Source organism: Ambystoma mexicanum, chromosome 7q (assembly GCF_040938575.1).
Source record: "Ambystoma mexicanum isolate Mex_15411 chromosome 7q, UKY_AmexF1_1, whole genome shotgun sequence".
In the NCBI taxonomy this organism is placed as follows: domain Eukaryota; kingdom Metazoa; phylum Chordata; class Amphibia; order Caudata; family Ambystomatidae; genus Ambystoma; species Ambystoma mexicanum.
In genome coordinates, this window is record NC_090941.1 from 325,243,090 (window position 1) to 325,315,178 (window position 72,089).

General features: G+C 46.9%; 1 protein-coding gene across 1 annotated transcript; it reads right to left on the reverse strand.

Annotated features, from left to right (window-relative positions):
• Positions 1-15,644: 15,644 nt before the first annotated feature.
• On the reverse strand, positions 15,645-49,477 carry KLF5 (KLF transcription factor 5). The gene is made up of 4 exons (XM_069640651.1): positions 49,147-49,477; positions 43,343-44,204; positions 40,823-40,882; positions 15,645-18,064 (listed from the first exon to the last, which is right to left on the reverse strand). The coding sequence occupies exons 1-4, from the start codon at positions 49,381-49,383 to the stop codon at positions 17,886-17,888; spliced, it is 1,338 nt and encodes a 445-aa protein (XP_069496752.1). The 5' UTR covers positions 49,384-49,477; the 3' UTR covers positions 15,645-17,885.
• Between the last annotated feature and the right edge of the window lie 22,612 nt (positions 49,478-72,089).

Below are 72,089 nucleotides of genomic sequence, written 5' to 3' on the forward strand. Positions count from 1 at the left end.
CTTGCAAAACAGAACTACTTCTTGGCTCAGTGGGGTCAGGGGGATTCCAAGAGAGGGGTGTTATATAGGGGTAGTCATCCAGAACGCATGAACTGGACCTAAAGATATATCAATAAGGGTTTTCATTCAGTATTATAGACTAGGCGTGGACTTAGCTGTAGTGTTGAATTGAATCCTCTTACAAATTGGGGGCTCGAGCCGAGACGTTGGGTTAGATTTACCAGTTGTGCAGCTTAATACAGTGTGCTAACTGACGGGATACATACATCCGGTCGGATCACCACGCTGCATTACGCTGTGAAGCATTCCTCAAAAGGGACACTCCAAGAAAAGTTCTGTTCTGCAAAAATAAAATACTAACTTCTGTAAGTCAGGACAGAGACCAATCTCTAGAATGACGGCCTTAGTAGACATGAAAATAGCCAGAGAGCACTTCTTACATAAGTTATTTGTGAGAGGTGAGTGGACTCACCAGGACCAAACAGTCTGGTTGCAGGCCATCATGCAACAGGTCACGGAAACAGGGTCAGACCTATGGAGAGATCAGGGTCCATTACATGAGGCCCTGAGTGAACTATATATGGCTCCTAAAGCCAAAGAGGAACACAATAAGATTGCCAGGATAGCAGCATACCTGTACCTATATATGGGAGACATGCAGGATAGATGTGCTGAAAGCCAAAATCTGGCAAATAGGCAACAGATGGAATTACAGAAGGTCCAATCTGATCTGGACTCTTCTGAGCAGAGGCTGCAGAGGAGCCAGGAGTCAGAAAATGACAGCAGACTGTACATTACTAAAATAAAGGAGGATATGGATGTACTGCAAAAGGAAAAGTCAGAACAGGATACCAGATTTCTGGCCTTGCAGAAGGAACACCAAGAAGGTTTGGACTCCCTACTGCAAAGCCAGAAAAAGCTGGAGCAACAGCTAGACTTCAACAGGGTATGTGCTGAGCAGGTAGTCACCCTGCAAGGCCACCTAGATAGAGTGAAGGCAGAGAGCAACAAACTAATTCTGAAAGACCTGGATACCCAGGCAGAGTTTGATGAGGAGCGCCAGAAAGCTGGTGCCTTTCAACGGCAAAGGGACGACCTGGCGGCACAAATGCAGGCTCTTAGTCAGGAAAGAGACGCCATAGGCCAGGAAGTCTGCCATTTAAAAAGAAAAATGGAAGAAAATCACCTGGCCCACCAGGGACTGGGTGACCTCCAAAAAGAAAACCAGAACTTGGTAGAGCACACCAGAAGGGTGGAGGATGCTCTAGCAAGAAAGGAGCAGGCCAATAGGGACATTGCCCAGGAGGTAACCCTCCTGCAGCAAAGACTGGCCCAGTTCTCCAGGACCAACCAGGAAGCACAGAGGGAAAATGAGGCCCTCTGCCAACACAATGATAGGCTCCAACAGCAGGTAGCGATGCAGGAGAAACTGATAGAGTCGAGTAAGGCCTTAACAGAGGAACTGAAAGCACAAATGCAGGCTCTTGCATTGCAACAGGGAGCAGGGGCGGATAGAGATGAGGTCCGCTGGGAAAGAGAGACTCCTGACCATAACCGCAGGAGCCCTAACACCAGGGGCCTTCATCTTCCCCAGTCCCTGAACTCTGCCACCCCCATGTCCCCTGGCGCACATGAGCACAGGGCCACAGGGATGGCAGATTACTATCCAGCCAGAAGCATGGGGCTCATAGGCCAGGACCACTCAGGAATGGAGGGGTGGGCATCCGGGTATGGGCACCCAAGTACAATACAGTTCAGTGGGGAACCCCAGGAGAGTAGGCCCATTAAGGGCATCCTGAAAACCTCTGCCCAGTTAGGTCAGTGGAGGGGGTACCCATCCAATCCTGGCAGCAAGGAGGAATCTGAAGACTCCTCTGAACTGCGCAGGACACAGGAGACCAGGTCCCCACATTCTGCCAGCCATTCCCAGGCTCGCAGAATCCGGGAAAACCTGGAAGAACAGACGGGAACCTCTGGGAGCAGTGCCTCTGAGTCCGACGAAGAATGGACAAGGGTTACCCGAACCAAAAAGGCCAATAAGGCAAAAAGGGCCTTGCTTAAGGACCCCTTAAAGCAGATTAAGGCGATCAGGAGCGTCATCACGCCTTACCATAAGAACTCTAAGTATTCTGTTTGGGAGCACTTAGAGTTGTTTGAACAAATGATGGAGACTTTCCATTTGAAGGACAGCCAAAGCTGCATTCAATACGTAAAGTGGACCTTCTCCCCGGAATACTCCAGTTTCTTTGCGGGGCTGGAGGACCAAAATCATTTAAGATGGTCCACCTATAAGGCGGCCATCCTGAAACATTTTTCTGTTCACAGAAATCCTCAAGAGGCTCGCAAGGCAGCCTACAATTTGCAATGTGGGGAGGATCAGGCCCCACAAGAATTTGTGCAGGAGTTAAAGCGGGCTTTTGCACAGACCACAAGAAGGGTGCGCACGGATAGCCGTGATTTTATCAACACGTTTTTCCATGCCTTGCCCAAATATATCATGACCCAGCTCGTGAGGGATTTTCACGAGAAAAGATCTTTAGACTGGGTCATTGAACAGGCTACCCGCATCTATGAGGTGCAGAAGCCCATAGAAAATAAAAGCAATGCCCAGAAAAACCCCAAAGCCAACAGCACCCCTGCTGCTGCCAAGGTGGCAGAGGTAAAGGTCACCCCCGTTTTGGATTTGGAGATGGGGGGGCCTAAAAACCTACCTGCACCGAATAATGCTAGGCCCAGAAGGTCCTCGGGCCAGTCACAGACAGGGAGCCAGGGAGGCAGCCCCACAAATGGGGTCCCTCGCTCTCCTGACTATGTAAGTCCTCGCTACAAAGGTAACAGACCCATCCTGGGTTATGTGTGGACTCCTCCAGCCCAAGGGGGGGGATCCAGCCAAGCACCAAACCCAGGGAACTTCCCTCCAAACTTCCCACAGGAGGGCAGAAATGTACCAAACCCTGGGCAGAACTTTTTCCCCAGATATCCACCCGACTTCCAACCCCAAAATCATCCATCCTTCTTTCCTCAATTCCCTGAGCCCAGACCACTGAATCCGGGAGAGGGGAGGCCAAGGGTGGAGGGGTACCAAAATCTTCCCAACCCGGGGTATTACCAAAGGAGGGATAGCTACCCTTCCCGGGATCAGCCCAGGGGAGAAAACAGGGCCCCGTATCAGCCTGAGCGGGTTTCCCAGTTAGAGCGCCAGGTTCAAAACATGGCGCGGGATATGGGTCATATACTGAGGGCGCAGCAGAACCCTCAGATCGGCGTGCCAGCGCAGAACGCACCCAACTCTGGACCTGGTGCTCCAGAACAATGACGGGGGCAGCACCCCGATAAATCACCGGTTCCCAGGGAGGAGGCACAAAGGGAAGGGGGGTGTAAAGCCTTGGAGGAAGCTTCCTTCCTCACTTGTAAACAGCCCCTGGAAACCCAGGAACCGGAAACAAAATCTCTTGCCCCTGAAAGTCTGCCTCCTAAGGAGCAGAGGGGGGGTAGGAGAAACAAAAGACCCAAACAGACTCAGTTTGAGGAGGAGGTACAGATCTTCCAATTTGAGGGAGAGGGATCCTCAGAGGATCCTGGGAAAAGGATTTTCTCCTTCAGAGAGGGGGGAACTCCTCCCAAAGAAAAATGGGTCCCTAGGGATGCAAATCATGACTGGGGAGATGTGGAGAGTGAGCTACCGCCGCCCACCATCTCATCCCAGAACCAACAGCAAGAAAATCCCCTGGTTCAAACCCATCCTGGGGATTGCCTCCAAAAAGGGGGGGGCGGCCCAGAAATGGAGCCAGGGGAACCCACAATGGCTCTGATCTCCAGTTGCAAAATTTTTCTTCCAGATTCCCAAGGCTCTCCACAAGATTCTGCCCAAATCTCTTCGCTAGCGATGTCCAAAACCAGAAAATTAGCCCACCAGTTGTCCAAAAATGTACATTATCTGTGCCCCCTTGAGGAGAAGGAGGGAAGATATTATGCCCCGGTACAAGTACAGGGGCAGGGTACAATCTCAGCACTGGTGGACACTGGATCTCAAGCTACCCTTCTGTCCAGAAGGGCCTTTGACGAACTGAATGCAGGAAGGGGAGAGAATTACCAAATTCCTCTCACCTCTCTTCCTGGACAACTGCAGAACTTTGACGGGAAGGAAATTCCCGTCGAGGGGACGGCAGACTTGGACATTAAGATCGGGCGACATAAGTTGAAACACCCGGTCATAGTTGTGACCCCAGAGGGCACCCCTTGTTTACTAGGGAATGACCTCCTGAGAAGGTTGTCACCCCTAATAGATTGCGTAAACAAGGTCCTCTGGACTCAGACTAGCCGACCCATAAAATTAAAACAGAGTGTCAACCATGTTAGTTTAAACGGCACATGCCACATGGTTGAACAAAAATCTGACCAAGTAGAATTTCACTTCCAGAACAACCAAATTCCAGACGTGACAGTAATAGCAGTAGGACAACAGACTGGTGATGGGGGGTCCTCTCTATTTCTGAAAATCAACCTTCCTTCCAGTCTAAAGTGGTATTCCATGCTGGAAGGAAACACTCTGAAATTCTATACCAATCCACAATCAGAAACTCCCACTCCTATAGTCCAGGAAGATGTGAAATCAGCTCAAAGCCTGACTGATGTTCAGCAAATTGGAGAGCAGTTGTTCATCCCTGTTCAGTTAAATGATGGGAAGGACTCTGTTCTCGCTCGAGTGTGTGTGAACAACGGTAAGAGCTTCATCAGCGAAGCCATGTTCCGCCAACTCCCAAAAGATCCAACCATTCCCACCTTCAAACTGATAGACAAATGGGAAATGGACCTGGAAGCACCCAATTCAAAACATCTCCTGCCAAGCAGGTGTATGCTCAAAATCTCCATTGGCAACAAGAGCATAGTCCATAATTGTTGGGTCGTGCGAGACGTCCCTGCCGCCTTTTACTTAGGCAGTGACATTCTCAATCGCTTTGCCATTAGTTTGGACCTAATAAACTTCAAAGCTTGGTCCCGATTAGCGGATAATCCCATGGGCTTTGATGATCCAGAAAAAGCATTTAGGTCAGCTCAATTGCTACCTTATGCGGTTGAAATTCAGGTTAAAGAGGAAGTCACCATCCCAGAAAGGACCCGACAATTCTCCCTGGAAGTGAAAGTTAAAAGGGGACAAGAGTTGAAAAACCCTGATGCTTACATACATCCAAATGCTTCTCTCCAACAGCAAGGGTTGGGGGTAAACCCGACTCCATTAGTCAACATAGAACATGACACCATTCTAATAGAGGTGGATAACAGCGACTTAAAGAGTATTACTCTAGCCGCAGGCACCATTATTGGAATGGCGGTTGATGACCGACATTTCTCCATTGATCTTGTAAATGAACTGTTAGGACCAATCCCCAAGGACTGTGTTGACAGTGACAGTGAGGACAATACAACACCAGACAGGATTTTCACCCGGCATGGGGGGAACTTCCTGGTGTACACTTCCTGCCCCTATGGTAAGGAAGATGTGACGTGTGACTTCAGGAGGGATGAGGTGATTTTCCAAGTCCATGAGGGCTGCCTTTCCCACCTGAAGCCTCCGGTCCAAATCAGCACTCTGACCAGGGACTTCTCCACCCAGCTGGAGGAGGCCGCGGAGATAGCCAAACCAGAAGTCTTTCCAGGCTTCAGGCAGATGGTGGAAGAGAGAGTCAACCTAGCTGATGCCTGTGTGACTCTGGAACAAAAGCAAAAGTTGAAACAAGTTTTCTTGGATTTCCAAGATCTCTTTGCGGTAGACTCATATGACTGTGGTCGCACCGACATCCACACCACAACAATCCCCACGGACCCTGGCATGACTCCTGTGTTTGTGAAGCAATATCGCTTGCCTCTCGCATCAATGGAGTCCCTTACTGAAATAATTAAGAACCTTGAGTCCCGGGGAATAATCCGTCCAGTCCACAGCACCTTCAATAATCCGGTGCTGGGAATATTGAAGCCAAACGGCCAGTGGAGACTCTGCGCCGACCTCAGGGAGCTCAACAAACGGGTCCATACTTCCCGATGGCCTCTGCCCTACATTGACCAAGGGCTGGCCCAGATCCAGGGGTCACAGGTATTCACTGCAATAGACCTGACCAATGGATACTGGACCGTGCCTGTCAGTAGGGAGGACCAATACAAGCTGGCTTTTACCTTTGGGGGCCAGCAGTACACATGGACCCGGACTCCCTTCGGATACCTTAACTCCGGTAATGAGTTCAATATTTTCCTACATAAGGCCATGCCCGACCTGGGTACGAGGGGTAACCTGGCTTATGTAGATGATGTCCTCATCAAAAGTTCATCTGTGGAGGAACACATAGCAGAGATCCGTTATGTTCTGACACAGTTGAGGGCCGCCGGAGCAAAACTTTCCTTTCAGAAAGCACAGTGGTGTAGAACCCGTGTTAATTTCTTGGGGCATGAGATTACTCCTCAGGGTCTCTGTCCCCAGGAAAAGAAAGTGGAAGCACTTCAGAAACTGAAAGACCCCACAACTCTGCGGGAACTAAGGAGCCTCCTTGGACTGACTAATTACAGCAGAAAGTTCATTGAGGGCTACGCAGAGATCACCAGACCCCTGATTCATCTCCTGAAGGGGGGGGTCAAGTGGGAATGGGGTCCAGAACAAGCCGAGGCAGTAAAACAACTCAAAAGAAGCCTCTCACAAGCGCCTTGCCTAGCTTACCCTGTCAGAAACAAGGAGTTCTTCCTGGAGACGGGGTTCTCTAATACGTGCTTGACGGCAGTATTATATCAAAAGCATGACAAGGTCAATAAAGTAATCTCCTATGCGAGCAAAACTTTATCCTCTGTGGAGGAAAAATTCAACGATTGTGAGAAGGCACTCCTGGCAACGGTGTGGGCATTGAAGAATTACCGCCCGTTTATCCAGGGGGAACACATCATAGTGGAGACTCCACACCAGCCTCTGCAATATCTCCAAAGTGACAGAATCCGGGCCGGAAATGTGAGTAATTCCCGAATTACTTCCTGGATTCTGTCAATGCAAGGCTTTCCTGTGGAGGTCAGATATGGCCAAAACAAGAAGAGTCCCCTCGCACAAGGTCTGGCTGACTTGCATGATTGTGCCAGAGAAAACTGTCTCGAGGACGAAAGTCTAAAAATCAAGGACAACATGGAGGCATACCTTAATTCCCCACACAAGGTCTTTGAAGAAGACAAGTGTGAGGGAATGCCCACTGTCTATGTGGATGGATGCTCTTACCATGTTGACAACAACGGGGAGAAAGAACTGGTGGCCGGCGTAGGGAATGCATGGGTGAATGAGTCCCCAGAACCCTCCGCTGGATACAAAATTGGTCCCCGAAGTAGTCAGGTGGCAGAATTGATGGCTGTGCATCAGGCCATCCTCACTGCTGTCCAGCATCAACTCCACGAACTGGTCATAATCACAGATTCGGATTATGTACGGAACGGGTTCGTGGAGCACCTGGTTAATTGGAAAACCAGAGGCATGTTATGTGCTAACAACAAACCCTTGAAACATGGGAAGTTGATCCAAAACATTGATGATCTGGTCACATCGAATGGGATGACCATCTACTGGAAAAAGATCAAGGGTCATTCCAAAGTAGAGGGACCAGACAAAACTGGAAATGACTTAGCTGATCAGCTGGCCAAAACCGGAGCCATCCAAGGGGATCTAATTGAGATTGAGTCCCTGTTGGGGGAAATCCAGGTCACTGCCATCACTAGGTCCCAGACAAATGCTCACAACGACCTCTCAATTGCACAATGGAGTAAGGAGACCCCTGATGCTGATTTGATTACTGCTCAGAAGGGGGATCCAATAATTGGTAAAGTTTACCAGCACCTTGAGGACCCTGAGAACTTTCCCCTGACGGATACCGATTACATTGGGAAAGAGGACCTAAGAGTGTTGATGAAATGTCCCAAAATGTTCCGGATCCAAGACGGTTTGTTGGTAAGGAAATCCAAAGCTGGCCACGATCAGTGGGTGGTTCCTACCTCATTCCGAAGCCTGATGTTAAGTCACGCCCATGATGCGGCCACTGCCGGTCATAGGGGGTTTCACACAACATTGGAAATCTTAAGAGAGGTTGCATACTGGCCACACATGGGGCAGGACCTCGACCAGTACCTGAAGGGTTGCCTTGTGTGTGCACAATTTCAGCCATCATCCCTCACACACCGGGCGCCTTTACAAAAGAGGGGAATGACACTGCCATGGTCAGATTTACAAATCGACTTTGTAGGCCCTGTGATTCGCTCGGCTAGGGGGAATAAGTACATGTTGACTGTGACATGCTTGTTTACCAAGTGGGTGGAATGTCTCCCAGCCCCAAATTGCAAGGCAGAAACTGCAGCTGCCTTGATGATTAACCACATCTTTTCCCGTTTTGGTCTACCTCAAAGGATTGAGTCAGACAGAGGTAGCCACTTCACCAGTGAAGTAATGACAAAGATGTGGGAGATACTGGGGGTCAAGAGAAAGCTGCATATTGCTTATAGACCAGCTTCTTCTGGGGCAGTAGAGAGATATAACCGGACAATTGTGAGCATATTAAAGAAGTTTGTGGCAGATTCTGGGCCAAGTTGGGATATCCGATTACCTCTGGTCCTAATGGCCATCAGATCTACCCCTTCATCTGCAACCAAAATGTCACCATTTGAGTTGATGACTGGGCGCAAGATGGTGCTTCCTCAGCATTTGCTCTACAGGACCCAAGAGCAGACACTGATAAATGCCTCCACTACCCATGAGTATGTAGAGAATTTAAGGAAACACCTCCAACATGCTTTTGCTTATGCTCAGCGGAATCTAGAAAGATCGGCTGATAGCATGAAGACCCATTATGACCTGAAAACTTCCAGGAAGGAATATCAGGTGGGAGACCGGGTCTATCTATACAACTTCCAAAGGAACCAGGCCAAGCAGCGCAAATTTTTGCCTACATGGAAGGGACCCTTTGAGATCGTCGATAAGATCTCCCCTGTGGCCTACAAGATCCGCATCCCCAAAGGCGGTTCGGCAGAGGGGGAAGACAAGTGGGTCCACATAAACCAGTTGAAATGTTGCCATCCCAGGCACACTCTGCAACAACTGGAGGAATCCTCTGGAATCCTAGCGGGTACTGTCTCAGACTAATTCAGTTCCAACCATAAAACATACCACATCTAGTCTCTAAAATATTGTGATTTGCATGAAACTGTCTCTTAGTTATACTGTTTTTTTTTTCTCAAAATAAGAATGTAATGTTTCGTTATGATAAAATGCATCTGCTGCCCCACTACCTCAACAGTGGTGGAAAAACGTCTATGAGTAGATATTGCCGCTTTTGCTTTATCATCCTAGGAGAGATGAAACCATGAAGGATGACCAAGAAGAACGATCCGGAGACCGGGAGCAGAGACGCAACGGGCCCGGGGTACCGCCCAATCTTCCCATCAGGACCGGCGAGGAGAACCGATCGATCAGTACCGGATGGAGAAGAAAACGCTGAACTGTGTCATCTACAGAAGAGGAAGAAGATTATGCGGACAGACCGGTGCATGGGTCAAAACCCTTGTGCACGCGACTCCCCATCGACTCAAATTCAAAGTGCAGTCGCGTGGGGGGGACTTGTTGGGTGTCCTGACCCACGTTTAAGCTACCCTGCTACAACATTTGGTGCTGTGGGCTTAGAAAATTCAAGATGGCGGAAAACCCACATGTGCGCTGAAATCCAGGAAAGCTGCGCAGTTTGTGCGCCCACCAAAATGGTTGCCTCACTTGCCACCCACCAGTGCGAGAATGAAAGGCCGGGTTGCCATGAGGGAAATGGGTTGCCAAAGGAAAAACAATAGCGCCGGTTAGCTTCAAAGCGCTTTAAAACCACCATTGGACTACCCGCACAGTAGTCTGAAACCATTGGGAATGGCAATGCTGATTGCCAAATGCAACCTAGAATTGTGGGGAATTCATTTCTTAAATCCCAAAAATGGGTGCAGTACCAGTACTCACCACTATCCAAAAGCCGGCGTTTTAAAACCACTCTGTGTGTTTTTCTGAAGGCAAGCAAAATGCCTATTTCAAACCTTGCAACATGTGCAAAATATTCACTGAACACCAGCAGACATTTGGCAGAATGGAGTTTTGTGTGCCTACAAAATCTGGGAAATGAAGAGCCCAAAAACAATGCTTATAACAAAAATGCTATGGAGTCAGCAGCTTAAGCCTAACTGCAACTGGATTTAAAACCACCAAAATCGAAAATGTTAAATTAAATGAGTGACCTATGTTTGGTGTCACATGCCTTTGTAACTGTTGAAATGTCATAGTTTTGCACTTAGAATCAGCATTCTAGCTGCATGTGTAAAATTACAAGTTATTTTAAAAGCAACAAAAAGTTAGCTGAAGGTCTGGCTTAAGGAACTTGATTTTGCCTAGCAACGGATCCCATCAGCAGTGAAACTTGAGTCACCACTGTGTTCCCAGGCCAACCTTCCTTTTGCTGCCCAGGCTAAGGATATGCCATCTATCTGATAATTGAATTATCTGTGCTCTGCAAGAGGGTGAACAAAGCCCTCTTCACTCAGGCAAAGGTTTTTATTACCGCAGTCGTAAATTGTAGCTTCCTCTTGGCAGGAGCTGGGAGGAGCACTGCCTGTGAGAGCAAGCTGGCTTGGCAGAACTGGAAAGAACCAGAAATTCAACCTTGTGCTGAGGGTAAACCACACCCCTTTGGAGCCAGAACATAACTTTAAAAAGATGAATAACTCATAGAGCGGACATGTGAAAATTTTATAAATGATACCATAATTCTTGTGATTTTTCTGCCCACAGTTTAAGACGCGGTAGGAACCGGTGGTATGTTCAGGGGGGTTTTAGCGGAAAAGTGGATATTACTCTAAATGTGTGCATGTTAAAAATCTGAAACTTCATCAGTTAATGTCCCTACCCCCTGCACACATGTATGTAAAGTTGGGTCCATGTCGGAAATTGAAAAAGCAGTTAAAAAGTGAAATATGTGCCAGTTCTGAATGCAAGCTCCCAGGAAGAGCAGAGTTTGAACAGGGGATACCTCCTGTAATGCATGATGGGTGCATATGATTTTAAAACAATATGTACCTCTGCAAATATGTATTTGTTTCAAATCTAGATTTGTGGGTAAGTTGACAGGAGGAGTGGACTTTCTGCAGGCTGTAAAATGACATCAATCTGACTCACAGTTCAGTTTGCCAATCAAGCGGAGGAATGGAAGTTTGACCAATTAGAAGCTGAGAGAGAGGTAGGGTCAGTGATGCTAGAACACACCCACATTCTAAACACATAAAAGCAGACAGACAGGACAGATAGGGACTTCAAAATCCATCTGCCGCTGGAAGCCCTGCCGGAAAAATCCATACTTACCTCCATCAACCTCCAGAGAGCCAAACTAGAGACTTCAATCTATCCAGAACTAAGAGACCAGACCAGAGAGACCCAGACCAGCAGAGAGAGTGACCCAGATCACTGTGAAGTGCAGAGGCCAGACCAGACCAGACCAGAGCCCAGTCCAAAACCCTGACCAGATCCATGGCGAGGCCCATTTCACTCAAGAATATAGTGTGAGTACATAGCAAACTGTGTAGAACCAATCTCCTAGTTAAAATCATATAATTCAATCTATTTAACCTAAGTAGAACTGCCTCCTAGCTGTCACCTGTCATTTTAGCTGCAAAAGCTGCACGTGTCTTTTTGAAACTTTAAAATTTACAAAACCAAAAACGACCTTTACTAAATCGCTCATATCTCCGCGACCGTTTGAGCTAGAGACTTGCAATAACTTTTATTTGAAAGCTTAGAATCGTAGCTTTGAATCGCACCAAGAACCGCATTCCTACCCCTTATAGTTTTACCGCAATCGCGGAACACGCATCCGCGAATTTTACCGCGATTTGCAATTTCTTCACTTGTAAAAACTGCTGCTGTTTGCCTGATTTCATTTGCCAGAAATTCGTTTAACCTGCTAACTATCCCTGCATCATTGCTAGTGTGAGCCTGGACTAATATTAACTAGATACCACTCACCCTGAACCTCTGAAAGGGAATTAAAAGCGTTTCCAGCATATTTCTCATTCATTGCCAGCACATATCAAAGCAATTTGGGCCTGTGTTTTCAAAACTCCTATCTGTTTTCTTTAAGCTTGCTGGGATTGAACTGAATCACATTTGATTGCATTTCTGAGAACTGTGTGTTTTCCTTCCATTTCCTTGCCTTGCATAAAGGGGGGGAGGGAATAGCCAGAGAAAAGTGATTACATTGTTTTGTTGAAATCATATTGAGTATTTTCTATATTGCATTTTCATTCAACATTACATCCATTTGAACTCTATAAAGCATTTTCTACCACATTATACTTCTATACCTATTTACCAGTGTGCTACCTTATCCATTTCATCTCAACTCCTTAGTAATTATAAAGAAGTGTGCTAGTGCCAGATTCTCCGTTGTTGATCTTTATCATATCAGATTAAGCGTGCTATTCAATTATTAATTTATTATAAAGCGTGATATAATATATATTGTAAATTATCAAATAAACCTTTTAAACTTGCAAAACAGAACTACTTCTTGGCTCAGTGGGGTCAGGGGGATTCCAAGAGAGGGGTGTTATATAGGGGTAGTCATCCAGAACGCATGAACTGGACCTAAAGATATATCAATAAGGGTTTTCATTCAGTATTATAGACTAGGCGTGGACTTAGCTGTAGTGTTGAATTGAATCCTCTTACAGTACTGTTACGGTCTAGACTTTTTCAAGATGGCGGTCTCCGTGCACAGTTTGGCAAATTTCAGACGCTGTTGAAATACAAATGGTGCGTCGCAACCCTCAGCTAATGTTTACCTGCAGCCGGAGAAAAATGCTGTACTGATCCCGTGCCTATCTTCTGTCTCCTGTGTCACCTGTATGTTACTCTCCACTCCTTGTCCTTTCCTCCAAGTCTCCCAGTATTCTTTTGGATCCCAGATCCTTCCTTGTCCTCTCCCATTCATTTACCTTCAAAATCCTTTGAGACCTTCAAGCCTTCAGCACCTGGATTCTCAATGTTCCCGCATTGTTTTTTTGTTTTTTTCAGCCATTGGCTGGATTAGGGATTTTCTACTGGCTCCCGCCTTGCCCTTTATTTACTCTTTGTTAAGCTGGCAAGTTGGCTGCTGGCCAGGATCACACTTTTTGTATACTCACTGCCTACACACACGGAGAAAGGAACACAAGATATCTTCTAACCCAGGATCCGGGGTAAAACCATGGAGAAAAGGGTCATACATGTGAGATGCTCCCTTCTTGATCCCCACCTATAGAACACCCTACCACTCAAATCAAGAACATAGCCAAAATACAGACCTTCAGAACAAGACTGTTCTCAAAAAGCACTGCCTATCCAGGGAAGTGGCACCAACGTCCTACAGGGACATCATCCCTCACCCTAAACTCGCCCCCATAGTCCATAATTGGAAATAATGTATACGATTTACTCTCAATTTGGGATGTCCCCAGACCATGTTTCCACTTGTATATTTTACCATCTAGACCACATTCTGCTCACAAATCACTATTGATGACTGTACGGCACTCTACAAAAGGTATTGCTTTGCACACTGCTTTGCTTGGGTAGAGCATTTCTGACAGAAGCGCTCAAAGTGCACATAATCCTTGAATTCCAAGTCAAGTCAAACAATGTGTGAATTGTAACAAACTAGCTTTTTGCAGCATCCAACCGTGAATTTTGGTAGAATCTGGGTAGAAATAAATATTCAGAATTCTTTAAAGGTTCAGAAAGTTCCCACAATCCCTAACAGTATACCATGAACAAGAAGTATCAGGGTAAACATCATTGTACATTGAACAGGCTTGCTGGGAAAGGTATGTGCTTCTTCAAAATAAGGCTGAGAAGAATGATCCAATTCCCTCCAATGCAGAGAAGAAGTCTCCAATTGGGTACTGGAACATACCGCTCAAACCTTAGCATATTTGCCAGGAGCGTGCTAACAATAGTACTTCGCACAAGGAGAGACAATGGCTATTGCAAAGGGTGTCCGAAGATCCCACTGTCTTGCCCGCTCCCATCGCTTCCTGTCATTGATTCACTTTGCCAAATTTCATGTAGCGCTTTAGGGTTGCAATACAAGATGGGCCACCTCCTACTCGATGCAGAATTCACAGCGCGCAACAGAAAAGATGTACAGCAACGATGGTTCATGCAGTGCATGCTTAAGAGATACTGGAGCCAAGCTTCTGGCATACTGTGCCAGAGACATTTAGGAAGGTTGTCGTGGAAGGATGGTTGCAAAGCACTTAAAATCCACTATAACCATCATAGCCCGGTCTGACGAGAATCAGGAGGATAGGAACAACAAGGGGCCGAGTACAGGGTGTAGTAGGAGTGGCTGGTAATTTCCAATAGAGGGTGCCCAGCCAGAGAAAAACGCTCCCATGAAATGACAAAGCCACGCTGTGCAATGCAATTGCTGTGTGCCTATGGTGCCATCAGAAAATCCCAGATACTCGTGTTCAGGACACCCAGCATCCGCTTATATTGATTTCTGCTGAACTTCCCATCTATTCTCACAGAGGCCAACAGGACACCCAGAAAACTCGCTGACTGCAGTGAACAACCCTGGCAATTTTACTAGCCGACCATGGGGGCATTCCCAACACCTGCAAACTCACCCAAGGCCGGCAGAAAAAAGGACTATACCCGTTAAAAACATTGGGGGGCATATTTTTCAATTACAAGGATGCATAAAAGCAAAGTATGGTGCTTTCATGCCTCCATGTAACGCTGTGCCCCATTTTCCTGCTGCTCGTTCAAAGCGTAGAAGCGCAGCAAAGCGGAGTGTGCACCTCTGCTTTGCTTTCCGCTGTCTTGGTATGATTTCGAGATTTTCCTCCAAGTGCAAAGCCGAGGGTTTCCTATTCAATAGGCCTTCAATTGCACCTTCTCAAAAGCAGGTGTTGTTCCTTTGTAATCCATTATAAAACGCTGCCTGCAATTTGTAAGCTGCAGGCTGTATTTTATTTCTCTCAAAGTGGAGAGTGAGACTGAATAGCAAATGTGATTCACCTCGCTTACACCTCCGTTTTTGACTCAACTTTGAGGGTGACGAAAATTGCATGCAGGTGAGCCAGCAGCATGTACGTTCTAGCGTTGGCGCCCCTGCATACAGTACCGCTTTCGCAAAAGTACCTGCATTCACGTGCATCCTTTGAAAGATCAGCTTTTCTGGGACCTCTTCATACGCCGAAACAACGTTGTGCAGTCAATAACACCATAGCCTATGTTAAATAAACTGCTTGCCAAAAGTGTCTTTAAAAATTAAACCTATTGTGCGCTGTGTGTCTATTCAATGGAGACAACACTCTAAAAAATGTTTACGGATTTAAAAAAGTAAACTAAACTGCATCACTCAGCACCCTTAGAACATGATCGGGTAGCACTCTTTAAAGAGGTTTGGCTCGGTTTTAGTCCCAGAGTCCAGATGCCTGGAAACTGTAAATTCCCGAAACCCACCTCTCTGCGTTAAACCACTTACCACCTTCAGCTGGGTAACCCTTAGGATTCCTTCCCAGTGGGTAATGGCAACCAGGAAGGCAAACATACAGACCAAGTCGTCTTCAGGCACGTTGGTTTATTTTCCAAAAACATTTGCTCTTTACAGTAAATCATTTCAGTCTCTCGGAAAACAAGTCAGAAAACTATACAGCTGTTTGCTCCACATTTCCATATCAAGTTTTACAATAAAAAAATAAAGAAAAGAGACAGAAGCAAAACAGCAAACATTCTGCACACGCATTACACATCCACATATAAACATTTGAAGCCTCTTACAAAACATTATGTACAACATTTGTCAGCTATTTACATTGTTTTTAAAACACTAGATATTAAAACAAAAAAACTATAATTTATTTAAAGTAAAAATAGCATCTACAAAACAATACAACTACCATAATCCACAAAATAAATAAAGACAAAGAATGAACAATGGTTAAAAAAAATTAGGGTCTCTCGAGACGCTTTTTTGGTTACCAACAGTATCACAGTTCGGAGGTCAAGTCACACTTCCAAAAAATGCAATCTGAAGTTTTGAATATTGGGTTGTCGTTATTGCATTTAAAATGTTCTAATAAACTAAACTGCACTGTAATTTAACTAAATTACTGTGTCCGTTACCTAATTCTACCTGTGATAATATAAATCACATCAACACTAGACTACAAACTGCAATATTTGTAAAGTTTAAATGAAAATGTTCTTAGGACTCTACTCAGCAAAATAAAATTGCATCATCCATGGATCCTAGTTTCTGGGGCTCACAAGTAGTGTTTGTTCCAAGCTAATATGGACATGTGGAGCTTGGCTTCCCCTGTCTCTTAAATCCATACGGTAGGCTAGAAGACCAACTGTTAACATCTGTCCAGTAGCCTTGTGTGGAATGCATTCACGTCCGGGAGGGAGCTGGCTATGGAAAAGGCTAGACCGCCTACAAGCCATACCAGCCTTTGATTGGTTTGAGTAAAATAATAAGATGATCAAGTGCAAATCGCCTTGCCCCCATTTACTGAGAGCAAGCTCATGGGAAAGCAAAAATCTATAACCCAACGCTACAGTACATGGCCATCCAATCTTGCGCCAATGCCCACGGTGACGCATCAATGAGACCACACATGTATTCACTAAGAAAAAAAGGGATTTGAGTAACTAAAAATAAAATCCATCAGAAATGGAGTGCGGTGTTAACAAATGTTTGACCCCCCTGTTTAACAGGGAACCCTAAAACTCAAGTGTGTATCCACTTGGCAAAGAGAAGACTTGATTGTCAATGCATGTGCACCAGCAGGTGACAAACTATTTTTGCTGAACAAGAATTCTGAGGCAACAGCGGGCTGGTCCACCATTCAACAAAACTTCCAGAAAACGTAGCAATGCCTCCCAATAATGGCGCCGCTCTTCCTACAATCCTTCCGTGAGCGCAACACAAGTTAGCTTATTGCACAAGTACGTTTACATTCGGCTTATGATCAAGGCTCTACGAATGCCCCGACAGGGGCCGTGTAGCTAATTTTAAGTTGGATTACAAGTAACTTGCTATACTTCACAATAGTCAGTGCATTCGGGGTATCAGACACAACAACGGATGAGGGTGGCTAGCTCTGTGGTATTCAGTATCCCTTTTGTGGACAAAATGTGCCACCCGCGGATTAACAAAGTTGACAAATGTGTTTATTCCTGAAACTTTAAACCTGGACTTGCACACTCAACAGTAAAAGGCCTGCCCGGGCAAAACGATACAAGAAAGTGAGCATAAGCTTTGTTCCATGGCTGAAAACTGTCATGCATAGTGGCAGTAGGACTTCTAGTGTACTTTTACAAAAAAAAGCTCTGCCTTTACAAATCAGGTTGTATGTACATTATTTGAGTTTGTAAAAAAAAAAATTATAAAGTGTTATCACGGCACCATGGCTTGTCCTTTGCGTGCATTCGTCCATGACCTCATTCCATTTACCAAACACTGCCACAATAATAGCGGTGCTTTGGTCATAACAGCACAAAGTAAACGTAACGCTGTAGTGTGTTGAGATGTAAATACATGTAATGAGATTAAACCGGCTGACAAAGCAGAATAACAGGAGACCCAAGAACTCATGCTCTGACACTTGTGTTTTGTTCCAGTCTCACCTTGCCCATGAACAAACTCTTCCAGTTCTGCTTTTCTTGCAGTGCCCCCCTCCCCGAAATGGCTGCGGCAGCAATGTCCTTCACAACTGAATGCTGCACCCTAGCGAGTATTGCAGTCACGAGGCAGTAAAACGAAATTGCATAGATGCTGGGGGCCTCAAGAGAGGAGCCCGACTCAGTTCTGGTGTCTCTTCATATGAAGTGCCAGGTGATCGGAGCGGGAAAAGCTTCGGTTGCACACGGCACACTGGAAAGGTTTCGCCCCGGTGTGCTTCCTGTAGTGACGGGTCAGTTCGTCGGAGCGGGCAAATCTCCAGTCGCATCCGTCCCATGTGCATTTGTACGGCTTCTCACCTGTAAGACAAGCACAAGTGGAATAGGCATCAGTAAAGACTCCAAACCAATTAGAAGCAAGATGGAGGTTTACCACAACGCAGAATTAGCACATTATGGTTCTTTCGCGATTCACTGCAGTGCTAAGTGATACCCATCTATATGGTTTGCATTGATGCCGACCCGAAGGACACATGACAATACATTGGGTCCAGCGAGTCATAATAAGCTTCATAATGTCAAGACACTTTAGAACCATTCATTTGTCTGGGCTCTATGCTTCAACTCCAAGCAACAGCGATAATCAGGATTGGGTAATTCCGTTTGACGTGACTGCGTTTTGGGAAATGGATGATGCAACCGCCTTCTATGGAAGCTCCTTACAAGAACACAAATGTTACTGATTTTTTAAATAATCATGGTGGCTGATCAAGAGGTGGAAGGCTCTCTGATAATGTGAACTATTCTATTGACCCACTTTTAGATCCTTGGACAGGTAAACACCCATGCTCTATGATACAACCAGGGTGTAGCCCGGGGCCGAGTGCCCTTCTGATGCAGCAGAAAAGGTACTGGTGGCATAGTAGATGAGTGTGGAGGTCCAGCTGATCCAAAGTATGCGAAATGTGATTGAATAAGGGTGCGACTAAGTCGCAGTCCCTGGGGAAGGACAGCTCTGCTCCAGATGGCTCTGAACTAAGCCCATGCTCTTAAGAGTAACACACAACTAGTGAGTGCAAAAACAGTCAACTCAAGAAAAACACAAGATGACTTAAGAAGAATGACCCATCGCTTCATCGTGCAAGCTACACGTAACACACTAAGGAGCCCAAAAAGTAATCTGCAGCCAGGTGGGTGTGTTCTGGCAGCAAGAATGCAACCATAGTGAATTATAGTAAGGTGAGACCACTGATACACATGGGTCATACAAAATGGCAGATACAAATCAGAACACCCCAATTCTTATTAGGTAGAACTCTATAAGCACTTTAGGGGTTCAGTGTGGTTATCATTGCTCTGCGATGTTTATGGAGCAAACAGCTATCATTGGCCAAGATTTGAAATCTAGGTGAACAAATTCAAGGCAATGAAACTGAAAATAATATGCGAAGTATATTATGGCTAGAGGCTCAATGGAGTGGTATGGTTCTAGCCCCTGCCCGGCGTATTTGGTCACAGCATACACAGATTACATGTGAAAACACATAAAGGAGCAGTTCAAGGGTCCATTTTCGATAGATTTTCTTTTCTTAAAGCACACAATTAACCTGATCTCCAAGAGCTTGAGAAATGTACCCCAAACCCGACTGCAAGAGGGTAATTAAGGCTTCAGAGGCTTAGCGCGCAGCACACTTCTATAGAGCAAAATTGGAGGGCTCCCGCTCCTGCCAGGTAATGACTGAGGCTGGGCCCTGGTAAGGAGTGGGAGAGGTGGGCTGGAGTAAATCCTGGGTTGTCCAACTCCAGGCCTCGAGGGACAAATCCATGCTGGGATTTCAGGATACCCCTCATTAATATTCATGAGATACATACATTTGCATACAATGATTCTAAATGTGGTATATACTGAAAACCCGTCAGCATTCCAGCCCTCGAGGCCCAGAGTTGGACAACCTAAACCGTTTCCAATCTAGTCTACTGGCAAAATGCACATTAAAACGATTGCACAGATTTTAATATTTTGCAATCAGAATATTACAAAGGTCTGTAAATAAGATTAGAAATTAGGATGATGCAATGAATACTCCAGTTCAAGGACTATTTACCTAAAGCAATACATGAATCTCAGAGAAAGAAGGCCACAACTTTGAACAGCATGTGAACATATTTGAATCCAATCAAAGTCTAATAGACAGAATAGGTTAGAGGCTCTGTGCAAGTGTGCTTCCTGGCCCACTTCTGGAGACGGAGGCCTAAAAACATACAAGGACTAGCTCAAAAGAGGGGTCTCTTTGTAATTAGTACATCATATACATGGAGAATAAAGCCATACCCGTATTTGGCCATGGGTTATTCATTCTAGTGGCAAGAAAGGGAGTGGTACTCCAAATTCACCCTATTCCAAGCGTAAATGTGCACCTTACTAGGCCGCTGGGTGTAGCACGGGGATATGGTGGACTGCACGATTAAACACACTGACACATTACTTGGATGGGGACAGCTAATGGTTCTACTGAATTACAGCACATTCCGCGATTTGTAAACATGAAAAATCAATGTAGATTTAGAGAAAGGTAACTGGTGTTTACCACTATTTGGCCCATCACCTCCATAACAAATATAGAAGCGAGCATACATTCTGGGCCTCATCACGAGTTTGGCAGTAGCCCTTAAATCCTTAAATCTGAGCTGGGGGGAAATCCGCTGAGAATTTGCCGATTTTCGGCACGTTTACCGCCGGCGGGAAATCCGTCAGTGGTAAAAGCGCAAAATTTCCCCATTGAGCCCAATGGGGAAAGGGGAATTTCCGAATGGGCTCAATGGGGAATAGGCAATACCCGTTCCGCCAAACCCGTGATCTGGCGCTAATAGCGCCGGTTGGTTTGGTGGTAGGGATAATAACGCCAGCGCTACTAGCGCCGGCATTACCGCCCAACTCGTGATGAGGCCCAATGTCTTTTTAATCCTTTCCTAATAGCTTTCCAATTGGCCAAATGGCGTTTTTGGCATTCATTGCAGGTTATGCTACAAGCAAGGTGGCGAGGTGCGGGAACAGCCCGAACACACATGCGACTCAGACACTGCTGCCTAGCCCAAGACAGGACTAAACGCTGTACCCGACTGTGTAAACTGCTACTCTGGACTCACAAGTGACCAAATGAAACACTGCCCCATGGAACACTGGGGCCTCGGGTAGATTCCGGCTTCTGTGTTACCCACAACACGGAAAATGCAGCACCATGCGCAGTGAAAGGGGCCATTCCGTTCCGGAGGTAGACACTCTGGTAGATTCATGGCATGAGGAACAGAAGCAAGAGTGGCCAGAGATACGCGGGCCACCAATAAAAAAACAGATCTGTGTGAAATACTAAATAACGCAACCTCGAATCAAGTAAAATTAAAAGAATCACATAACCAATTACCAACACTGGCTTCAATTCCACATGTCCAGGGGTTTGCACATTCTATGGAACCCTCTCACCTTGAAGGGCCCCAACACAGTTTCACTGTACTCTTTGGGGGCCAGCCTGTACAAGCAGCCAGCCCCATCCTCCAGCTCTCCGCCAAATAGCCCCTAGTGCAACCTTCTTCCTGACTCCGCCCCTCATCTTTGTGCCTCCTAGCTCACTAGACGCTTTTCGACCTATGAGGCTGCAGCAAGGAGTTATGCAATTCTGTACACATACCACTACTATGATTGAGTTACTAATTTCACCCCAGGGTTCTGCATCTGCATGGCACAAATCTCCTGGGTAACCTTATAATGTGCAGCCAGATGTGCATGATTTCTGTATATCATGGTTTTAAGTCGACAGGATGAGAGGCTCGGTTATTTGAGGCAAGACTGGATGAAGAACATTATAGCTTAAGATTTTAAAGAATATTTCAGCAACATCTCTCGAGAGTATGCCATGAAATAAAGACATACGCCAACCATAAATCTGGTCACCCAAAGAAAACAATCTTGAGAAAAAAAATTCCCTTGGCTACAGGGAGCACATTGTTTTGGGACATGATTTATTTTAAAGATGGGAGCACATTATTTTGGGACATGATTTATTTTAAAGATGGAGGGTCCGCCCATCAGGTTCATTGGATCTGGGGGGTCCTTCCTCAACATAACGGAACATTTGGACAAACAATTCCTCTGTGAATGGGGTGGCGTTTCCTTACAAGGCGTAATTATTGGCCCAGAAAACATATGTACAACATATGTACCCAGTACAGGAAAACAGACACAAAGACAAGGATTGCGAATGCAGTTTACTAAGAGGAAAAGTTCACAGAACGCAAATTTGCATCAGAAGCTTTGTTACAGAGCTAGGCAAGAGTCTCCTCACGAAATCAGTTAAGCGTGGCTAGTCCAGAAATGACAAATTGAGAATGCTGAAACGGATTCCTCTACTGTGCATTGACGCATTGGACTCTCCGTACGCATAATCTAGGACCGATGAGTAGGCCAATGAGTAGGCCACCGGGAGATACTGCTTGCTACTCCAATCCAGCCCTAAAACTAACTGAAGAATGCTCCCTCGAAACCGGAGGATGGGTGGGAAACAAGGTGCTATGAGGGTGCCCGAGTGTGGTCGAGTAGCCCGTGGAAGAAGCGCTGCATCACGTTCCGCCAACAAGTACACCACTGTACCCAACACCGCCTTCATCTTGTAGCCGAGAAGGGACCAAAATAAAGAGATTTAATCTGGCTATTCCAAGCCTGCTCACGTGGGCACTTACCCCACCGAGGAGGCGCGGCATGCCTCCCAAAGACAGAAATACATGGGCGCATTCCACACATTGCACTTTTTAATGAAAGTAGTGCATGGGCCTACTGTAAATGGCCTCCAGCACGGCCAGCCTCAACTCCAAAACAGTCGTCCATTTCCAGGCTCAGCCAACAGCAATTAGTGCTCACAGGGCAGAGAAGGGGGCAGTCCACTGCACATGGCCTGCAGCTAGTTACAGACTTGCTAAAGCGAAAAAAACAAAACTACTCTTCACCAGGGCTATGTACTGGCGGCCGCCATGTACTTCTAGAGAAACCTAGAAAAAAGGACACTTAATCCTACGGTAACTGGGCAACTAGATTAATGGTTAGGAAATCATGTTCAATTACATGTTACTGCAAAAAAAGGAGAATTGGAAAAATCGTGAAAAAATAAAGCAAAGAAAAAAAGACTACAGAAAGCCTGTATACCCTTGAAATGTAGCAATCACACAGGTGCAATTCTGGTCTGTTGTCTCCGCAGGACAGACATCCAATGAAGTCCAAACATGTTGGGTTTTCACACAAAAAAAAGAAGCAACAGTGGCTCAACAATGACTACGTGATAAATGATAGGAACAGCCTCCGTTTGCTGGGAAAGCATCGGAGTCCTCCGCTGCAGCTTGGAGGGAAAGCTGCATGTGTGAGAAACGCCCAGGCTGTGCGGGGAGAACCCCGTGGAAGAAGCTGGTAGCGATTAGTAGCCGACCAGCCCAGCCCGGGCCTTTCTTCTGCAGCCAGAAATAGCGCGCGCTGCGCTGCGCTTCTGGGGCAATGCAGCACCCCTCTGCAAATCTCACTCAGCCGGCGCGGGCGGCTCACGTCCATCCGGCGAATTTCCCGGACCGTTTGCCATATTCTCCAGCATTTATTTTTACTCAGAAGGGGCAGAAAATGCAACCCCCATGAGTTGGTTCTGCGCAATCGCGACTTCCCATTGATCCGCTTCTAGCAGCGTCCCATACACTCTGCTATACTTGCCTTCATCAAATCACTCTGATGCGCGCAGGGGATGGGTCTAGTCTGATCCTCCGCATCAGCGGGCCCAGCCTGCCCTGAACACATCATGCACAAATTCTGGGGTTACTCGCATGCACATGGGCCCGCATTTTTGGCAGGCAGTTTGCGTGCATTACTACTGGAATTCTCACGGAAGCACAAATTAAACGTGCGCAAAATAGGCATTTATTTGTGATTTGTAAGCATAGCATGTTGCTCGAGGGCATGAAAGCGTAGCATGCTGCACGAGGGCATGTAAGCGTAGCATGCTGCGCGAGGGCATGTAAGCGTAGCCTGCTGCGTATGAGCATGTAAGCATAGCATGTTGCTCGGGGGCATGCAAGCGTAGCATGCTGCACGAGGGCATGTAAGCGTAGCATGCTGCGCGAGGGCATGTAAGCATAGCCTGCTGCATATGGGCATGTAAGCGTAGCCTGCTGCTCAAGGGCATGTAAGCGTAGCATGCTGCTCAAGGGCATGTAAGCGTAGCATGCTGCTCAAGGGCATTTAAGCGTAGCATGCTACACGAGGGCATGTAAGCGGAGCATGCTGCGTATGGGCTTGTAAGCTTAGTCTGCTGCTCGAGAGCATGTAAGCGTAGCATGCTGCGCGAGGGCATGCAAGCGTAGCATGCTGCTCAAGGGCATTTAAGCGTACCCTGCTGCGCGAGGGCATGTAAGCGTACCCTGCTGTGCGAGGGCATGTAAGCGTAGCATGCTGCGCGACGGCATGTAAGCGTAGCATGCTGCGTGACGGCATGTAAGCGTGGCATGCTGCGCGAGGGCATGTCAGCGTAGCATGTAAGCATAGCCTGCTGCGTATGGGCATGTAAGCAGAGCCTGCTGCTCGAGGGCATGTAAGCGTAGCCTGCTGTGTGAAGGCATGTAAGCGTAGCCTGCTGCACAAGGGCATGTAAGCGTAGCATGCTGCACGAGGGCATATAAGCGTAGCATGCTGCACGAGGGCATATAAGCGTAGCATGCTGCTCGAGGGCATGTAATCGTAGCATGCTGCACGAGGGCATGTAATCGTAGCATGCTGCGCGAGGGCATGTAAGCGTAGCATGCTGCGCAAGGGCATGTAAGCGTAGCATGCTGCACAAGGGCATATAAGCGTAGCATGCTGCTCGAGGGCATGTAAGCGTAGCATGCTGCGCAAGGGCATGTAAGCGTAGCATGCTGCTCAAGGGCATGTAAGCGTAGCATGCTGCGCAAGGGCATGTAAAGCGGTTGGCTAAAAAAACTGCTACCCAAAAGGGGGTAAGGCCAGCAAAGGGGTGGAAATGGGCAGCAGCACCCACAATTATCTGCTGAGGTGCATGTTGCATATCAGGGGCGTGCATCATATCCGGTAACCCTTTGAGTGCCCTTAGGATTAACATATAAACCTAAAGAAATGTGGTATTGCTTTGCCTCCAGGCGTGTACACAACAGAGGCGTCGCTAGGGGTGATGGACGGGGGCTACAGCCCCGGGTCTTTTGGTTGTAACCCTGGATAGAAGCTCGGGGGCCACAATAAAACGGTAGCTAGCCCCGAGTCCCGACATTAACGTGGGCCCGGATCTTTTACAAACCAAGCTACACCGCTGGTGTACACACACACACACACACACGTCGTACTATATGGAAGAGAAGCAATACATCCTATGCCCCTCCCCCGTGAGTCCCAGAGACCCCTCCTCACCCCCCAGCCAAATGTTGTGTGGCCGTGCCACTCTGGACCTCTCGAGGCAAGGCCCCCAAACGATTGAATATTGCAAGGAAGACAATTGCAAGGGTAGAACAATTTGGATGGTGATAGCATTTAGGTTTGAGGCATAGCCGGGGTTAAGAGCAGAGTGGATTTACCGTCCCAAAAAAGTTTAGAATGCAGATTTAATAGAACTAGCATGTGGCTGAAAATTGACGAAGATGCTAATGTGAGATGTCTGGTACAAATCTTTGGGGGATCCTTGTCTGCTTTCATATGCAAGGGGCACAGCTCTAGAAATGCCATATCATATCACAGCAGAGCAGTTGAGGGGTCCACAATCGCAAAATGTGATTAGGGACCCTCCACCGAAAAAAGTTACATTTTATCTGGTGCTGCTCTCTGGCAGTGACAGTGCACCCTCCTACACACACCCCATGCCTGTCGTGATCTGTTGGGTTATCCAGCCCTAAACCCCCTGTAGCGGTGTGACTACAGAGAGCTATTTTCACAAAAGCAGTTCACAGCTCCACTTTTCTAACAACTGGTCTTGGGGAACTTCCATAACATTAAAAGCCAAGAAGGAAACTAGACTCCAGAAAACCTCACACTTCCTAAGCATGGACGTATTGCTGTGCCTTTAATTGGAGTTGTTTGTGGCGGCGGGTTATCAATAATTCAGGCCCACAGGCTACCAGGATGCATGGACACTGAAGTTCTCTGTACACAGATATTCACACATTGGCGGCATCGGGTCAGCCTGACCTATCTAGTCCGGCCATGCCTTTTGCTTGTACAACACTAGCGGGCTTTAGCTCCAGCTCTGTCTTTCCCCCCCTACACCGCAATTGCTACCGGGTGTCAGTCCAAGGTTTCTTTTTTTTTTCGGAAATGACTCAAAAGGTTTGTCATCTTTCACCAGAGAGTCCGTTCTGGGCCGCGGGCAAACAGGCCGCAGCACGTCCCCTGGCATCCAACCCGTTGCCAAAAAGACTACAAGGCACCCGCGAGGGAGGCCCACTCTCTTTTTCGGACGAGAGATAAAGAGGCAGAATGAAACGTAGTCATGTTTTCAACAAAAACTACCAGACGCCCCCTGTCACCCCCCAACACAATCTCCAAAACCGAGCTATACAAGCCAGTCTCCCAGGTCAACAGGTGCCTTATCAGGAATCAGACGTCCTGGGGCCGGCGTGTAATCCACGCGGTGACAGATAAACAACACTGTTGACAAGAAACCAGTTAACACACAAAAAAAGTTTACAGCCTTTTGTTTTTTCTTTAAAAACAGAGAGATTCTTCAACGCCCCCTGTATTTAATTTCCCACACCCACCAAAACGGAAAATGTTTGAGACTTTTTTTAAATGTACCCATATATCTAAACCACCAAAACATACCCACTCATGCATACTCTAAAACAAAAGAAAAAGAAAAAAAAAACGTCCCGAGAGAGAGAGCAACATTTTTTTTTAAACCTGTTGAACAGCACGGACCTTTGCATGGGGAGGGGTCGGGGGAGCGTGGGGGGGGGGGAACAAGCCAAGCTAAACAAACAAATAAGCCCACCATTGTGAACGTCGCCGCGCACTCGCGCGCAGCCAAACCCTACAGGTTCGCGCACGCGCTGCAGCGGGTCCCGGTCGATACCGCCGTGACGTAATGTGAGCATTAAATATTTGTGAGCCTCCTGCTGTCGAGCAGTGGCGGTGTGTGCACTGCGAGCCCGCGTTGCCATCTTGTAGGAATCGTCGCTCTTTAAGCGCGCCCCAAACACCGGATCGCGTGACAGCTGAACGGCTGGATCGCCTTTCTCTGCACACGGATGAAAGAAAATACACGCAGCAAGAAGAGGCGTGCACTGTGAAAACATAAACAACAAGAAAACAAGGCGTCCCACTGCCAAAATAGGGTGTACAATTGAAGCAACTCTGCCCGTTCGCTTGGTGCGCTGGAGCACACCTTTCCAGGGAAGATGTCATTTTTAGACTGACTGTGATGTAAACAAAAATGAACAGTGCGCTGGAATCGGCGTATTACTGCAGGAATCCCCGGTGGCACGCGGCCATCCAACCATCTGCACTCGGTATGTACAACAAAGCAAACCCCCTGACAGTCAGTCACACGCCTGGACTGCGGTGGTGAAATGCCCAGTTTGCCGTTCAGCGCTGAACGCTTCACGTCACTAGGGTTCCAAGCGCTGCCAAGCGTTCCAGAGGAGGATACTGAAAAGTGCACTGCCAAGGAAGCGGTTTTTCCTCGGATCACAGCCTTTGGTATAGTGGGAAATGCAGAGAATAGAACACAGGCTGCCCATAACTTTTGCACTTAAGCCAGGCCTACTCTCATTGGGGTTTCCCAATTCAGCACATAGGCGTGACAGGTATTCACAAAGCACAGCCCTGTCTCTCAAACGAAGAACACCCGAAAACGTCTTTAAACAAATATGAACATTTGAGAACAGTTAACTTGGAAGAAAACCATGGCAACCAAACATATTCTCAAGTTAGCTGTTACTCCCATATTGGGATTGTTCTCTAAACTGAAAGACCTTATGGCAGGGGTCTGCAACCTGTGGCTGCCCAGATGATGCGGACTGCAAATCCCATGATCCCTCACCATTGATCATGCTGGCTAGGGCTCATGGAAGCTGTAGCCCAAAACATCTGGTGAGGCAAAGGTTGCAGATCCTGCCTTATCGAACTTTAGAAAAATAAATGGAAGCGAGAGCAGCGGTGCTCTCCAATAGAAACATTGCCGTGTCCAGAAGAGAGCAAAGGTTTAGCTGTCAAGACACTTATCCAAAATACCATCTGTGATATGTGGGTAGAGATGCCCAAACATCATTGGGCACCCTTCCCACAACCTTAGGTGCACATGTGAGTGGAAAGAAGAGCTGAGATTTACACATAGTAGTAGACCTCCTGCACGGAGTCATGCTCCTGACTTTTCTAGAAGCATCATCAGCCAAAGCAGATCAACAAACTGTTCAAGGGGTGGAACTTGGAACTCAAATACTGAAGTGCGTTGTCTGCCGCTCTGTGGCATAACCGGAAATAGGAGAATTGCTTCTGGGTGAAGAGTACATGGAAATTGAGTTCTGGTGCAGTGGTTGTCCATGCTCTGTCCCTCTAAAACGTGAAGCATTCTTACAGGTGCACCACAGCAACAGGTTGACGGATCCACAAATGGACTACCAAATCAAGTACACCATCTACACCCATGACAGGAGACAGCCAAGCGCCCAGACGTGCACACAGCATCTTTAAGCAAGATGCGGATGGGCAGTATTCTTCGATGAAGTGTTGCAAAGGATTTTTAGGGAAAACATTCTCCTGGTGGGAAAGGGAGTTCAATGTGCTCACTATCCGGCTGCGTGCAGTGTCTAGCAAACACCCCGCCCATCTCTGCCACGGAGGTAGCACGGGCCTCTGGAGGTTGCCCATCCGCATAATTACTGCCACTGAAAACGCGTCTCATTCTACGATGTGAGTGACAGAGGTTATGAAGGGTGCACTGAAACCCCAGCCCTGCAAATTCATCAATATAATCACAACACTGGCTTATATCACTTATCCAGGCAATATGCACAGGTGCTTTATGACACTATTCAATGCCAGTTGTATGTGATAATCGCTGGAAATAACATTGAGGGTGACTTGATTTTTTTTTAAAGGCACTAAACACCCTCCCCAACATATTTCAGCACTGGTGCAATTATATAAACAAACTCCAGTCCTAGAATAGTGGCGGAAAGTACTGGATTGTGCCTTTAAAAAAATATGGAGTCACCCATGATGTTATTTCCAGCGATTATATCACTGGATACCTTCAATGCCCTGTGGTATTGTGCCTTGTGGTAACCCTGGATACTATTAGATTGAAAACTCCACCCAGCACATCAATTCTGAGCTGAACAGTCTTCGCCGCTGGTAGGAAATCCCCACCAACAGAGACCGTTGCAGATAGTGCAGGCCACCGCCAAAACTAGCACCAAGCACCGACCACAGCATAAAGTGGCCGTGGTTGGAAGAGAATCACCAATCTGACAAACGACTCAATCGGGTCTTATCTTGTGGATGTCCTCAGCCGTAGCGGGCACTCCAGGGATTCGCCAGTGTGTGCGCCTACCAGGGACCACATCTAGACACTTCATGTACAAGCAGGTAGGTTGGTTGGTGGAGTGTTGTACACAAGTCAAACTGTTCACAGTTATCAATATTGCCTGCAAACCCAATGCAGCACCGGGTAGAAATTAATTCCCTGTGGTAGCTGCTAAACATTGGAACATTTTACCAGCCACATTAAGGTCGGAAGCCTCGTACTGGACCTTCTGTAAACATGGCTCTTCTCACAGGAGCTACTAAAATAACTCCCTTCAGTTATCGACACCATGTTAATAACTAAAATCAATACCGTTATTTAATATGGAGGCTGTAAAGTTCTCCTATATGTACATATGTAACATTGTAACCTTGTAACTCTTGTACCTCTGATTGTCACGCCGACTTGCGTAAGTAACCTTGTAACCTGGATGTTTTTTACTGTTAAGAACAGCGCATAGATACCTCCGGGTTAGGTGCGCTATACAAATGTCAAAATAAATAAAATAAAGAAAGAAAACGGAAGGGGATGCTAAAAAAACAAGAAACATTGTCCCCACTGGTGGACAGTCCTCTTACTGTAATGAGGCCCTGGCTGTGGTCTCCGCATATGGCCTTTCTTCTTTTCAAAAATCGAAGCAGAAGCATTTCTCAGGAAACTTACTTCCAATGGACAAGTCCTGGTACTCACCATAGGATGTAGTACTTATGAAATGAACAGTGCTTGTGCTTCGACGCTGGATGTAGGTATTGTGTTCATTTCCAGACACTAAGCAGTTGTATCAGGGAAACAAGTGGTACCCATCCAGGCTTTTCTGCCAAAGCTAGCTCAAGATGTCTCAGGGGTAGAACGTACATTTCTCTCCAAACGGACAAGCCCTGACATTTGTATCAAGGTTGGCCTGTCTCCTCTCGGTGGACACTGATCAAAGTGCCCGGGGGCCCTTCAAAAACAATGGAGTTGCTATTGTTAAGTCCTGTTGCACACAATGGCAAAACCTAAAGTACTCCGTATGGCAGCTTACATGGAGGGACAAACCTGTTCTTACGCAAGCCTACACGTTGACGTGACGTCGACTTTGTTTCATGTGGAGGCACACTATAATTACATTCCCGACCCCAATCACGTGTTCAGACTCTCATGGTAACATCAGAGTTCCAACCCCAGGCCACAAGTTGGAATCCAGGATGGTGGACAGGCTGCTAACATATCTCCAAGTCAATGGTCCTCATTCTCATTTTACCTACTGTTTACTGCGCGCGAAATAATTACCCCGTTATGACGCTTATTGGGTCTGATTCTCAAAGCGTTTTTCAGTGGGACACCCCCCTTGAAAAATGCTTTGGGAATCAGGACCGTATTTGTTGGGAAACACTGCTTGAGGCCTGTAAACATTCATAGGGGCACATACGGGGTCCCTCCACATGGAGGTCAATGGAAGACTCATCCTCTGCATAAAATCAACCAATCCTGGAACATGGATTTGAGCAAAGTGCCTCACGCGATGCGGACGTTCAATGTAGTACACATGTACATCTCTGACCTCCTTACAGAGGGAGAGAGAGCAGACACCTCTCCAAGGGGCATGGTATTCGGGATAGTTAAGCCTAACTGAGGTACCGCCATTTTGTTGACTTTTTTGACGCAACACTCTTTATTTCACATTGGCTAATACAGTACAAGAAATCAGAACTTTTTAGATTATACAGGCAGTCAATTCTAAGATGGATGAAGCTGCAGTGAGACAGTGGTGAACTCCACTTGTATGCGTCAAGTTGCACGTGTGACATTATTTGGCTCCGCCCTACACAGAATTTTTGATCTCTGCCTCTTCGGATCGTGCGTCTGACCAACAGATATGGTTTTAAACTAGACCGATAAACGTTTTAAACGTAGGCTACCAGGCGTACTCTTACGAAAGTGCTGATTTGACGTCACAATGCAAATGTACAAAGCGTTGCGGAATAAGTCCACTTCAGTGCTGGAAAAAGGAAGCAACCGAGTGCATACATGCCCAGTTAGGACAAGTATCCCATTACAATCAGGCAAACCTACATTTCCTGGAAATTGGTAAAAACCTCAAATCACATTGAAAAATGGTCACATTACTCTAACCGATAATCAGACAGGACTTCTGCAGTACATTTAAGTAAATTAGAGAGTGACTAGTCTTTCTGAGAGTTCATGAAAATCACAGACCCGGGTAGTCTGCATCTGCACCCACTTTGGTGGTGGTGCATGTCGGCAAACTCCCTGAAGAGACACCCTCCTTTTTATTTTAACTTGAAATCATAGAGGAAAGGACATTACAGCTATGAAGATGGAGGCGATGAGTGCACACTTTTCTGACACTCACAAAACCAAAGGAATGCTAGGTAGTGTGTGTACCAATCACCAATCGTTGATCGTTACACTCTCAACCCTACTTCCTCCCCTTTAGACTGTCCCACCCCCACTTCTCTGCCATCCCTAGCAATCCCAGCTCCTCCGCTACCCCTGCGCGCTACTAGTAACAAACACCCTGGGTGCATACCTTACATAAAGCACACCTTTGCTTCCGAGCCAGGGTTGCACTTTATAAATCATATACATGCTGGGTTCAGCCCTTGTTCTTCTCAATCGCAAGGCTAGTAGTCCAATATTGCAATCAGAGTTGAAACAATACCGCTGGGTCATTTCATGTAACTTCCTTCACGGAAGAATCACAGAACTTCATGAAAATAAAACCCATGCCTCTGCAAAGGAATCCTTTGGAAATCTAAAACCAAAGCAAGACCGAGCAGTTCTATGTCATGGCCGCACAATAAATTGCCGCAAGGGCGTTTAGCGTGCCACATTTGGAGCATTGACCCTTACCCTCGCTCTTCCCTCTTCATGTTTCAAGGTTACGTGAAAGAAGGAGCTGAGCTCTCCCGCTGCGCCTCCTGGATGTTCCATGCAAAGGGGGAGTCCCCCCTTTCCTGCCCAAAATCACCCGCTGTCTCCCCTCTACCCTCACACCAGGCCACTTAGCTGTTTTGGGGCTCCTGCATTGCTTGTCCCATCCTATGAGCAACTTCCGGCACCAGCCCTCCTCCCAAAGACCTGCCCCGCGCGCACACACACACACCGCTCCCCCACCTTATCACTTCTGGAGCCAGGGTACTGTGTGGCATGCCGAAGACCTCCACCACAATTGCTCTGCGGGAAAGATGTCCCAGATCGAGCAATATGTACATTTACTAATGCATTTGAAATATAAATTAACCATCTGGGGCCCTAGAGATCAACCCCTAAAAAAATAAAAGGCCTACTTGCCAATATTTTCCATTGCTGGCCTCGCTCAAATTTAAGAAAAATATCAAAACATTTGCATCAACAAACACTGGGCCGCAGTTAAAAGGAAGAGATTACTTAAAATGTGGATGGTTGCAAACACAGCTATGAAAAACAACATGGAGTACGATTACCCTAGTAAGCCAGCAACTACAAGCATTGTAGTATGTGGTGCCTGTCGCTACCACTCTTTCACCCTCCTTGTCCCCCAACAGTGGAACGCCTTCCCTCCTGACATCAAGAACATCACCAGCATTCAAATATACCCTTACTCCGCACACCCTCAACCCCTTTCTTACATTCACTGACTCAACTCATAATCCCACCCACATAACCTACCGCGCATACTATGTAACATGCACTGACTCAACTCATAATCCCACCCACATAACCTACCGCGCATGTCATGTTACATGCACTGACTCAACTCATAATCCCACCCACATAACCTACTGTGCATGCCATGTTACATGCAGTGACTCAACTCATAATCCCATCCACATAACCTACTGTGCATGCCATGTTACATGCACTAACTCAACTCATAATCCCACCCACATAACCTACCGCGCATGTCATCTTCCCCGTCACCAAATGTAAATAACTGTACAGTACTGTAAGCCAGTGAACTCATTTACATGGAGTAAATAAGTATACTGGCAATATACTTGGTCCCCATTTGTATGTTTCGACTTCCTACTCACCAATAAGTAGTCTCGTCTGTGTTTCACTTCTATTGTACAGCGCTCCGGATTACGCAGCTCACCAAAATAAAATACATTTTTATAAAAAATAGAGATAGTTCTGGCGCACTCCCCAACTGGTTCGTATTGTTTTAGGGTTGTGTGATTTTCCTAGTCCCCACCCCGATACAAATGCCATTTGTGTTAGGAACACTCAAGTAGCAAACAAAACTGTCGACGTTTTTCTCCAAATATCCCCTTTTTGGAGTTTCCAAAGTAGGATGTACTCATATCAAGCATTGGCAATCACCCTCACGCCAAGCAAGCCTAGGAAACCAGCTGGGTCTGCAATGCAATCATGCACAACTCAATCAAAAAATAAGTGTGTTGTCCATTTGTGTTGTAAATAGAAAATCCGCTACATTTTTCAGGAAACCATGACATGTTTAACAATGCTGCCGGTTTAAAAATAAATAAACGTGTTCCTACAGCAGCCCTGTGTTTCAATGGGTTAATTTGTTTTGGTGTTTAATAGCGCCCGCATGGTGCCTTCCAACTGCTTCTGATCACTTTAAGACACTGCAAGAAAAAAGCAAGTTTCACAAAGTCACGGTTAACAAAGCAAGCATCAGACTACCACAAGGCGCGTGCCCAGGCCCCAGGACCCAAAGCGAACGCAAAATCGGAGTGTGATTAGTCTGGAGTGGATATTCACGTCCATTTGTAAGGCCGATTGTTAGGCCCAACTTCGTGCAGACCTCCACATTCTGGCTCTCCCAGCAGCCTTCCTAGCCGGACAGCTTTTTCTTGGCGTTGCAGCGATAGAGCCCCACTTCAGCTAGCGCAAGGTTCACCTGGGAATAATCGGCACAGAGCCCCCGCCCCCAAACCCTGTCCCCGTGAGGCGCACTGTTGATGGACGAATGTATTGCCACTTGAATTTTTCATTTACTTTTTTTCGAAAAACGAATTTCAAGTCTTAAATACCACAAGTCCCCTTAATGAATTTTCCAGATCCACTTTTCCAGGGCATTAGGTTTGTGGGAGCCTCAGTAGTCTGTAATCACCTTGCCAAACAAGCCTGCAGGGGTTTCCTTGATGAGAAAACACCTTTGCCATACCCAGCCACCAGTAACAGCATCTGCGCTCGTATGCTTTCTTGCAGACAAAACAATTAAACTCGCTCAAAAGCTTTTAAAAGGGGGAAAATACCCTAAATAAACACCCCGAAAACCAGGGATTTTCCATCACAAAGAAAAGCTATAGACGTCTATTTTGACTTCTTGGTGCAGACAACCTTTGCCCGAGGCACTATTTATTTCCAAATGACAGATTGAGGAGGGCCATCATGAACAGGTGCTTAAAAGGGCATTTTCTAAAAACCCAAGATTAGCGAGAAAATGTACCTACTATTCCTAGGAAGCGGGTTCAACCAGATAAACAGGTCTGAAATCCTCGCCCCAAGGCAGCAGAAGAGATATCAGAAGCCTGGTTAAAGTTACCTGCATTGTGTCTTTTCATTAAACGTAGACTTCATTGTATGGACTGTTCCATCCAGCCGATGGCATTTAAGATTATAAAGGTCTTCTATTCCATCAAGTAAAACGTCTAGAGCAACACAAGGCTGCAGCGGGTGCAAACCACATCTGCAGAATTCAGAAATAGCTCCGAAAACCACGTTAGAAAACAAAGTCGGTACAGGTGTTGGACCAACATTCGGTACACACCGATAACACTAGCCGCCAAAAAGTGCTGTGGTTTCTTAAAGTCAAATCGTGTTTTGCACCAATTTGTTGAGTTTAGGAAAGCAGTCTGAGAAAGCAGAGCCAGGACAATGCGTCTCATCCTTCAAGCAGTCGACTGCTTTTAGAACTTATGTAGCCCAAGCCAATTACAAAAAAAACATTGCATGGGTAAATGTTTGCACGCAAATGTTGGCTCTTTTTACAATCACTAGCACGTTTCACTTGTTTCAGGTCACAGAATTTTAGCGACATTGGAGGATTCTACCTATTTAAAAAAAACAGCATTTTGTTCAGTCTGTGCCTTCGGTGGCCTTTCTTTGAAATCGGCATTTAAAAGCACATTCTGCTTGCAAATCAATGCACATAGCTTGTGCAGGACTAAAGCCTAGTTGTGGCAAATCCCCACACGAATCTGGTAAAAACCCATTAAATGCCCAGCAAAGCAGCACTATCAAGAGCCGGGCACTAAGGGAAGCGAAACACGGGTTAGTCAAAGGAAGAGTTGTGTGGGGGCTAGAATGTCTGCTACGCAATCAGAAGGCCCGTCCAATCCTCCAGCTGACCAAATTGCTGCATCCTGGGTAGCACTCATTGGCCCTTACTAACTTTTTGTCGCCACATTTTGGCCACACTTACAGACATCCAAAGCCAGAGTCTTACTTCCTACAAGAAAATTGCACTTCTACAACTGTGACCGGACCCCTTCACATGTGGGGGGCTTGTAAACACCTGAAACAACTGGGTGACCAGTTGTACAACAGTATGAAACATTGTCAAGGAAGTTGGTACCAAGGGTAAAAGGTCAATGCGCTGAATGTAAGGGGACTACAAATCCCAGTAACAGAACGTAACACAACCTGAAGGTCCAGAGGTACAGACTTTACTCTTGCTAGCCATGAGGGTGGGTTACAAGCCATAACTCACGCGAAGTAGTAGTCACAAACTATGCAGCTCTCCTACCCCTCATGTATGAACCGTTTAATAAAAATCATACATTATAATAAAAGGCCAGATGTATGTTTGTCCGATGCAGTCATGCACAGTAGAGACTGCCTGCTTTACCTGTTGTCATTGCTAGAGGGAACGGTTGCCTTAGGAAATATATTAGGCCAGTACTTTAGCGGTGTAAACAGGCTTCCTCGCTAGTATATACAGATTTTAAATAGCCTCTATACTATCAAGCAGATCATTTACAACACATGTTTCATCTGTTTGTTGCACAGGATTGTAATGAAAGGGGATGTATGTGAATGAGAGTGTGTGAGTTTTTTATTCAAATCCATAAATTAAGGATTGGGTGTGTGCCTAGTTTACCAGAGCAGCTGGTGCGATGGATTTCAGTTCATAGTACATACATATTGCATGTTTCCAGTTGCTCTCAAAACAATGACACTGGACGACTGTGAGGACAACTTTCAGATGCCCGGCAACAGAGTTTCGCTAGAGGGAGCAGGCAAGGACTACGCTTTGGGAGAATAATGTGCCCGTTTCAATGGAGTCCTCTGTCCAGGGAGGAGAACACGGGTTAAATACTTGAGGGAACTGCAGCCAGGACACATGAAAGAGGGGTGCCAGTAAAATGGCATGACCACCCTAACAGTGTCCCACTATGGAACCCTCACTTCTCTGATGACAGAGGAACAACATACAATATCTAAAAGTAGGAACATCCTACTAGAATGCATATACCAATGGGTGCACAGAAATTCTATATGTAACAAGACTTTAAAAGACAACAGTGTGCTCTAGCGTGTGAACAACAGAGCGCCAAAAAGGCAAATACCAGAACTCTGGATTAAAATTGCTTTACAAGCTTCACTGGTAATGGGGTGGGGGCGGGGGTGTAAATCACTCACACGAGTTAAATATCTATATAAATAATGGGTGCCCTTCCAGAATCACGCCTTATTGTAACAATGGTTGCTGGTCCTAGGCACCTGGATATAACATTGTTAACAAACCTTAATAGATGTTTGGAAAATTATTAAATTGATACCAGCGTGTCCCCAGAAATGGGCAACATTTTTGTGGGGAAAGCCACATAAAATATACTTTTTAGTAAGCTTAACGTCATTGGGGATATAGTTTGTTGTGCATGTTTTAAACACTGTAGGGTGGTCAGAGCAGCTTTCGACATGACTAACATGCAGTTGCTGACCTTGGAACGGATCAGAAATTAAACGAAAAGGTCAAAGATCACAACCGGAAATGCATAAGGAAAAATAGATACAAGTGTTATAAATCTTTATGCTCCAATTTTAAGGTCTGCTTTGCTCTACTTGTAGATGGAGCTGGGGCAGGTTGCTTTGCCTGGGGGACGGGGGGGGACTGTCCCTCCTTTCTCCACACATTAATGGCTTCTGGAGAAAAAAAACGTTGGCACCAGTCTGATGCCTACGGCTTTTCAGAGGCACCAACTTGTCTGGAAATCAGATGCCCTTCGATGCCATTCTACCTGTGGCCAGAAGAACCACAAATATGAGGCTCAGTATGAAATGTTTATTGCACGACATTTGCCATTGCACCCCTCCATGCAAAGGAGAACCTCATGCAAAGCTGCTCGCAAATCCACAGTAGATGGGATTCGCTCTTCAGAACGCACGGTGCATGGGGTCTGGGGGCAATACTGAGGGCGGCACTGCACAAAGTACAAGAACCCCCAGGCCAATTCCTCAGAGTTCAGAGGTCATCACCTGCAGTAAATGAATTGCAGTCTCTGCCTTTCCACACAGCATTCCCAGTTCCCAAGCGACTTCACAGAACAAGACAAGCAGGATTGACAGTCCTCTCTTTTCCACCAGTACAGAAACACAAATCAGAACTTTAATTTACGCCTGACAAGCTTTTATAGCATGTCTTTTTTTTTCTTTTTACTGTGCAACTGCCGCCACATACTATGCTGCCTTCCAAAAAGCTTGCTCACCCTTGCACTGATGACATTAAACCAAAAGATGTTGTATTATTTTAGGTGGAATAAAGGACACAACAAACACAATAGTAGTTTGAATTTAGGCAATCGAAAATGGAGGTGTCGTGGGAGCTTTTGAACAATGTTGCCCATTATTGTGAGTATTTAGAGGCGAATTTATGAGTCAGACAGTGGGCCAAATTCACGTTTCACGGGATGACCTACCGCTGGAGACCTACCCACGCAGTAACTCTGACTTACACCTGGTTTACTACGAGTAAATCTGGGGTTTGTCAAAGTTACTCCGTGTAACTTCTTTGGTGAATGGCATAACGCTTCCTCCCCAGGTGCAAGTCAGAGTTTCTCTGTGTAACGTCTTCGTGAATTTGGCCCCAAATCTCGCAAGTAAGTGACAGACCAGCGATACCCAGCTACGTTTTGACCACTAGAAAGCTACTGGGTCAGCAGGCAAAGCATGAACAACACTCCAGGCCACGGTGATCCATGAAACAGGCAGGAGCACAGCATTAAGGTAAAGAAACGGCGGGACCCGATTATATAGAGGTTGCAACCTACGCACATTTGATTTCGGCTTTTTTTTTTAAATGCACCTCCCTGTTTACAATAATATTTTACAAGCTCGTTTGCCTTGCAAGGGCGCCCAGGTACAACTCGTACGAGGCCTGTCTCTGTACAGACAGGGCATTAGCAGGAAAGCTAGCATGGCGTGCCCGTTCCAAAGCCAGCCTGTTTACAACGTGCCTGCTCTGTTCATACTGCGCCGACACGACCTTTGTTCAAACCCTTTTCTTTTTTACTGGGGCTGTTACAGAGATAACCGGCTCATTTATCAAAATGAAATTTCCATAGTAACCTATAGCCTCGAGATATTCAGTTGCTTTACACAAATCCAACAATCCATTCAAACTGCCGAATGCAAGGCCTGGTCGCCATGGAGACGGCGCAGCGCACGGTTAGATCATTGCTTATGTTAGCAAAGTTTTGTTGTGTCTTTCCTCGGAGCCCGGCGAGGTGGTGCCATGCAGTGCTCGTAACGCGGCCAGGCAGCCTTCCCGCCACTGCAACTGCCGTTTCACGTGAAGAAACAACAACATGCCCACCCTTGGCTTCACAACACACACGTGTCAAGGAAGGCGTCGAGGTCCACTGGCACCTTCATTGGCCCAGACAAAAAAATGAAGAGGCAAATGGAAACTACATGTCGACAAAGGGTCTTTGGATTCAGTTATCAGTCATTTTCGAAAACGTTGCCAGGCCCCATGGCTCTCTTGCAGACGCGTTGCTTGTTTTTACACGGTAATGTGCGCATGGGCAAATGTATCAAAGCGTAATGGGGCTCCCTGCACTGCAGGTGCAGTGGAACAATCTAATTCCAACTGATCCTTACGGAGTGCTGTACCAAACAGTGTACCTAAAGATACGTTCAGTGGTCGAATTCAGTCAGTGGCAAATCATTATTTCTTTCTTAACTATAGTTCCAAAGTTAAAAATAACACACTTTCTTAAAAGTAATCCCAACCTCTCGCACACACATGTGTAAGCATATGTATTGTTCCTCTTATGTTAATCAGTAACAATAAATCAAAACTTGATGGTGGAGATGGGTGCAGCACTACCAGTCAGCAACAGCTAGAGTTCAAATGGTAACATCTCAATTTCTTATGCAAGGGATATTTTTTCTTTAAATCAGCCTTTTACTAATATTAACTTTCACTATCTGAATATGTGAATTTTAGAAAAACTTACTAGCAAGAATATTTAGGTACACCCTCCCATGGCTTTACACAAATGGGTTTCAGTCATACTGATGACGCCACTTACGCGGCAAAAAAATAAAGTTACTTACTACAAAGAAAGATACAGCATCAGATTGTGAGGGAACTCGGGTCTACTGGAGCGTAGATCATTTAGTTTCTAAATGATCTACGCTCCAGTAGACCGAGTTCCCTCACAATTGTTTCCACTTGTGTATTACACATTTGCAAAAGAAACTACTGGTCGTTGACCGGGTCAGGCTAACGGAATTATTAGCATGCAGTAGGCAAGTTCAATATATATTTATACCCACATGTACACACCCACACACATTCCCGTCTTCGCTGCAGTTTAGACATGTCCAGGATACATATTAACATCAGAGCAGGGTCTCATGGTAATGTCATCACAACCCTACGCGTTTCGGGTTACCGGGCAACCTTGCCAAAGGATTTCTTATTTTTTTTTTAAGTGTGCTTGGTTTTTAAATCAAGAAGAAACAAAAGTCAAATAATACATTAAAAAATAAAACACATGGTTTGCTTTCAAAGAAAAAATAACGTAAAAATACTCTGAAGTTTGAGAGGTATTTTCATTTTCCAAAAACTCTTTCCAGTTCATTATTACTTGGTGGGGGTTGGGGGTACATTGGAGGAGGCGGGGGAAGGAGGGCAGAGAGCAGCAGACCTGAACAGGTAAAGCCATAACAAGCTGATTACTCTCTTTGTTGAGGAATAGTTTCTCAGCTTTAGTTCACTATCCAAACAGCCATAGTGCTTCAATAGCCCAGTAGAAACAACATGTCAGTTCTGCTAAGCGAATAATGTATTCTGGGAGTATTATCCCCCTCTGGAAGGCAACCCCCCCTTTACAGTCGTGAAGGCATATAAAGCAAGGCCAAACACAAGCGTCCTCAAGATAAATGGGGGGGATTAGGCCGCAGCGTAAAGAGGCCAGGTGATTTAACTAAACTGTCACCGGGTACAAAGACCAACCTGCAAAATTAGACCATTAACGGTCCGTGAGCAAAAGGGAGACACACAGATAAAAGAAAGTCCCAACTTTAGAAATGGAGGTTTATCCTGGATGATATTTACAAAACTCGAAAAGCGAGCAAAGGGGAAAAAAAGTATACGTACCGGTGTGTGTTCTCAGGTGAGCTTTTAAGTGAGATGACTTTGTGTAGACTTTTGTGCATCCTGAAAATAAACATGGCAAAAATTAATAGAAGTATGGTTAAAAGGCAGGCTTCTGGGGGATAAACAAAAAGGCACGTACAGCGACATTTAGGGAAACTCATTTCCAAGCATTTGGATCAGAACGTTGCCAGGATTTTCCGGTGAGATTACATGCTCCGGGTTAACCATGACAGCACACATTACCAACAGGCTCGACTGTAAGGGGGATCCCTCCCACGTGCCTGTTCCCTGATCGAAACCCCAGCTAACCAGTGGCGGACGGCTCTACTGGAGCCTGTCGCAGAATGTGGAGTTTTGAATACTGGGTTATGCCAGACCATTAAAAACAATATAATGGGGGCTGTACAGATTAAATACAAATATCCACTGGATATTAATTAATTTTTCCAAAATGCAACTGGGGTTTTGTATATGGCAGCTCATGTCAAGTACCCCCCAAAAAACACGTGAGCAACTGTACCAAGAAGACACCGTGTGTAGCTCACCAGGCACACCCGCCACAGCGGGGCTTGGACCTATAGTCATGGGGACTTCCCTGGTCTGTGTAAGTGACATGTTTCTTTCAGCGTGGACCTACTACACCTGCACCAGCCCGCAAAACAGCTACTGTCAACATGATCACATTACAGATGTTTTTGTGCGTTAAATTGTCACATGGTGCGAACATCATGTTTTGGAAGCTGCCAAATGGTCTGCTTCCTGTGTTGGTTACAGAACTGGAAACAGACATGGCATTCATTAGAAGGGCGAATGTTCCCACTTGGCAGACTGGAAATGATTTGGAAAACCTCAAGATAATGCTAAAGTTGGATGTACAATTTTTCCACAAGAGAAAAAAAAATGCGGACGAGCCACTAAAAGTGCCAATTGTCAAAGGAAAAAAAGGAACTAAAAAGATTTTCAAAATGGTTATGGCAAACTCAACTCCACTGGCATCGGCCAAATAAGACTAGCTATTCAGGGGCCTGCAATCTGCAGCTCTCCAGGTGTTTTGGACTACAACACCCATTCTCCCTCACCATTTAATATGCTAACTACGTCGGATGGGAGTTGTAGTCCAAAACATTTGGAGAGCCAAAGGTTGTTAAGCAGCTGAATATGTGTAGCCCAGCCATAATGATGTGAGTATGCAGAGCCTCTGCGCTGCCAACCACTGTACTGAAATCACCTCAACACCTCAACTAGTAAGATCCATCACCCAATTAAAGGCATTAAGATAGGTAGGCAGAGCTCCCTGGAGAAATGCTATGGGTAGTCACTGGCACATCGCCCACGTTCATATAGTTTCCTCATTTAGCAGGTGTCGTGCCTGGTCACGTACCTCGTTTGATAAGCACACGATATGCACACGCCCTGCAATGTGTGAAGCAATCAGCAGAGCGTGGGATTTGTGCTCTGGTGGTTGTGTGGGGAGGATCGGGGCAAACGGATTTAAGTTGCATAAAACAATGGCCTAAACTACCATTGTTAATAACATGTCATTTACTAATCAACCACACACACAAAAAATCAGAATGAGATTCCAACATGCGAAACGCCCTCCTGTCGTTTAGACCTCTGCAGAACGCGTTCTTGTCCAAAGGCAGGGGGTTCGGGGGTTCTTCAGATTCATATGATGTGCAGGAGTGGTGGATATAGGTCTCGTCACTGGATGTTACTAAGTGGCCGGGTACAGTCTCCTGAAGGGCGATGATGATCCTGACTAGGGAATTTTATTGGATGTTGCACGGAAGGAAAACAAACTAGGCAAACACAAAAAACAGGGAGCGCGTGGGGATCTCTGGCATGAGCTAAGAAGAGTGGCTGCCATGCCAAATAAGACATCTAGCTTACACATATGCACAGTACTCCATAGAAAAGCTAATTCAATTTTCAAAATGATATGCAAGAGAGCAAACCACTAATGTCATCGGGCAATCATTAGAAAATACTGAAAGAAATCCGGGTAGGGTTGAGGTTGGGGGAGGGTAATCTATCACATTAAACAATACAATGATAAAAGAGCCGGGGACTGCCATGAACATGAAATGTAAATCTGCACCAACTCCGGAGGCGTAGGCAGGGTATGGCCTGAGTGGGCAAGGCACACCAAACATCTGTAAATGCCCCCCCAGCAGCACTGTCTGGGCATTTACAGGGGTTCATGTCACTGAGGTGGGCCCAATTACATTAGCTGCTGCCCCACTTGTTACATAATCCTGGCTACAACTCTGACTATTATGTACTTTCTGCAATGCTACACCAAAGAAGATACACGAATACTAGAGAAGAGTCACGCTGATGTTCTGCTGTTTTTAACTGAAATGAAATTGCCTCCCTGACTAACTTCTTGTTCATGTTCTCCTGTAGGCAGCCACCCTTTGGAATGTGTCCACAATGACCTTTGAGTCAGAATTGCCATTGGGTTTTTCTCAAAGGCCTCAGGCCCAGAAAACATGTCTGCAGCAGAGACAGGCTCACCTGGATAATCGCAATAATGTATCCGTCTCTTCTCCAGGTCAGGGTTGCTCCTCCGGTTGTACTTCACTGGCTGCAAAGTCTGGGAAGGGACAGGCAATGCTGCTGGTAACGTAGGATTGTGAATGGCCATCTTGGATGCAATGGTGGCCGCGTAGGATGGGGGAGGGTTCAAGGTCTGCAAGAGCTCAGCTTGTCTGTCCGGGCTGCCAGGCTCAGAGCTTGGGGGTGAAGGAGGGAAGTAGACGGCCTCCTGCTGCGGCTGAAGGAACTGGTTGGGCATAGCATACGAGCAGGGGCTCATGCCCTGGAACTGTTTCATTGTGGGCTGCTGGGGAGCAGGTGGGCTGAGCGTGTTGTTGAACTCTGCGATTGCATTGTTCAAGGACACGTTAAGAGTGTTCATTGCAGCAGCTTGAGATGCGGGGTTAGCCATGTCCATGTCCGGGGAGCTCAGGAGCTGATAGAGCTGGCCCTGCTGGGGGTTGATGGGGAGATGAAGCTCCGGCGAGGGGAGCTCCTGTTTGATAAACACACTGTTGACATCGGCATTCTGGTGGGAGCTGAATATGCTGGTGAACTCTGGCAGTGCATGGGTAGGGGCTGTATCGTTCTGGCTGAAAATGGCATCTGGCTCAATCTTGATGTGGGTGACTGTCGGTCTCTGGCTTTTGTAGAGGCCGGTTCTCAGGTGCGTGATGTCGGGCAGGAAGACATTCATGTTGATGCTGTAAGGCAACCCATCACCATCGCTGAAGAACTGGTCGATGCCGGAGGCACTGTCTCTTCGGTATTTTTTCTGCTCAGAGATTATCGGAGCTGGGGGAGGCTGGGGTAACAGATACTTCTCCATTTCACATCGGGTCTAAAGAGTATAAAAAGAGAAGGCACAGTTTGTTAACCATCACAACTCTACCAGAACAGCATGGCAAAACAAAAAACAAACAAAAACACTCCACACTTAAAGATAACTGTACCAATGAGCAACACAGTGTGCAAGTGCATAACAATCAGAAAGAAAGGATGCTGTTACAGCATTATTACACATGCTGAAAGAAAGTGTGTTTCTCAAATTTGACCTGTCCGGTAATCTCTGCAACCCACCCAAGAGGGTGTCCCGCAGGCAAATCCCAAACCCTTTCATAGAAAGACGCCTCCAGCACGCTAACGGACACAACTTGTTCTCTGCCAGCAAGCAGCCAAAACAGTCTGGATGATCCACTGAATAATTATACACACACAAACACAAAGCACTGCAAGTAACTGCCAAACTGCCGCCAATTACCAAGATTGCCTCATAGAAGCCATCTCAGCCGGTGCATTGTATCAGCGGCCTTTGTTGGTGCACCTGAATGGTGCATTATAAAAAAAAAAAACAGCGTGGAAAACACCTCTGAAAATGACACTTGTCAGCATCACAATCCAATCAGTTACTTATTCTGGCACGTACGCTTGGCTCGGGAAGGCTCAAACATTCACAAGCCCCTTTGTTTTGGTCACTGCAAGCCAACACATAAAAAATGCACGATTTCCCCTGCACCACACATCGAACCAATGCGGTTTCATTGTTTCACCAGTCAATATGATTGGGTTAGCACATCAACTACAATACACAGGCTCGAAGGACAGGCTGAAAAAAAACGGGGGCAAGATGGGCTGCTTATTGCGCTGTTGTATTTATGTAGTCAGTGAAACCCTGACTGCAAGCAAATGCGTCACCCCAGGAGCGCTCATGCGAGCATGTGGAGGGGTTTACAGATCTCTGCGATCCTTTATTTTACAACGCACTTACTACCAGAGCATAGCCCCTAAGCACAGGCGGGATTCGAACCTCTGTTGCTCTGCGTGGTCTTTCTTCCAAGACAAACGCATTGCCCCCGAGCTATCCTACAGACTGCATCAAATAGGAATAGTGGAAAGACACCAAAAGATGACTGGCCCACCAGACAGGCCTGTAGGGCGGCCATAGGGCAATGCCCAAAGTGCAGGCCCAAAATGGTAGTGTGGCACATTTTGTTTGTCAAAGTGGGTCCGCTTTTTGGCCAAAGTGAGCCCGTTTGATCAGTTACTTCAGTGCACATTTTTGTTCAATGTTACTGTACACATTTTATATAAAATGCACAATTTGCTACTCTTATACCAAAAAACGACCCCTTGCGTAATATGGACACAGTCCATCACAGAAGGAAACACTTACCATTCCTGACTTCGGTCACTTTTTCATTGATGCCCAATGTACGCCCCAGGCCGACAATGTCTGGAGGCCAAAAACTACAGGGAGCCCCCCACTACCCATGGCTGCCCCCCACAGAGTTGACATATTTGGGGTTACAACACAGCTCGCACCTGTTCATTGTGGCTGATGGGTGCACTGACTATCACCACTTCATGATTAAAGTGAGTCTGAGACAATAAGTGCCGGGGCTCAAAAATAAGTGCCAGGGCTGATCCCTGGCAAACACCCCCTCAAATAAAGCAATGCCAATGTCCAGCAGCAGCAGCTTTAGCCCCCATCGCCCAAATCATCCATACTTTCAACTGGTTTCTCTAAATGGCTGATGAAACAAACCAAGTGAAAAACAAAATCTTCTGGTATGAAAAAAAAAAGTTACATTTCCTTTCGCAAAAGTGTAAAATACAAGATTCTTCACTAAGAGGCGCCAGATTACAGAAACTTTGCACTGATCCAAGTGCAAGGTTTGCACGGTATTAGCACTAGGGCAAAGCTTGCCCTATTTTTAAAAACACTGGGACATATCACGTATCACGTCAAATGGACGTATCACGTAAAAGTGCAGTTTGGCATATTAAAAGCACCACCACTAAAATTGCCCTAATGCTAAAAAGATACATTTTGCGTATGTATAGCTGTCTTGCTTTTAAAAATAGGGCAAGCTTTGCCCTAGAGCTAATACCGTGAAAACTTCGCACTTGCACTGGTGCGAAGTTTCTGTAATCTGGCCCCAGGAGTTGTTTGTCTCATCTGTATGACAACAGCATGGCGAAGGGGGGCCTACGCAGCTGCCACTCCAAGCCTGTACTGGAACATAGGGCAATGCCAAGAGGGACGGCCCAACATGCCAGCGTGGGCCGAACTTTTGTACCAAAGTGGGAAAAGTTTGATGAGTTGCTGCAGTGTTCGCACCTGGTATTTTTCACCAAATGGTACTGAACAAACATATTTTAAAGGACCCTAGACACAAAGATACAACTCATGTATGCAGTAGGTAAACCATTTGTCATGAAAAGTAGCAAAGTGCCACGTAAACTCTTTCAGGTCCCAATGTGACACTAGTGGTCCGGAAAGGTAGAAGTAAAATAAAGGTAGCCTGAGGAAGACAATGTTAAATTTCTCTGAAACTGTTGCAGCCGGGCCAGTCCTTTGGGAAACCTGCAAGAATACCCCATTAATTGGGAGGCTGCAGTAAGACAGCTCTACAGAAGAGCACAATCGAATTGCTCCTCTCGGTTTCCTTTAACCCATGGCCAACAGAACCCTCGCAGCTCTAATGTCAGGCCACTGCTGAGAGGCTGCGGTGCGAATACAGTCACCAGCAAAGCATTTGCCATGTCCTCCTCAGTGGGCAAATGCTACATTCCCCCTGACCCTGTAAGAAGTCCGCCTCCGGCAACAATGAACTTGGAGTTGGTTTTCTAGAAAGGAGCGGGCCATAAAAGGCCTTGTCCCCCTGGTAAACCTCTGACTGATGCGTAGTGCCCTATTTTACAAGCCAACCGAAGCCATTGTGCTGAGAGAGCTCACGGCAAGAATGGGGGGAGGGGGATCCTCAATAGCGTGCACCAGGCTGGTCTGAAAGGAATTGGGGTAACCAACAAGGGAGGACAAAGTTTTAAGGACTTGCAGTAGATGAAGCATCTGTGGGTGCATGTTGCTAAGTGACTAGTTTGCCTGCTTATCCAAAAACGTAATTGGGTGCTTCTACGCGCTGCCAGGATACTTTAAACAGCCCCGTTTTGTGTAGCGTAATATCATCACTTAGCCTGCTTCTAAGCTAGGCCCAAGTTTGACATTTAATGAAGGGAATTAATGTGCAGGGGCGAGATGATTGGCGTGCCCACGATCACACAACGTGGCTCATTGTGGCGCTTTGAAGCACAATGTCTTGATGTATAAGTGCCTTGCAAATGCACAGTACATAAAATAAATAAATACATTGAGGAACTCGGGATCGGAACTCAGATCTCTGCCTCCAGAAAGTGGGCGACTCCCATGTTGACTTTCACAAATAAAATGTCCATACAGGTAAAATTGATGACTTTAAAAAAAAAAAGAGGCGCAAGTTTCAAAATCAAAGGGAAGCAAACGTGCGCGTGCCCCACAGTGAATGTGTATATAGCATTTGGATCAAATGGACGTATCACATATCCGCATCAACACTGAATGTTGCACTAAAAATAAACATTAAACGTTCAGCGCCCGGGTGGTATAAAATACAGAAATGGAAAGTGGAGGCTGTGGTTAGCCGTTTGCTGGTTTTAGCTCTTCCAGCTGTTGCGGCCATGTGGACCTCTCTGAGTTCCGCTGAAAGTCCCGGCGAGGCTTTTTCTGGGATGCGTGACTCCTGCGCGTGGGTGAGGGCGGCAGTTGCTCCGTAGCTCGGCCGCGCACGATGCAGAGGCCAGCTGCAGCTTTCAACACTGCCCGGAGCCTGCTGCCAAGGAAAGCAGCAGTGCTGCAGCCAGGCCGCGGAGCCAACAGCAGTACCAACGGGCATTAGAACACCACGGGTCAGGCTGGGTAATTACAGTCCCCGTAGAGCACCACAACTTCCACAGCCAACTAGAGTACCCATTTGCCCAAAAAAGTCAGGCAGAAGAAGGCTACAGCAAGCGCGCTGCTCCAGCACCGCCACACAGCAACCCATTTCGGCACAACCAAACAACAAAGGCATCGCCGCACAGAGAACACGCCAAAGCAACCACATTACCCCTGCAGCACCACTGCCCCTGTCCCACAGAAGCAAGAGAACTTTAGAAAGCTTACTGCCCCGGCGTGCTGGGACACAGCCACCAGCATCATCCAATTATGCCTCTATGCCAACCGCACACACACACCACCGTGGAACCAAGCCACGCAAAAAGTGCTCCCATCCAGTCAGTGTGTATTCTGGAGAGGATTATGGCAAGGTGCGGTTGAACGCCGTGTGGTCGCCCGCAGTACTGCACTATTCGGACGCCCGCAGCCCGAGATGGTTGGCGCGTCAACTGAGGTGGGGTTCGGCCAGGTGCAGCCCCCTCTTCGCAATGCCATCAAGTCTGGGGCCACGACCCCCCAAAGTGAAACACGGTGGGCAATAGAGCCCGGGTTTCTCTCGCGAGTGGTACTGGCCACCACATTTAGACAAAACACATGACTACATCCGGTAAAATGTAATTTAGTGGAAATTCTAAGGACCCTCGATAAAGGTGCGGAATATGAAAAAACAAATCCCCCAGTGGGGGCCACACCGGCGCATCCTGAGAGGGGCAGCGGCGCTGTGCACGGGCACACCTGTGGAATCAGGCATCACCCCTGGCTGCGGGGAGCGGCCCTGCCAGCGTCGGGAGATGCCCACGGCGCACCAGTGGGATGGGCCGCGGAGTAGCCTCCCCCCTTTCCGCGCTCAAAGTCTGGTCTGGAGGGGAGAAGAAGGTTTACAGGAGCTCCTGTCACATGCATCACGGGGGTGCAAGGTACCCCTCCTGCGGGCGATCCACCCCAGCTGCAAGATTTCACACCGCAGGAAATAAGCCAAGCCTGGCATGCTCACACACCTGCCCTGCAGCCCGCTCCCATGCTCGCCTACCTGCACCATGTCCTCGGGCAGCAACCTGCCGCCTCCTCCGGAGCCACCCTTCAGAGGGTCTTCCCCGTAGAGCGCGAGCCCGCCCCCACGGGCGCCGGGCGCCACGGGCTTCAGCTGGGCGAAGACGGGCGGCTCCTCCTGCGGCAGCGGGGCCATGCCCTGGTAGAGGCGCTGCTGCTGCTGGTGTAGCGGGGGGCCCAGGCGGGCAGACATGCTGAGCACGGCGCTGGTGGCCATGGCGGGGTGGGTGGGTGCGGTGCGGGCGGCGGGGCTCAGTACCTGCTCCTCGGCCCAAGACTGTCTCTTCTTCTCCTGCCCGGGCCCGGCTCGCTTCTCCTAACTCTTAGGCGAAACCGGGCGGAGCCCCCGCGGGCGCTGATCGGCAGCCCCGGCCGCCAATGGCAGGCTGAGCGAGGGGGCGGAGGGCGGGACCGGCGCCAGGCAACCGGACCCGCCCAGGCCCTGCCCCGAGCATTGCCTCGGATGCCCGAGCATTGGCTCAGACCGAAGACAGGGTCTGACCGGACTGAGGCATTCACCCCAAAAAAAGGACCCTATTAACGAATCGGAAAGTGGGGTTTATCGCTTTAAACCGGTTTTAAGTGGCACATTGGAGTACATTTTTTGAGATTATTGAACATTCTTAGGAGTATTGAGCGGGTAGCATTGTTTACAATGCCAAGCCCCACAGTGCACCTGGAGATACAATGGCCCATCCCCAGGCCCATCCCCAGGCCTATCAGAGCGGCACTTTCGGCGTTGCCCCGTCTCACTGGCCTGTGAGACGAGAGCTGCAGAACTGCTTCCCCCGGGGCTGCCAATTGCCCTGCAGTTAAGGCAGTAGCAGAGCAGAGCATGACGCCTGAAAAGGTTGGTGGGCGCATCACTTGAACGTAGCCTCTCGAGATCATTGGTTAAAATCGCAATTTCACCTTGCACTATCTTCCTTTTTAACCACCCATCCATCCTTCCCGCCATGCACCTCCCATTCCTTCTTCCTACCCATTCTCCTTCTCCCTTCCTCATCTCCCTTCTGGCGAGTGATGGACAACACCTACAAAGACCACTAAACTGCCCGTTATCGCCATCTCCACCGTTTGTATTGTATACGAATTAATTTGCTCATTACCACTTTCTATCAATAACCCCTTTAGATATGCTTACCACCCCACAACCTAAAAGTTTGCACCCCAGAAGTGTACCTTGTGTTCTATTCGCCTCTCAGCAGCAGCGCCAGCGCACACATGGTTACTTGCGCTAGTTGTTCACGAGGCGCTAACATATTGTCAAATTACTTTATCAGTTAAATACTAGCGGACGAGTAATGTTTAACAGTTCGGAAAACACCAAGAGCGCCCCGAGACCTCGAGTCCTAGTGTGAGTTCAGATTCCAATTGTGTTGCCTGTAAAATATTATCCCCGCCGACTATTGACTACTGCTTCACACAACACTGGCGAAGCCCGTCTCTGACCCTCTGGTGTTGTGCTTCTTAAATGGCTCAGGACAGGCAGGTATCGCGCAAAACAAAGGCGAAAGCAGCCAAAGGACGCCCGCTAAAAAGCATGTCCTGCATATGAGACTTTGATTTGATTGTGGGGGCGAGCCCCCCTGGGCAGCACTCCACACCGTGACAGGTCAATCAAAGGAGTGCAGATAACAGGGGCGTATATCAGCCAGAATAACCAAGGCACCGCCCTTTTCTAAAACTGGCAAGACATCGCCAACCGATATGTTACCAACATCACGAGAGCTGTGCGAAGAAAATGCGAGTGACTAACTAAGCGCTAAAATGAGGAGGCGTGTTAAAACCACGGCTTCCTGGAGTCTGCGTGCATAAGGTTGCCCGGGGATAACCACCAGTTACCACGCCGAGACGCAGGCGGCATTGCTTTGGAGCCATGTATGCATAAATGCGTGCTGTGACTTTTTCCACGCTACTTTAGGACGGCAGTGAGAGCTGAGGCAAGGGTTTACATCTACCTGCGCAGTCCCTAATTTCCTGTGAGGCCCCAGCCCCCTTTTTTACGCACCTCTGTCGCGAGTGCACTGTCCTTCCTAAATGCCAGGGCAAGGAACCTGCCTCATTTCGCGTTGATTGTGCAATGTTCTGCGTAGGCGGAAAAGGCGTTATTCTACAGGTTTCCACTTATTCCGTCTCAATAAAACGCCCACTACCTGCCCGAGTTTGCAAAAGAGTCTCCTACATCGCGAAAAAAACGACGAAAAGCTCAAAGATACGCGTAAGGAGGTATGAACGCGCCCAACTGCTACACTCATTCAATTCCCCATTGCACAGTTGAGTGGCAGACTACACCAAGACACGGGAAACAAGATCCTTATATATATATACGGAGAAAAGGACGATATGGCTAGATGTATGAAATGATTTGTGAATCGGTCCCTTAGGTAAAGGTACGTTTATTTGATAATACAGTGACCCCAGCAGGGTCAGCCACTGCCAATATGCGCGTGATGACATGGGCTGAGCAAGGGGGCATGTCACGGTGGAGAGTGAACACACGTGGCACGTATCTCTTTTGGATGCCAAACCGGCCACATTTTTTTTAATCTCACAGCAAACCATCAATGTACTGCAAAAATGTGACGTTACATAAAATACATTAAACAAACATATTGTACTGGCAAGTGGTCCAGGTGGACCCATGGCACTCCGCACTGCCGGGGCGTTGCACGGTGGTGGGGCCCTGTTCCCTCCCCACCATGCCCCACACGGGAGGCGTCACCGGGAGGCAGCCCCTCTTTCTTATCAGGTCCAGCTGCACCCTGGTCCCGACTGCCCCTCTGGCAGTAGTCGAAGTGTACGAAAAGAAGTAGTGGAGCTATGTTCCCTGCCGGTCTGCCCTGCTCTCCACAAACCCCATCGCTGCACCCCACCCACAAACAATCCAAACCCCCAAACAAACACAGCTGTTATTTAAGGGAATGTTCAGTGCAGTGCACTGAAGTGCAAGCTTCAATTTCTCCCTACACTTTTATTTTAAAACTAAACCGTTCCAGAACGGTTTCTTTTAAAAATAAAAGTATAGGAACGGTAAAACTTAAAAATAAAAAAGTATAGGAGCACCGCTCCCGACTGCTCCCGCCCACTTCGACCTCTGTCCTCTGGGAGCCTCCAGTCACCGTGCAACATTTCGGCTCTGGAGTCCCCCGAAAGGGATTTTAGTGTCCCCATGGTCCTCCCCACTGACGTAGCCCCCCCTCATCCAAAAGCAGGGTGAGTGGGATGTGAAAAGACTCTGAAGTGGCCTTGGGGGCTTCCCACGCGGTGGTGCAGGCACGACGATGCAGTCAGGTAAGGACGAGGCAGAGATATGCTCCCCCGTCCTCCAAAGGCTCTATTTAAGCCCACCTAAAAGGCACCACACCCGCCCCCAAAGCCCGCAAAACTTGCCACGTTGGCCCCCGCTGTGGGGCCCATTTTAACAGGCATCCGCCTGCTCCATCTCCCCTGGCCGTTCCCTACCCACCCAACCCAGAACCTCCGCAATGGCAGGGTTCCTCCTTTGTTCTATTGAACATTGAGAATGTCATTAAGCGCTAGGTTAGCTACTACATTATATGCTTCTCCTTATACACAACACAACACAAACTTTTAACAGATTAGTCAACAATTTGACTGGGACGAGCATTAACAAATGGAGCATGGTACTGTTTCTAGTTCGACTTCTGATACCATTTCTATACCCATGCTAATACATAACGTATCCATTGAACTTAGCTGGTCTTTTCCCCACACAGCCCTCACAACCACTTGTTGTAAAAAAAAAAAACACTTTTCTCACTCCTTTTCCTCAACCATTTATCCTACCCTTCCATGTTGTTGCCTGCCTCTCGTTTCGCAGCTTCCTCATTCCTCATGACTGCCACATGACCTTTACTCCATTTTTTCCCATCAGTCATCATATGTCTCTTCCCCACTTCCCTTACTCCAATGGGATCATAATACAGCCAACAAACGTTTGGCACTCTGAATGACTTCTTCACTCTCAGAATGTGACCCACACTCACTGGTTTTCGTGTACACCTCCTTCCATCCCAGTCACCATAATGCTCGTCACCACTATCATTTGTACCTCTCTTTTCTTCCGTGCTCTTTTCCCCTAGTGTCATCCAGTGCGGTACACCATCAATCGCATTTGTCTCCCTCTCATTTTCTCAAATTGTGCCTCACCCATTGTGACATGGGGTGTACCTCTGTATTAACCTGAAAAGGGGGGCAGGTAGTGAGTTAACAGGGTAATGCCCTTACTCCAGATACTTTATAACACAAAAATGGAGGCAAAATACATCTGTGGTGTGATTTAGTTCTAGCCTAATGTGTTCAATTTCCAAGACAACAGGAGTAAAACGGACTGTTTTTGGAAAAAACAGACTGTTTTCGGAAAAAACGACTGTGGTTGAGGGCAAAATTAGTTCTAAAGAAACAAGGCTGTGGAGAAAGACAGAAAGGATATGAGGGCATTCAAACTATCCCTTCCTCCGATCCAGACCTCAGCCTAGGAAGTGCTGGTGTAACTCCTATCAAACAGGGGATAGGATAAGAAGGTAAACTACTTTCTTCTATCAATTGTAAAACATCCAGCCTTGTTCAAATAATGCCCATCAACCACTCTCTTCCACTATGTATATGTATTGGAAGAGACAAATAGGCAGACAGCAAAAAACAGTGCATTAATGGTTTTGGGTACAACCACCCACTAGGGTATTTACGACTTTAATGACCTAGGGATTGCCTGTAATCCAAGTGCACTGTAATTTAAAAGACACAGAATACGAACAATCCAAATTTGTATAACAAAACAACATGAAGACAATACACACTCCACTCAACGTGTTGGAGAATGTTAGTATTGGAACGTTGGGTGGGTGAAGTAAAAGATTGCTCACATACAGTAGGTCAAATTAATGCCTCTACAGTGTAGCAGTCACCGTCTACCGGTTTCAGTGGCATAAACCTTACTAAGGCCACTTTCTTCAGGACAGTCTTCTGGTTCCCAAGATCAAGGTAGGTCTAATCAGTACCTACCATGTATCAGAACCTTAGAGAGGGTGGGGTTATATTTTACCACCTTCATAGTGTGCCATGGGGCTGGAACAATCGGGTGAACCTGTGTGCAAAAGAAGAAATACACCTCAGTCACCTCTAGGCTAATAACTGCCAAAACATGGCTTTTGAATCAGCATTTCTGTTGGTGCCATTCCTTTTTTTTTTTTAAACACACAACGGGTGATCTCTGTACCTCCTTAACCGGAAAATCACAGATTGGGATTACAAAGTGTCCATTTTCATTTAACACCAGCTTGTTCACATATGTGATCTCCTCTAATCAGTTTTGCACAATTTAGCACATTCAAGGGCCTATTCGTGTACCATAATCAAAGGCAAGTGGATGGCCAGCGTTGCTGTAGCAAACAAACAGCCACCTGTAGTGCCAGGTCGTATCCCACTGACCTTAGTGAGAAGGCTTGTTTTTCTTTATTTCGGTTCAGTCGTGCTCCTGGGAGTTCACAGGATAGTGCCACATGTCAGAGGATGCTAATTCCTGTTTGCGGTAGGGGGAAAAAAGGGAGAAAACCCTACATCAGGCTATTGGTCTCTGCGTTGCATTCGGATCATGTCAAATCAAGACGTGTAGGGAATTTAGGGGATGTTTTTAGCTGCTTGATGCAAAGCGGCAGCAAAACAGTAACCCGAAAAGGACCGGGTCAGACCACGCTATGGTCTGTCAGTTGTATGGCTACTTGATCGTGGAAAAGGGGTGCGCTTACCTTCCCGAGTGAGGACTCTCATCTCTGTTCCAGCTCCCGTGTGCGTCGCGGTGTAAGCGACTGGCTCCATAGTATTATGTGTCTCGTCACGTCAGTCACATGACGCCTGGCGTGTGCGTCATGGGTTGGGCGTGTGGGCGTAACCAGGAAGTCAGGCAAGTGTCAAAAACAGTGGGAAAAAGCCGACGGACTCCCAAGTGTGTGTGAGCTTCTCACACGTACTGTCCTCATTTTTCTGAAAACAGTCTGTTTTTCTCCTGTTTTCTCAGAAATTGAACACATTAGGCTATAACTAAATCACACCACAGATGTGTTTTGCCCCAATTTCTGTGTATCTCTGTATGCCGACACCATTTCACACACCTTCACCTTCCAATCCATCCCATTTGCATACACCAATTGTATAGACTCCTTAATAATTCTATTTACTTGGTCTACCAATCCGTTGGCTCTCAGATGATAAAGCACAGTCCTGTGGTTCTCATTGCCATGCTCCCCCATGTACTTTTGCATTATGTGCGACAACTGGGCTATCTCTCCCCCACAAATATCTCCTCAATGACTCAATAACCCTTCTAGTTGTTATGCTATCAACAAACTCCACTTCAAACCACCCGGAAGTGTAATCTACTAGTGCAATTGAAAATCTGCTCTTCTGGCCTAATACTCCCATAGGACCCAATAAGTCTATCGCAGCTTTCTCCCATACTCAATCAGGTATCTCGACTTTACCTGCTTCCTAGGTTTGTGTCTTCAAAGATTTGTCACTCATAGCAAACACAACGCATGCTCACACTCCCTCTTCCACCATTGTATCCATTCCTGGCCACCAGAATTTTGCTCTCAGACTCACATTAGTGAAGCTCTTCCCCATGTATCCATTGTGTGCAAGACTAATTAGATGTTCCCTCAATACCGATGGAGGTCCCAGTCTTTCTCCTCTCGCTACTTTTCTTAATTGGTTAGAATAAATTCAACCTTACAATATGATACACTACAAAAGAATAAATAAATTAATAAGAAGAAAGTAATAAAAAGAAGAAGTAAAGAGAACACTTGAAAACAATCTGTTATAGAATAATCATAAAATCAAAACTTTTTTCTTACCTTTCAAATTTCAGCAATAAAAGAAATCAATTATCCACATGAGTCCAAAAAGTACAAAAAAATCAAATTAATTCAAGTTCAAGCAGTTCAAAACATTTACCACTGAAACCACTTTAGATGTTTGCAAGCCCAAAGTACATATTTCCCAAAAGGTGTCTTGCTCAATGCTCTTAAAGGTATCAAACAGTTTCTGAAAATGCAAATACCTCCTAGATCTAAGATTTAAACATTTAAATAGCAGTGTTTCAATCACATCTTCCTGGTTGCAAAATCTGCAACAAGTCTCATTCTCACAAACCATTCTCCTTCTATAAAGGACCTCCTTAGTCCCTTAGTCAAATATTGATTTAACCTAAAGCGTAAGAAATCATTTCTGATTCTTTCGCAGGCAAAACTAACCAAGTAGGGAGCCAAGCTCCCTCTGCATTTATGCTCAAATTGGAGTTGAGGTCTGACCTGCCGGGCGCATCAGCCCCAGTAGGCACAGTTTTCAAGGAAGCACCGACATCGTTAGCAACAGTGCCAGTGCTTCTGTCTCCCCACTCCCATAGAGTCCTAGTGCACTCTATGGCAATGGGGACTAACGATTTCCGTTGCCTGAGATCCCGGGGCCGCTGGAACTTGTAATGTCCCGGTGGCACCAGGATCTCAGGTGGCAGAAAGAGTGTTACAGTGTTGGTGGCACCCTGCTGGTGGCACCATCGGTTTACTGCCAACCTCGTAATGAGGCCCTATGTATGTTATTCACCCAATCTTGGTCATTAAATGCTCCCAATGTTGGAACTTTTCTGAGATTCATGACCTCAGCAATTTCCTAATACAAGGTTTTTTCACTGGGTTGCAAGAATTTCCCATAAAGAGACAGGATACGCCACTGCTCCTTTGCTCTCATGGAGATGAGACCAAACTCATGTCTGATGGTGGAAACCGGGACTGAGTTTGAAACACCCAACACCTTACACAAAATTACACCTTCAATGAGGGCAAGATAGTCCAATGCCCAGACACCTAGCAAATCAACACCATACAGCACCTTACCCTAGAAAAACCTAATCAATGGTACCACTGAGAATTTGCAAAGCCGATAGCGTGTTTCAATTGGGGATTTAAAAGTCAGCCTTTGCACTCAAATAGTTCAGGAGGAATGCTCTATTTGGAGAGCTAGTAAAAGGAAACCCAATGTAAACAATGGAGTGAACCCTTTCCAGAGCCAGGCTGTCTATAGAACAGCATAAGGTGGTCTTTCTTTTTTTCCTCAACAAAGACATAATCTGTTTTTTTGGGGAGTTAATCTTTAGTTTTTTGCCCCTGAGAAGTCGTCAAATGTGGGCAACAGTCTATGTAACCCCATTTGGGTACGATCAATCAGGACAAAATCATCAGCATAAACTGTCCAACTAATCTCCAACTTCCCAATCTGGCAGGGGAGCAAGGGATACCTCTTCTAACTGTTTACCCACATCAGCCATGTCTAAATTGAAGAGACAGGGGCAAGAATGCACCCCGGTCTCAAGCCATTATACGTAGGAATCTCTTGTGTGAGAGAGCCCTACGGATTCAGCATTACACAAACGTTCCTGAACTTGTGTAACTTCATGATCAATTTCAGTAGTCCTTCTGGGATACTCCATTTAACAAGTTTCTCCCATAGTTTTGATTTTATAACTGTGTCAAAAGCACTAGAAAAATTCAATGCCACCAGATGAATAATCGGGTCATAAAGAGCTGAGAAAACATTGCAAATTGAACGTAACAAAAGATAAATTTAATGTTTCGGAAACGTTATAGGAATTTAATAAAGCAGCACAAAGCCTTCCAAAGACAACAAGATGAAGACGCCATGCTAGCTACAATCTTATCTAAATCCACGGCGCAAATTTGGAACCTATTTAAAAAGACACCCAATTGCACGGAAACAGCAGTCGTCGTAAATGTGGTAAGCGAAAAGGCATGGATAACCCACTTCTCCACACTATTTGCAAAACCGAAAGATCCATCCCCTTCTTCACACATTATAACAACACATCTCTCTGTCTTTACCTTTGATCATGCAGACATCGCAATGCTTATTAATAAACTTAGCTCCTCGTGTGCCCGAGGACCGGGTGGCCTAACACATTTAGCACTTAAAAATCATCCTGAGGAATGGGCCTCCATTTTAGGAGTTATTTTTTGTAACATCATCAAAACAGGGACCATTCCAAATTCTTGGAAAAAAAATTACTATTATACCAATCTTTAAGAAAGGGAACTGTAATGATCCCATACATTACAGACCCATTGCTCTCCTTAACATTCCAGGAAAGAATTTCACTAGACAGATCTTAAAAGACCTTACTGAATGGATTCAGAATGGAAAACATTTTGATATACATCAGTCAGGATTTGTAAAGGGAGTAGGTACTTAGTTAAACTTGTACCTGTTATCTGCTATTTTACTCAGTGTCACGTGAGTGTCTTTGGTCCAAATTAATAGAAGTATGATGTCTCCCCACTAGTCTAATTTATCAATATTACATGGGCACATCAATGCAGGTGAAATTGACCAAAGATGGATTGTTAACTAAACCTATTCAAGCCTATTCTGGCCTAAAACAAGGTTGTATTTTAGCCTCCATACTTTTAAACTTTTATATTAAAGACATTAATACTTTTTTTTAGAGAATACTCGATCCTTCCCACCTTAAATTAGACAAAGCAAAATTGCGTGGCTTTTTTACGCTGTCGACCTTGTTTTAATTGATCAGGCTCCAATAGGTTTACAAAGAAAGTTAAATGCCCTGGATAATTATACTAATGTCATGAACCGCAGAGCACGCCCCTTTTGGACCCCAACAAGGAACGGACCCAGGTGAGAAGGGTCAACTCCTTGACAGTTTGAGACGCCACCCGACCCATCTAGATAACGTCATGGAAGCCGCCGTTCAGGACTTGATTGTTACGGACTTGGTCTTGATGGTCGTGTAGATTAGTAAGCCTCCGTCCCCAAGTACCACACAGACAACGAGATATTCAGTGTCTGTGCAGTCTTTGAGGCCACAGGATTTGTTGTGAGCCGTCAGGTCTGGAACCGGGAACAGCCAGAAGGACCCCTGGAGCACTGCAAGGCAATAAGTGACTATCAAAACAATGTGCGTGTTGTACAATAATACCCAGCCAGGAAAAGAGCACCGCTTACCTAGTGTATAGGAAATGACACCCAGGTGGACAGTGGGGCCCTGTACGGGGCTTGGTGTGCGAGATTCTGTGGATGGGTGCACACCGAGGTTTGAGGCAATCCAGGTTATGCAGCCAGGCGAACGCCTTGCAGAGGCCGATGGCCAAAGAATACCAAAACACAACGAAATCCGTGAGGCAATCCAAATCCAAGTCCGAGGTCGTAAAAATATGCAAAGCCAAAGTTCAAAGGTGCCAGAGGAGTAGACAAATCAATCCAGTAGACAAATCCGAGGTCGTGACAGATCGTAGGAGCAAGGTTCAAAACAAGGAACAAGAGCCGTACAGTACTGAAAGAGTTCAGCTGTGAAGCAACGCTTCCGTGTTCCTGGCCGCATTTGAATCCTTGAGAGAAATCACGTGATGCGTGTCACGTGATGCGGAAGCGTTGTCGCCACGTGACTCCTGGTAGTGCTCGCCCCCTCACGTGATGCGTGATCGTGTTGGCCCTCTCACGTGACGCGAGGGTCGTTGCAAACGATGTGGATTGTTACGGGCTGCCAGTGGGAGTCTCCATTGTGCTTTCCAGCGCTGGGATGGCCGGTAAACCCCTGTTCCAAACAGTGTCCTGGTATGGCAGTTAAGATGATGCAGTCTCCGACTGCCAGAGTGCATAAACGGGATCCCCTGATGGATTTTGGCAGAGACCTGGCGTGCGGAGGGAGCAGGGAGAGGGTGTGCGGGAGAAAGCGTGACAGAGCCCCCCCTCAAAGGCCCACGACCCCGTGGGCTAGATGGGTAGTCCCTATGAAAACGGGCAACCAGGGTCGGGGCGTGCACGTCTCGGGAAGGGACCCAGGAGCGGTCCTCAGGGCCATAACCCACCCAATCCACAAGATACTGAAGACGACCTCTGAGGAAGCGAGAACCCAAAATGGCACTGACCTCGTACTCGTCAGGAGAGGACACAGAAACAGGAGCAGGAGGGGCACTAAGACGGGTAGGAGCAAGACAGGGTTTGAGGAGGGAGGTGTGGAAAACAGGGTGAATCCGCCAGGTAGGTGGAACTGAAAGGCGCAAGGCCACAGGATTCAGGACTTTAGCAATTTTGTAGGGACCAACAAAGCGAGGCAGCAGCTTGCGACAGCCAGGTATATGCAAATGGCGGGTCGAGAGCCAAACCCGGTCACCCACACAATATTTAGGAGCCGCCAGCCGCCTCCTATCTGCCTTGGTTTTCATCACCGCCTGGGCCTCGCGCAGGTGGGTAAGTGTTTGGGCATGGATCGCGACCAGGTCACGAGCGCAGGCGTCAGCAGCAGGAGTGGCGGAGGGGAAATCAGGAAGAGGAAGGGCATGAGGATGCTGGCCGTACAAGGAATAGAAAGGGGAGAAACCAGTAGACGAGTGCCAGGAATTGTTATAGGCAAACTCAGCTAGGTGGAGCAGGTTAAACCAGGAATCCTGGTTCTGGAGGGTAAGACAGCGCAGATACTGTTCCAGGGCCTGGTTCACTCTCTCGGTCTGCCCATCACTTTCTGGATGATAGGCAGAGGAGAAGCGTGAATCGATACCCAAAAGGCCAGTGAGAGCACGCCAGAAACAAGACGTGAACTGGGACCCTCGGTCCGAAACAATGACCTGCGGGAGACCAAACAGACAGAAAACGGACTGAAAGAACAAACGGGCCAATGTGGGTGCTGAGGGTATTCCCGTGCAAGGTATGAAGCGGGCCATCTTTGTGTAGGAGTCAACGATAACCCAGATCGTGTCGTAGCCTCGTCTGCGGGGTAGGTCAGTGATAAGGTCCATAGAGACCGTGTGCCAGGGCCTGGGCGGGACTGGTAGTGGTTGGAGCAGTCCCAGAGGCCGCCCCCTAGATGACTTGCACTGAGCGCAAATCGAACATGTGTTGACGTAGTTCTCTATGTCTCTCCTCATTGAAGGCCACCAGCACCACCGCTGTAGGAGTTCTAGAGTGCGTTTTTGCCCCGGGTGCCCGTTGACTGCAGCATCATGAGACCAAGCGAGTGCCTGATTGCGTGCATCGCTGGTTGGGAGAAATAGTTTCCCTTGGATAAAAGGCAACCCCTCCTGTAGTTGAACATCCCACTCATTTAAGGCATGTGGGTGTTGGGAAACCCAGTGTCTGATGGTGGTAAGCATAGGAGGGGATGGGGTACAGACACAGATGACGTGGCCCTTTTTTAGCAATGTGTCGGGAAATAGAGGTAACGGATCCCCCCCAGGAGACCGGGAAAGTGCATCCGCCTTGCCGTGGGAGAGACCCGGCCTATGTTTCACCACGAAATCAAATGCTGCAAGAAAGAGATGCCAGCGAAAATGCCTGCTGTTTGTACACTTCAGCGTAGCTAGGTCTTGCAGATTCTTATGATCAGAATATACCACCGTCTGGTGTTTTGCCCCGATGAGATGGTGTCGCCATGTCTGGAGGGCTTCCTTGATGGCTAACAGTTCCTTTTCGGTAACTGTATAGTGGGATTCGGCAGGAGTGAATTTCCGGGAATGATAGGCTACCGGATGGAGACGGCCTGTAGTTGGACAAGACTGGGAAAGAACTGCCCCTAATGCGAAAGAGGAGGCGTCTGCTTCTAGGATGAACGGGAGTTCAGGGTCTGGGTGTTGTAAGACCGGAGCCGAGGCAAACCTAGATTGCAGTGCCTCAAATGCCTTTTGGTGTTCGGGAGTCCAATTAAACGGAACAAGAGGGCTGGTCAAGGCTGTGAGGGGAGAAACAATAGCTGAGAAACCGGCGATAAAGCGTCGGTAAAAATTGGCGAAGCCAAGGAAAGACTGGAGTTGTTTAACATTGACCGGGGCAGGCCATTCCATGATGGCTCGAACTTTCGACGAATTCATGGAGAGACCCCCGGGGGTGATGTGAAAACCCAGGAAATCCACCTCCTTCGAGTGAAACAGGCACTTCTCAGGTTTAGCGAATAAAGCATTGTTCTTGAGACGGGATAGGACTTCTTTGACATGCACGACATGTTCTTCCAAGGAGGACGAAAATATTAGTATGTCATCCAGATAGACAACAACATAGACATCAAGAATGTCAGAGAAGACTTCATTGATGAAACGCTGGAAGGTGGCAGGGGCGTTACACAGTCCGAAAGGCATTACTGTATACTCATATAACCCTTGTCGGGAGCAGAACGCCGTCTTCCATTCGTCTCCATGGCGCATTCGGATCAAGTTGTATGCCCCCCTTAGATCCAGCTTAGTGAAGATGGACGCACGTGTCAGTCTATCAAGCAAGGTGGAGATAAGCGGGATGGGATACCTGTTCTTTATAGTGATGGCATTCAACCGTCTATAGTCTATGCATGGTCGTAGGTCACCCTCCTTTTTGGGCACAAAAAAGATAGGGCTGGCGGCTGGGGAACAAGAGGGACGAATGTGGCCTAACCGTAGGGCTTGTTGTATATAGTCCTTCAAAACGGTTTCTTCGGAAGGGGATAATGAGTAAATCCTACCCTTTGGTATTGGCGCTTCGGGAATCAAGTCAATGGGGCAGTCATAAGGCCTATGCGGAGGGAGACCCTCTGCCGTGGCTTTATCAAAAACCGGCAGATAATCGTGGTAGTCAGCAGGAATACCAGCTGTAACAGCCCCCACGGTATGTGTAGGTGTGGTTGGATCAACATCCTCAATTCGAGAAGAGGCCATGGCACCAAGAATAGCGGCGGGAGAGGTGAGTCTCTCGGGTTCTGTTAAGCAGAAATGCTGACATACATCTGATTCAAACGTTACCTGCCCAGTGCCCCAATTGATCAAGGGGTTGTGTTGTCTTAACCAGGGTATGCCCAGTATGATACCAAACTGGGGCGTGGTGATAAGGTCGAAAGACATGGTTTCTTTATGGGTGTCCTGAATCACCACTTCTAGAGGGGCAGTCTGCTGTTTGATTGGACCAGACGAAAGGGGGGTGCCGTCAACCGCTTGTACAGGCTCAGGATGTTGTTTCTGAACTAGGGGCAGATTGAGATGCTGGGCTAAAGTGATGTCAAGAAAACAGCCAGTGGCCCCTGAGTCAATCATGATGCATACGGCATGCATGACCTCCCTAGAGGGTTTCAGCAGTGCCTGTACGACTATGGGTCTAATAGGGCCAAATACGGGTCCAGTGGGGGTCAGTGAAGGGCTCGCCGGTACCCCCGATCTCAAGGGCGAGCCTTCGGAAAACCCAGAGTTTTGTTTTTTGGTCGACGTGGACATTCTCTTACATAATGCCCAGTAGTCCCACAGTAAAAACAGGCGTTACTGGTTCTCCTGCGTTCCCGCTCAACTGAGGTTATAGGACTACGGATGCCACCAATTTGCATAGGTTCACCACCAGTGGCAGTTTGAGCGGGAGAGAGCTGACCAGAAACAAACGTCTCTGCTTTACGCTCGGTTCTGCGAGCGTCCACCTGAAGAGTGAGATCAACAAGATCAGAAAAAACAGAAGGAAGGGACGGAACCATCGCGAGGGCGTCTTTCATGGGGTTGCATAACCCTCGATAGTAGACAATCGCCTTTTTCTGCTCTGGCCAGGACGTTTCGGCTGCAAGCTGGTTGAAACGAGTGATGTACTCAATCAGAGATAGCTTGCCCTGTGATAGATCAAGGAGTTCCAGGTCTCGTGATTGGGCCTTATATCGGGTATCGAACACCTTCGCCATCTCGGACACTAGTAGCTCGAAATCATACAAGGCTGGATGGTCGTTCTCTAGTAACGGATTCGCCCAAGTAGCGGCTACACCGGATAAGTGGGACAGAAGAAAGGCGGCCTTGGTAACGGAGTCGGGGAAGGCCTGGGGTCTGCATAAAAAATGTAGTTTGCATTGGTTGATGAATGTGCGGTATTTGCGGGGATCGCCTTGGTAGCGTTCTGGAGCTGCCAGGGGAAGAGGGGTTGGGAGTAGAACAGGCATGGGAGTAGGAGGCAGAGTAGGGGCAGGCTGGAGTGGAGGGTCGGGATCCCCGAACTCAGCGTCAATAGGCAATGGTTGGCGTGCGCTTTGTAAGGCGTCGAGACGATGGTGAATGGCAGTGGTTGCGGCGGCCATGTCGGTCCTAAGGGCCGCGACAGCCTGCATTAGAGCGGTCACAGGGTCCCCGGCGGAGGTATCCATAATCCGCACGACCAAGCAGGCTTCACAGTCTGTTACGGACTTGGTCTTGATGGTCGTGTAGATTAGTAAGCCTCCGTCCCCAAGTACCACACAGACAACGAGATATTCAGTGTCTGTGCAGTCTTTGAGGCCACAGGATTTGTTGTGAGCCGTCAGGTCTGGAACCGGGAACAGCCAGAAGGACCCCTGGAGCACTGCAAGGCAATAAGTGACTATCAAAACAATGTGCGTGTTGTACAATAATACCCAGCCAGGAAAAGGGCACCGCTTACCTAGTGTATAGGAAATGACACCCAGGTGGACAGTGGGGCCCTGGACGGGGCTTGGTGTGCGAGATTCTGTGGATGGGTGCACACCGAGGTTTGAGGCAATCCAGGTTATGCAGCCAGGCGAACGCCTTGCAGAGGCCGATGGCCAAAGAATACCAAAACACAACGAAATCCGTGAGGCAATCCAAATCCAAGTCCGAGGTCGTAAAAATATGCAAAGCCAAAGTTCAAAGGTGCCAGAGGAGTAGACAAATCAATCCAGTAGACAAATCCGAGGTCGTGACAGATCGTAGGAGCAAGGTTCAAAACAAGGAACAAGAGCCGTACAGTACTGAAAGAGTTCAGCTGTGAAGCAACGCTTCCGTGTTCCTGGCCGCATTTGAATCCTTGAGAGAAATCACGTGATGCGTGTCACGTGATGCGGAAGCGTTGTCGCCACGTGACTCCTGGTAGTGCTCGCCCCCTCACGTGATGCGTGATCGTGTTGGCCCTCTCACGTGACGCGAGGGTCGTTGCAAACGATGTGGATTGTTACGGGCTGCCAGTGGGAGTCTCCATTGTGCTTTCCAGCGCTGGGATGGCCGGTAAACCCCTGTTCCAAACAGTGTCCTGGCATGGCAGTTAAGATGATGCAGTCTCCGACTGCCAGAGTGCATAAACGGGATCCCCTGATGGATTTTGGCAGAGACCTGGCGTGCGGAGGGAGCAGGGAGAGGGTGTGCGGGAGAAAGCGTGACATTGATGCGGCGTATGCAGGAACTAACTACCGAAGCCCAAAACTTAAAGGCGGAAAACGCAGCACTTAAACAGTTGGTCCTATCCAGGGATTCTGCCACTAAAGAAGGGGTCCTCTTGGGCGGCATTGTCGATAAGTATGACGGTTCAACAAAAACCCTTCGCGGGTTTTTGGATTCATGCCTAGTCCATTTTACGTTCAAGCCCTATTACTTTTCTACTCCCAGGGCCAAGGTAGGATTCATTATATCCCACCTATCTGGCAACGCCTTGACTTGGGCTACGTCCCTCGTAACACTGGGGATGCCCTCCTGGATGACTATGATGGCTTCATACAGGCATTAAAGAACATGTTTGACCGTCCTGAACAGGTCTATACTGCACAGGAACGCTTGTTAGACTTTCAACAGGGTACCCAGGATATGCTCACTTATGTGACGCGATTTAAACAATTAGCCAAGGAAGCCGATTGGTCCTCTGAGTCGAGCTTTACCCTGTTTAGGAGAGGATTGAATGATGAGATAAAGGATGAGTTGGCCAGAGAGGCTTGGACCAAACTCATTCCAGGCACTTATGGACCTTGCTATGCAGATTGACTTCCGCATACAGGAAAGGAAGGCTCAAAAGAAGAAGTCTAAGGGGAATCCAACCAAGATGTCCTTTGAGAGCACAGTCAAGACGGATGATAACCCAAGTTCAGCCACTAAATCAGAACCCATGCAGATTGGAGCATTTCGTGGACCCATATCCACGCAAGAAAGGATGAGAAGGATCCATACAGGCTTGTCTATGTATTGCACTTTGGACAAACATTTGGTTAGGGAATGTCCGCTAGCGCCTCCTCAGCGTTCGGGAAAAGCCAACTCCCGATCCTAGTTGGAGCAGAGCTTCAGGAGAGAGATGTTTGCTCCGCGTTAATTCCATCCTTGAACTCTCCTGGATAAAACAAGCTGATCATTCTCCAGGCATTTCTATCACCCTCCAAGAGCAAGACCTATCCCATTTTGGCCTTGGTAGACTGTGGAACTATGGGAATCTTCATCGATCAAGACTGGATTGCGGGCCAGCAGATTCCTTATGAAACACGAGGTACCATGCAACTGGTGGAGGCCATTGATGGAACACCTCTCAGTTCAGGACCCATAAACCTGCAGACCAAAGAAATTCAGCTCTCAATAAATCACCATCAAGAGCTGATTAGGTTTGATATCATTAAATCGGCCCATTACCCCATGGTATTGGGTATGCCCTGGCTACAAAAACATAACCTTTTCATAAACTGGACAGCTGGATCATTGTTCCTAGGCTCGGAATTGTGTATGTCACACTGCCTGTTCCTGGAACCCTCGTCAACATCCCAAAAGGAATAGCCTAGAGACCAACAGACACGGCTCATGGTGTCTAATGTCATACAAATTCCTGAGGCCTATCAAGGATACGCTGATGTGTTTTCGACTGCCATTGTCCAGGCCTTACCCCCACACAGACCGGAAGACTGTGCAATAGATACAGAACCCTATGCAGTGATTCCCTTCGGCAGAATGTTTATCCTTTCTGAACCTGAGAAAAAGGCTCTCAGAGATTACCTGGATACTAATCTCGAAAATGGCACCATAAGGCCTTCAAAATCTCCAGCTGGTGCTTCGTTATTTTTTGTTCCCAAAAAGGACACCAAAGAGCTCAGACCCTGTCTCGATTACCGCGGCCTAAATCAGTGTACTCTCAAAGACCGGTACCCTCTACCCTTGATATCGGACATCCTGGAAGCCGTGAGAGGCACGGTAATATTCACCAAGTTGGACCTCCGCGGTGCATATCATTTGATTCGTATCCGGGAAGGTGATGAATGGAAAACCGCCTTCAGAACACCCTTTGGCCACTACGAATATCTAGTCATGCCATTTGGATTAGCTAATGCCCCGGCAATATTTCAAGGTTTCATGGATAGGGTGTTCTCGGACATGTTGTTTCTTTTCATCATTGTCTATCTGGATGACATATTGATCTTCTCCAAGGACCCTCTAAAGCACGAAGAGCACGTGAAGGCTGTACTACAGAGACTCCAAGAACATAAACTCTTAGCCAAACCCGAAAAACACCTGTTTCATGTCACCTCTGTTCACTACATAGGATTTATCCTCAGTCCAGAGGGAATCAGTATGGATTCTTCAAAGGTAAAGGCCATCCTGGCCAGGCCTACTCCCACCTCCGTGAAACAGGTACAATCCTTCCTAGGGCTTGCCAACTTCTATCGAAAGTTTATCTCCACCTTTTCCGAGATAGTACAACCGATCGTAGCCCTCCTGAAGAAGGACACTCCCTTGAACTGGTCTACATCACAAGAAATGGCTTTCCAACGTTTGAAGACAGCTTTACACAAGCGCCAGTCTTGGCTCAACCCGACACAAGCAGGACCTTTCTAGTGGAAACAGATGCCTCTAATTACGCAATAGGAGCAGTCTTGAAACAAGAGCTAGAAGATAAGCTAGAACACCCCATTGCATATCTTTCACGAACACTGACTCCCAGCGAAACGCACTACTCCGTCCTGGAAAAGCAGCTGTTAGCCATTCGTCAAGCCTTCACTGAGTGGCGACACCTACTTCTGGGAGCGAAATATCCAGTCCAGGTCCGTACGGACCATCGAAATCTCCAGATTCTACAATCGATGGAGTGTAGGAATAGTCGTCGGGCGCGCTGGGCCTATTTCTTCGCCCAGTACCAGGTCCACATCACTCATGTTCCTGGATCACAAAATGTAATCGCTGATGCTTTATCTCGACGTACTGACTACGAACCCATTGAAGACAAGGCATATCCTAAGATGTTTCAATCCTCTGATTTTTGGAAGGATACGTCAAAAATAATTCTATGGAATCTAAGGACTAGGGATGGGTATTTGTTCAAAGACAATGCATTGGTCATTCCTACACAAAAGTTACAGCAAAGATTGATAAACCTCTGTCATGACACTCTCCACTCGGGATATCGCGGCATCACCAATACCCTCCGTTTTATACAAAGACAGTTTTGGTGGTCTAAAATGAAGTTTGATGTACGGCGATACCTCCAAGCCTGTGTCATCTGTAACCAAAATAAACATGATAACAAGAGACTTGTGGGTCTTCTATTACAACCTACATTGCCGACAAGACCATGGGAGATTGTCGCTACAGACTTCATCGTGGAATTACCACCTGCCAGAGGATACACTACCATCATGTTTATCATTGACTTGTTCACTCACATGGCTCATTTTACGCCCCTGCGTAAATTACCCTCCTCCTCTGAACTGGCAGGAATCTTCTTGGAACACATATTACGTTTGCATAGACTCCCTTCCAAAATCATATCCGATCGAGGACCTCAATACATCTCACAATTCTGGAAACATCTCTGCCAAATTCTAGGAATTCAACGTGCCCTCTCTTCGGGATATCACCCTCAAACCAATGGAGCCACAGAACGTGTCAATCAGACCCTGTAACAATATCTTTGATGTTTCGCCACCAAGGTTCAGGACGACTGGTCTCTCCTGATACCCGTAGCTGAATTCGCATATAACAACTCTGACCATTCAGCACTTAAGACCAGCACTTTTTATTGTAGTCATGGCTTCCATCCCTCGGTCTTGCCTTCAGTTCTCCCTCATTCTACACCGGTACCTACTGTGGACTCCTGGATTGAAACACTCGTCAACATACACCGGGAGGCCAAGGACTACTTAGAGAAGGCCAGAACACAGACCAAGAGGTATGCAGACTCCAAGAGAAGACCAGGACCTTCCTATGCAATCAGTGATCAAGTCTGGTTGTCCTCAAAATTACTACCCCGACATCTACGGCCAAACAAATTGGCCCCCTGTTACTTTGGTCCATTTCCCATCACAGAAATCATAAATCCCGTCTCATATTGGATTAAACTACCAGACCCCTGGAAAAGAATTCATCCAGTTTTTCATACATCTTTGTTGAAACCCTATATTCCTTCCTCCCGGAAACCCTGCAGACCCCCTCCTTTAATGGTTGATAATCAATTGGAATATGAGGTATCCCAGATCTGTGATTCCAGGTACAGACGGGGACAGCTTCAATACCTGGTCGAATGGAAATGATATCCTCCTAGTGAAAGGACCTGGGAGCCTATATCAAATATCAAGGCTGCACGACTACTCAGAAGATTTCACCTCATACACTTGGGCAAACCTGGAGGAAGGGGTCTTCGGAGGAGGCATGCTGTCATGAACCGCAGAGCACGCTCCTTTTGGACTTCCTGGTCCCTGTCGTAACGGGGCTTGCACTCCATAGTACTCCCAACATGGCCGTCCAGCATAAACACCTCTTTCCGCTCCATGCACTGGACGTAACCTATTCTATTTATAGACCACGCCTTCCGCGGCTCCGCGCGTCTCAATGCTATCGCAAGTGGCTACCAGACGTGTGCACCTAGTTCGCAGCTTTGTTTCCTTGTCCTCGTTCCCTTCCTCTTTCTAGCCCTTTCCTTTTTCCCTGTTTCCTGGATTCCCGTGCAAGTCGGTCTACACAAGACTCCTGGATTCCTGGATTCCACAATCCCGGAAGTGAACGCAACCTGGAGTTGGAGGAGACTCGAGCAGCCCTAGTAAAAGCCAGGTCCATCCGCAAGACGACAGCGACCAAGGACCCCAACATGGAACGGACCCAGGTGAGAAGGGGGGAACTCCTTGACAACTAAAGCTAATAACTTGTCCATCAATGCGTCAAAATCTAATGCAATGATTTTACTTCCGGGACATCGAAAAGCAACATTCAATCGGACCCTTGCCAAAGCTCACGTTGAGATCGTGCAAGAATATAAATATTTAGGAAAAATGGTCAACAACAATCCCTCTGACCTCCCATACAGGAATTACCTAAAATGTAAAGAGTCCATTTTAGCAACCCAAGGTCATTTAATCCATAAGCGCCTTGGTAAATTTTCATTCATGCATGCCTTGAATTTCTACAAACAAAAAGTGATACAAGTCCTAGCATATGGAGCACAAGCAAAGCATCCAGAATATCGCTGCAACTGGGCTGCCCTTGAGGGCATTTATTGGAAAAAAAATCCTTTCACTCCCTCGGAGCATCCCAGTTGGGATTGTTCACTTTGAGTTGGGCTTGGTTTCCTTGACTGCAGTGGTTGTCTGGTAAGCCCTATCCTTGCTCAGGAAATGCTTAATGATGGGACCTAAAACCAAGACACTACTCCCCATATTGCCAAGTATATTGAATAACCAGAAGGCCAGTCCACTGTATACATGGAAAGCCCATTATGAGAACATCATGAAAGAAGCAGACATCTCATTAAACTTGTCACTGGAAGACCCAGATAAAGCCAAAAACAAACTGGGGCCCTGGGACTGGTGCAACACTTGGGAAAAATGCAACTCATATGCCATATTTCATGAAGAGGACCTTTATCTAAAACCCCTACATAAAACTGCCCATTATTTAATCAAATTTCCAGATGCAAAATACGCAACAACTCTCCTAAGAATCGGTTTAAATCTATGGCCCACCAATATTCAAAATGCAAGATGGGCCAAATGCTCAGATATGGATGTTAGCTGCAGGCTTTGCAAAGATCCAGACCAAGGGAAGTCGCTCAGACACTTGCCCTGGTGTAATGCAGACAAGGAAAGAATGTTTCTACAAACATCTTGGTCAATTTATAACCCTTTCGAAAGAATCAATGTGGGCAAACATTTTCAATGCATCTTCAATTTTGCTTAATATGGCAACAGTTAAGTTCATTCTAGCATTGAATCTGCTTGATGTATCAGTAGTGAATAGGAGTCTGATGGATAGACATTTGCCACTAGGAGTACCCTGAACATTGCTACTCCTATGTATAGGCGTGCCAAATCAAGGTTTCTTAGCAATAACTTTTTATGATGTATTTTATGGCTTGCTTGACTCGTTTAACTACGAAAGGAGCAAATATTTACCCATGCATCGACTTGTGATTCAACTTCCGTAGCTACCGTCACGAGGGAAGTAGTGTTTTTTTTTATCTGTATCTCATGATGTATTTGATGTGTTTTATGTTTTTTTTATGTTTTAACTTTGAAGATGCATTTTGTTCATTTGTGTAATAACTTTTCTTTTAATGTTAGAATTTGTAACTGAAGTGAAATGTTTTTGCTGAAATTGAAAAAGTTGTCATTTACAACTAAAACAATAATAAAAAAAATAAAAATAAAAAATAACAGGGTATATCCCTTTTTTAACCATATCCTGAAGGCAGCCCATCAGGAACCCATTTAGATTGGTTTGTGCAATTTCCGAAACCCGTTTGAAAAGGCGAGAATAATTTGTTAGTACAAACCTAGGTTTTCAAGTGTTTCAGTATCAGGCTTGCAAATATTTTACTATCTGAGTCCCGAATAGTAGTTGGATGATAGTTTGTAGGAGCCGATCCACTCCCCTTTTTATAAATCAGGATTATATAAGCTATCCCACAGGACTGTGGGTAATGGCCTGCCTTCAAGATATCATCAAAGAGAAGCTTCAGTATCCCTGCCCATTCAAGTGGGGCTCCCTTAAACAATTTATTCAAGGTCTTCTTGGATCCAGGTGCTCTCAATTCACTGGCTCCCTTAATTATTCATGACTTCCAATACATCCTCCAGGTCTAACTCATGGCCGCCTTTAGCCCGTTTTCAGTGTTCTGTCTATGTCCTTTGATGCAGCTGTCAAGTTTGTTCTCCCCGTATAATTCACC

Bases quoted from the DNA above. Each gene is read 5' to 3' on its own strand.
- KLF5 (XM_069640651.1), bottom strand. From the start codon at position 49,383: ATGGCCACCAGCGCCGTGCTCAGCATGTCTGCCCGCCTGGGCCCCCCG. The intron at 44,205-49,146 runs GTAGGCGAGCAT...TATACTCTTTAG, and splicing joins TGCCCGAGGACATGGTGCAG to ACCCGATGTGAAATGGAGAA. The intron at 18,065-40,822 runs GTACGTATACTT...CTTGTCTTACAG, and splicing joins TCACCTGAGAACACACACCG to GTGAGAAGCCGTACAAATGC.